The sequence below is a fragment of the Passer montanus genome, unplaced genomic scaffold, assembly GCF_014805655.1.
Source record: "Passer montanus isolate IOZ18808 unplaced genomic scaffold, ASM1480565v1 scaffold33, whole genome shotgun sequence".
Classification (NCBI taxonomy): domain Eukaryota; kingdom Metazoa; phylum Chordata; class Aves; order Passeriformes; family Passeridae; genus Passer; species Passer montanus.
Window position 1 is genome coordinate 8880469 of NW_024368041.1, and position 72089 is coordinate 8952557.

Consider the following 72089-nt stretch of genomic DNA (forward strand, 5'->3'; position numbering starts at 1 on the left):
TGCTGAGTTACCCAGACAAAATGAGCAGTGCCCATTTATCAAAAAATAGGTAATGTATGGGTTCCAGAATGAATGTATCCATGGGCTCCTTTCATTATCAATATAAATACAGGGAAGTCAGAAATTCAATTCCTTCTGCTCCCTACAGGTTCCTGGCATTGGGGAATAAAGAATATTAGCAGAAGAGCAGAGGCAAACTGCACACTGCTGCCTATGTTATCTGGCTTAAAGAAAGGAAAAATTGGAATCTACAAGGCTGGTCTGGCAACATTTGCTGTAATTAAGCTGATGTATCAATAAAGGGGATGGGTGGGTGGAGGGAAGAAGTATAATTTCTAACTAGAGTAGTGCTCATTTGGATAGTGACTGACACTGGGAAGTGATTGGCAAAGTCTTTTTTGACATCCTCAGGCTGATAAAGGCAGCAAGGGGATTTCCCACTGATATCAAGCAGAAATTTGCAGAGATCAAAGGCAGAATAAAGCATTCCTGCAGTGAGTAAACTCTGAAAAAAATCTTCATTACTTCTAACATACTGCACTGGCTATAGTCAACAACATCCTTTGCAGCACATCATCCTGCTTTATCCTCCTTTGGCATCTGACTTGGATTTCCTTACCTCTTCCCTTTTTTTGCCTCTCTTGCAGTCTCCCTGGCTGCCCCACCTGGCAACACAGTCAGTAGCAGAGCTTTTATTAGTAGCATCTTCTGGATTTGGCAATTATTAGTCAGCTCCAGGCCTTAAAAAGGAAATAGGTCTGATTACGTTTATAGTCCTTGCATGCTCTTTAGCACAGGGACAGTGTTTTCACCCTGTATCTGCAAGGCACAGCAAGTGATAACGAGTCACACTGGAATTACCATGGTGGAGAAAATAGTGCAGCTGCTGCTAACAAGGGTCTGAGTGAGTGGCAGGTACAGACATCGTTCAGAGGAGGGGTTTTAGGCTGTCTGCAGAAGAAATAGCTAATGATGCAACAAGGTATTTGGGAAATTTTGTCAGCAGAGGTGTTGGTGACTTAAAATACAGAGAGATTTATATGTATAAGCTTATAGATGGATATAAGCTTATTAACTTGATCTTCCATACTATGCAGAATAACTGCCAAACATACAGGTACAGTGAACACCTCAATCTGGACAAATCCTGTGGCCAGGCTCGGGTTTTGATTTGTCATATCACTGAGTTTCATTGTTTTGACTGCTCAGCCTTGTATCAAAATAGATCTGGCACATTCTTCTTATCCCTTCAAAGCAGACTGCAGTAAGGTGATGCTCATGGACTGTATCCCTTTACATCCATCTGGGACAGCTCCTCAAACTAAAGGCTTTGTGCAAATAATCATCTCCCGGGTAAACTGATGTGGAACCAAATATGTTTTCTTAAATCTAAATAATATTTTTGTTAAACTTCCTAAAATCAGTTGAGGTGTCTGACAGTATAGAAATCAAAACAAACTAATTGTTAAAATGTTTTAAAGTATCCATTGTTAAAACAGCTGCCTGGGACACCACTGGAGGGTTTTCTGCAGGGATAAGGACTGAACAGGCTAGTTTAGGATTTGCCTTGTTATTTCTCATTGTTTGCCTTTAAGTCAGCAATTTCAAACTAGTCACACTGTGATTGCTTTGTCCTTCAAAACTCATTTCTCCCTGCCAAAATCTTTCTAGCATTATGTTATAACTTGTCTCCAACTTGCCTAACATTTCTGGAGTTTAACTGGATGTAGTTCAGTTTGAGAATTAATGCAATACAAGAGCATAATCAATGAGCAAGAAAAAGCAATATTATTCTTTCTCAGTGCATGATGCAAAAGTCAAACTAGACCAATCTCAGTCCACAGTTATAGGTACTCCTTTCATTACACCCACAAGAACTCAATTAGGGCTGGCACCAAGGATCAGAAACTTTCTGAGAGTATTTTGAACACGGTTAGTGAATATAAAAGTCCTTCACACTTCATCTAAAAGTTGTGAACAGGACTTCTGTAGGCTTCATAGGAATTTGGCTTGCATGCTACCAGATCATTCAAAAAGAGCCTTTGTCCTTATACTTAAACAAACTAGAATAAAAATGCCTAAAGAATAATGGAACAAAAGTAAAATCAATATGTCAGAGAGAGGGACACAAATTTATATTTGATAATGAAAATAGGCTCACGAGCCCGGAAGATGGAAAATGGAGGGAGGAACACATTACAGAGAGTAATTACACAGAGTAATGTTTGCAAGCAGTAGAGTCAGGAGCTGCTGCTTCACAACTGCTTTCCATGAAATCTGGAATGGGAGAAACCTGGGTCTGCAGTTCAGAATTGAACTGACTTCTTTAAAAACTGCTTTTCCCTACTGCTTTTCAGGGCTCATACCTAATTCACTGTTGGTGGTTCCTTGTGCCTCCCTCATTGTTTTTGCTTTCCCAGTGTCTTTCTCCTATTCAGTGTTTCACCTGATTTCTTTCTAACCACCAACATGCTCTCACACAATCACCAAGTCCCTTTTAATGTCCTGCTCTTATTGTAAACTTCTAAGAAGGCTTTATCCAGAAAAGGGGCTGTGTTTTGTGCCCCTTGTAGACCACCAGCTGTCATTACTGGGATTCATAAGGCCCTAAATGCCTCAGTGTTCTCCAGCTTTCTCTGTACCTCATCAGCACTTGCAATTACTGGCGCTGTGTTTCCCAAACTGAGTGCAACAAGGTAGGATATACAAACTGAAACACTTTGTCTTATATTCTTTCTGCATCCTAAAAAGACACTTTTAAAATAGAACAGTTCTTTTCAGTCTGGATCTGTATCTTTGGCAAGGTTGGCTATTAAAATATCACAGCCCTCTCTGCACTGGCTGTCAAGTAGTTGGGACCTCTACAGAATCTTGTTTAATACTGCAGTTTGGGAAATCTGTTTCCCACATAATGACTAGCAATGACACCAAACACTCCATTCCTTGGTTTCATTTTCTTTAGCAGAACAAACATTTTATTCATCCTTCTGTTACCCTTCTTCAAAAAGGCTTAGTGCTAGCCAGAAGAAAATTGCAGGTGGGTGCATGTAGCTGAATTTAACTGCTGGAGTGGAACTGCCTTCCACAAATATTTGCACAGCCCTAAGGAAAAATAATATCTCAAATTCAAACTTAATTCAGGTTTAGTTCTAACAGAAGCTTTTAGAAAGATATTAGCTAGATCAAGATGTCCAAAGAAGAGCAGTGTTTCCTAGAAAGATCAGCTGGGAAGTAGCTGGAAAGTGTGAGTGAGCCTTTTAGGAGTCATGGCATATAGGCAGGGTGGCTGTGGAAGAGATAAGTAATGTTTTCTGCTCAGTGAGGGCAGCACAAATGGTGCTGCTTTAGTCTACAGCATGAAAACAATGTGGCAATAGATGCTGCTTTTAGAGGCACATGAGGCAAACAGCTGAGAAAATCTGGGGATAGCTGTTCTGATCCTGAGGAACTGAAACAGTCCCTATGTGTCCTCAGTGTTCTTATTCCTCTGGCTCTAGGAGACCCCCAGCACTTCTGGGAAACTGGTGCCAGGCTCATGCAGTGCTGTGTGGGTGGGCACAGGAAGGTCTTGACAGCAGAGCCCCACCGGGATGCAGCTTAAAGCCACACCAGCTGTGAAAGCCATCGGCTCTTCATGGCTGTTCACAGCTCTTTCCCAAGGGAGTAGCTGTTCCACAAGGGAAGTGGAAGAGGGATCTCAAAGCCAGTCACAGCTTTGCCAAGGCTGATTCTGCTGGCATAGTCTCTCAGAGTCATCAATGAGTCTGGTTTAATTGCATTTGCATACTGTGCTATTTCTGAACACCCTGCGCAACAACCCAAAATTCGCTCTCGACAAGATGTGACGTCTGTGACTTCACCGAGAGTCTAAGTTGCTGAAAATCTATGTTTTAACTCACAAGTGACTCATAGTCCTGGCCTGTGATCATGACCCTCAGTGCTGCTTCCATTTCCTTTTCAGATCAGATCTGTCTGTTGTTCTTTAGATTAAATAATCGGAGATGGCTCCTGTAGGAGGGCTCGGTGCTCTCAGAGAATTGTGACATGACTGACCCAGCATCTCCCCAGAGACCAAACTCTCCCTGTTTAAATGGAACTGATTTCCTCTCCTGCTCTGCCCATGGAAGGGACATCCATCACAGAGTGCAGAGGAGCAGTGGGGCTGGTCTGCACTGCCAGCCAGGGAAGTTCATGGTGGTCTTCAAGAAGAATTATTAGTAGGAAGCAGGAAAGCAAGGCAAAGGACGAGATCTAGATCACTGGGAACCTTAAATCACCTCCCTCAAAAACAGAAGCAAGTAACTCAATGTGTGGAGAGGTAAGGGGTCAATCATGCTGTTGTCAATATCATATCACAAGGCACAGCAGGGGCAATAATTTGGAGTTGACCTAAAATTTTTATAGTAGTGGAGGGAATTCAGCCATGGTTTAAAAGCTTCACTTTACTTGATTTGTCATGAAGTTAGTTAATTGCCCTCTCAGTTAAACATTAGCTTCATTTTTCCATTCCTGGCAATGTGTCTCCCTGGTTTTATAGTTTATAGTTCCTGGGTCTTGGTGTACCTTTATCCCCTGGATAGAAGGGCCTGTGGTTCCCTGTCAGCCCTTTGGGGAGCTGCCTGTGGACTGCCAGGAGTGTTCCAACAATGCCTCTGGGCTCCCACATGGAGGCTGGGTCTGGGGCTCTCACTGAGGTGTGGCTTTCAGAGCCAAGCCAGCTGTCACTAAAGTCCAATTCTTAGACTCATAATTCTAACACAGGAACCTCTTTCTCTGACTTTGATCAGTGCCCTATTATTTATGATCTGCAAGCATGGTACAAACCACTAGTTACTCATCAAATCTTCATAAATCTCATTATTGTCAGTCACTGTTTTAGGGTAAATTCAGGGGCTTTTAAAATTAAGTTTTGCCCTCTGTTCCTTTTTATTACTGTTTATTTTTAGAATAAGAAATATGCTTAACATCATTTGATAGCTGAACACTGAACAAGTAGTTCTATTAATAGACTGAAGTGTTCCTGTTGCTGAGGAAGATTAGTACAACTCTGTCTGCTGAATGAAAAGCACAATAAAAAGAAAACATTAGCATAAATGAGAATGTTTTGATTGTTTACTATAGTTGTCCTTGGTAATGAAATACAAGGTGAAGCTGCAGAAATTGTATGAAATTGAAAAAATTTATATATTTGAATAATTGGGGGGGGGGGTTTATTCTATATGAGGGATTGGTTTCTTGGTGTTTTCCCCATGGCAGTGCTCCTGCAGTTCATGACATCCTTATTAATGCAGAAGATGTTAGGTTAAATAGAGTGCACACCTCCTTAATTTCAAGCATAACAGGTATGACTCTACCTCTTCATTTCAGGCTAGCTGAATCCAGAACTTCATGCAACGTTTCTGTGTTACAGATTGAAACCTAAACTAGCAAAGGTAGCAATCATCAACAGAGATTTGTGTAACCTCTGACCCCTCTCGTGACCAGTGAGAGGAGCCAAGGGAATGGTCTGGAGCTGTGTCAGGGGAGGTTTAGGTTGGATATCAGAGGGTGGTTGGGCACTGAAACAGCCTCCCCAGGGAAGTGGTCGCAGCACCAAGCCTGACACAGCTCAAGAAATGTTTGGAGACCACACTTGGGCACATGGTGGGGTTCTTGAGATGTCCTGTGCAGGGCCAGGAGCTGAACTCCATGATCCTTGAGGGTCCTTTCCAGCTCAAGACTTTCTATGATTCCATGCTTCTGATTCTTTGTTTCTGGTTCTAACCACCAAGAGCATAGTCAGTAATTGTTTACTGAAATGAGTGTTTTGTTTTGCTTTAAAATGAGCAGTAACATTCTTGGCTTATATACTTTCATAGTATTTTATGCAAATATTTTAAAGATGCAAGAGTATCTTTTCCAACTAACTCCTGGTGAAAATTATGTGGGTGTTCAATATTAACCTGCAAGCTAATTAAAATTCTTAAATAGTCCTGGTGATTTTAAGTCCTGTCGTTTTTTTATTTTACTGGCACTTGGGTTACAATCTCTTGGCAGATTCTGATCTCCCATAAAAGTTTTGTTTGGATGGTTAAAATGTTCTCCTTATATTTTTATAGCATTTCTTCTCAGACTCAAAAATCACACACTTCTAAACTGATCTGGGGTTGGCCTTACTGCAGCTGATTTTCTCCATGGCCTTAGGTAAACCAATATTATCTCTAGTCTATGTCAAACTGAATTTCACAAACACATACCCAAAGTCATAAGTGTTTTAAAATCAGCTTTCATTTAATAAACCTTTGAAGAAAAGTATTTGAGCACTAGAAGGCACAAAGTGCAAGGTATCTTGCAGATAGGGAGAAATGTCCAGCAATAGGCTGTCACCATGTGACAGGTCAGTATTTGTTTAGCTTTAAATCTCTTTCCTTCTCTATGAATGTCAAAATACTTATTATATTGCTATATATATGTATAAAAGCCAGGTGTTGTAAGATAAGCACTGGAATTACTAACACAGGCATTAAATGAGCACATGATTGGGCTTCCATTTGCTCTAAGTAATGCAGACCAAGAGTTGCACTGTAGCTCCAACATATTGAACTTGTCTTCTAGTCTTTCTAGATTTCTTCCTGCCAGGCCAAGCTGCATCAAAATTGCAAGGGAACTCAGTTCTGCTGCTGCTGACAGCACTTTCTTGATAATCTTGCTTTACAGTAATGATGCTATTTGCTTGATTGCCACTTTTGCCCTTGCCTTCATAGAAATTTTGTGTCATGGAATAATTTTTAGATGAGGAAGATAAAAACCCTTTTCATTTACTCAGATGCACAAAAGTAATGAATGCAGACAGCTCCAGAGCTGACCTGTACACTGGACTAAGTCCCTTAGGTTATGTCTACATCCCCACAGTCTGACACCAAGGGCAGCTGCTGCTCCTCTAGGAACAAATCCTTTTCCCTGTGAAACAGAACAGCTGCATCCTTAATCCCACAGGGAATGACCCCAGGCCCTGTTAGCTCCTCAGCTGTGTCTGGGAACTGTGTGGGAGCATGTTGGTTGGTCCCAGGCAGAAAATGCACCAGGAATAATTTCCAGAAACTGTGGATAATCAGCACTGTTAACTTAATGGTACAGATGTAGCCTGAGTCCTCTTCCAGTTAAACAGAAGAAACAGATGCTTTGTCATAAACACTAAAAGTAGATAATTCACATCTTTAGATGCTTATTTCTCTTATTAAAGAGACTTTAAAAGTATGAGGAGTGACTAGGAGAGAGACCAACATCTCCATGGTAGAAATCTAAAGGTAGATGGGATGAATCTTTCTGAACTCACAGCTACACTTGCAGCATAATGTCCATTAAAGTCAGTAGAACTTAATTAATAGTTTGGTTTTACACATGCACTTCAAATGTCCTTCCTGTCCACCAATGATTTCTGAAATCAAGGCCAGTTCTTTTAATCTTGTTTTCACTGAAGCTAAGGGCAAACTCCCATTTCTTCATTGGATCCTGGATTTCCTTGTTAAGGTTCAAGTCTCCAAATGAGAGATGCTCGTTTTAATTGGATTACTCACCAGTGTCTCAGCTGATAGGCAGCAGAGACTGAGAAAAACAATTATAACTCTGATATTCTGGACAGCTCTGCTACTCTAGCTCTCCCCCAGCATCTGAAGAATTGGCAGTTCTTAGAAGAAAGTCCATACTAAATTAGGAAGTGTTCCTTTCTGCTCTATATTAACAGCTTGCAAGCAGCAGGAGACCAAAGAGTTTTGCTCTATGAATTATTTTTTTTAAATGCAGAGAATTAGTTCTTTTCTTGTTCTCTATTTTTATTGCAACACTTTTGCCAAGACTCCATATGCCAAGATGTAATTAGCTTTCAGAGAAGACATTTGCAGATCTGGCACAGACCATGGATAGTTTAACAGCTTCTTTTCTGTTTCTTCTGAATATTAAGCAGGAGCATATAATTGCTTGTGACTTCCTTCCATGCATCTCCGGAGTTTAAATCATTTTTTCAGAATTAAATAAATATTTTAAAAAAGAAGATTAACACAAATAGTATTCAAAAAGATATTTTAGGCACATACAAAATCAGGAATTCCTACAATTATGTGGTTCATTTCAGTGCAAATCCAGCCCTATCTTTAATTATACATATATTCATTCTCTCTCTCTTTCTATATAAAGATGCCAGGTGTATGCACTAGAGAAGAGCTGATTTTCTGAGGGCCACCATGTCTTTTGGTATTCCTTGTCTTTGGAGTGCTTAATATCCCATTCATTTCTCTTCATATTTTATGGCTTTTAATTTGCTCAGCAATTTGTTCTTAACCAGACATCTGGAGCTAGCACAATAATTTCAATTAGCTCGAAGATCATTGGAAGCATTGAAAATTTTTACTGATATCCCTGCTTTTCAGATCACCCAAAACCTGTGCCTGCTCTCCATGGTACAAGCCATGACTACACTGCCCCTCAGCTCCTTCAGGCTGTTTTACTGCCCACCATCATCTGAGCCAAGTACAAAGGACACAAAACCTCACAGCCACGGTGATACTCCCCACTTTGCACTGGAACAAGCACAGGAACAAACACAGGAATCAGGAGGGAAATCAGCCTCACTCCTAAACAGGCTGAGGGTAAAGGAATGTCTGACCCACAGGTGGAAGCTGCTGGAAGGTGCATTACCAGTGATACATTGACTGGGGATTTCCTCCTATGTCCTACTTGCAAAGAGGCCCTCTCTGACTGCAGCAGCTCTGTGAACAGCTTCTGCAAGGATGTCTGGATCTTTTGGATGAATTTTCCACAGCATATCTTCAGCTCTGTTTGCTGGACCATGTTTGGCTCTGTGGGTATGTGTTCTCAAAAATGACTGGTATTTTGAAGGGCTTTTTCCCACACTTCTTGTCTGGCTCTTCCACACATTCATCTTCTGGCTTCTGTGCAAAAGCAGCTGCCAGTGGGACTTGCAAGAGCTGCTCTCAATGACAGTGAACTCCCTTTACTGTTTCCCATCAGAAAAAAAAAATATTGAAAGTTATTTTACTTCTGTAAGACTGTCAGGAGCTAAACTCAGTGATCCTTGTGGGTCCCTTCCAGCTCAGGATATTCTGTGGTTCTGTGATGATTGCCAGTTGTGGCAATGCACATATTAGACAGTACATTGTTAGAAGACACTGTGGCATAGGGACACAGCAGGGACAAATTGGTGAAGCAGCCTTGTGTAGGTCATGCACAGGCATGAGGCTGCTCTGTGCATGGCACCTCTGCAGGAGAGTTTTAGGATGTGCTGCAGTTCATGCAAAGAGCTGATTAAGTTTCATGTAGGTAATGTTTGGCTGAGGTAGGAAATGACACTTGAAAAATCACAGACTCATAGAATTGCTTGGGTTGGAAGGCCCCTTAAGGATCATCCAGATCCAAATCCTCTTCAAGGCAGGGCTGCCATCCACTAGATCAAGATGCTCAGGACCCCATCTAATCTGTCCTTGAACACTTCCAGTGAGAAGGCATCCATAACTTCCCTGGGCAACCTATTCTGCCCAATTAAATAAGTCCTCAATTAAAATGGAGTGTCCAACTTAAAGACTGCTTAGGATTTTAAATTAGAAAGGGTGACTTTACCTAAATATATGGAAGACATAACAAAATTCAATTTCTTTCATAAAATACCTAACTGAAATGTTTTGCTGCTTGATTGCACCTTGGCAATGCACCCAGAAGGGAAAAAAAAGGGATCTTGGTTTGCTCAGCAATTTAATATGTAGAGCTATCAAACAAAAAAGATGTTAGTGTTCACTGAGCTGGTAACAGAGACTAATCCACTGCAAGGCTGGAAGAAAATGTGTCTTGGGTCTTATATAATCTGGGGAGCTTAGCTTTTAAAGGGATGTATTTTTGCATGCCAGAAAGTCAGGCTCTGATTAATAAGGCATTTAACATAAATGACATAGTTTTGACAAAGAAAAAGTGACAAACAAGCAGAATGTGATACCTCCCCTGCCCTCTGGCTCCCTCCAAAGACTTTTTCAAATCCCATACTAATTAGATGCATGTGCAAACAATTGATGTGTCATGCCTTTAACAAGCAAAGGCTTGTTTTCTATGAGCTAATTGCACCAAAAATTCGTGCAGATTCTCCTGTCTTATCCACAGGAAGGGATGTTAAGGATGGCTGAGTACCACATGCCGTGGATCACCTGCCTTCAGCCTTCCGGTGTCCCTCACCAGCTGATTCCCACTGCCTGAAGAGCTCAGGGTGAGGCAGCCACTGTCACATTCCATCCATTACTACCAGCTGAAATTCTTCAAACAAGTGCCTGGGATGCTGCAGGCTTTCTTTACCTTTCCTGTATGGACATTCCAAAGCAGAAGGCTGGCTGTCGTCACTGGAATGAGAGGCTATGGATATTGCTGTGGGAAGCTTCTGAAAAGCCATGGATGTTTGATCTAAACAGCATCCTACTCATGAAATCCAGCATAAGCCAGCTGAAGGCTGCCAGCACACCCAGCTGTGCACATGTCCCCCCCTCCTATGTTCCTTCACTCTCTGTGTGCATCCTCATCCTGTGCATGTCTGAAGAGTATGGAAAATGTGTGCTTTTCAGACTGCCATAGTAAGGACAGGACAGGAGAGGACTCTCTATTATCACCACTGCAGGAGAAATTTTGTTGCCTTACAACTCAAATATTCCCACTTCAAATTGGAAGCAGACAGAGTGAGGACCATGACCATGTAACTGCACCAATCCTGTGAGGATTATAGAAGCACTTTACAAGAAAGAAGCAGGTATAAGTGACCTCAGGAAGCTGCAGGGTATATGTCCAGCTAAAACAAAAAGTAAAATAACATAAATAGGTGCAATAGGGACAAAACTTTTAGCAAGGCCATTGTTTGAATCTGAATGCAACACCAGGAGCCAGGCTAGAGCAGCAGTAAGGCTGAAGGTTGAGCCCCCATACTGCTGTCAGCTCTGCATGGGTGCCTTTCTGTACAACACGTGGAGCTGTGCTCTGTGGGAAATGGATTTGGAGAGAGTTGTCAGGGCCTGACAGAAGGCCCACACAGTATGCATCTGTATGCAAACTTTGAGATAAGAAATGCTGACTTAGAAATGCCATGGAATAGGACAGATACTGTTGAGAGAAATGGAGCTAGAAAAAGGTTCTGAAGGATTACCTTGCAAATAAGACTAGATACTTTGGAGAAGTAGGACTATGAAAGATGCATTGTAGTGGGACCCACAAGGGGTAGTTTTAGATGATTGGCTTTAAGACATCTACAGCATTGTGTGGCAAAAAGCTGATAGGCCAAGAAACACTTACAGTGTAATGTAATTAGGAGATAGTTGGCTTCTGATTGTGATTGCATGAATTCTAACATCTGTATTGTTTCACCCTTCTCATGAGACTAAAAATGGAATAGAAGTTTTAGAATGCATCTCAGTTGCCCCATCTCTGGGTCAGGAAAAGGGAATTGTCCAACACTGCACAGCCTGAAGGATGCCTACAGGGTGGTGATGGAAGAGCCAGGACCTCCAGCAGCACTTCAGATTGGGTACACATGGCAGGAGAAAGAGACAGTGAAGGCAAAAGTAGGAGAAAGGTCAACAGTCCTCTCCTTCCTAGGCCACATTGAGGGTTAAATTATTCACTTGACAGGCAATGTGAGGATGAAGGCAGCAGAACTGACACAGCAGAGACCCACAGCCACACCAGTCATTAGCATGTTACTTGTCTGAAGCATGGTGGAGGAGAATGTATTTGTCACCAAGCCATGGATGGCATGGACATGTGAACTGCAGGAGGAGCACCAGCTGGCATCGCTTCTGTTGGATTCTGCAGCTCCTGAGATATGGCTGCAAACATGGGCTGAGAGGCAGGGCCCCATCAGGCTCATAGAAGGGTTGAATACTCTTCCTCAGGATGGACTTTTTTATCTAAACTGTCACAGAGTAGAGCTGCTGTCCTCAATTTAAGCAAATTTGTGAAATACATTTAAGAGTCTCTTATTTTGCACCCAGAGGACATCAAGAAAACTGGTGAAAGGGCTGCAAGGCACATCCTGTGAGGAGGGCTCTGGGCTTGTCTGGTTTGGGGAAGAGAAGGCTGGGGGGAAACCTCATTGTTCTCTAGCAGCTTCTGGAGGGGGTGAAGGCAAGGGGGAGTGGTAAGCTCTTCTCCCTGGGATCCAAGTGACAGGATGCATGGGAAGGGTTCAAGTTTTGTCAAGAAGGTCAGAAAGGACATTGGGAAGATGCATTTCTTTATTGATAGGGTGGTCAAAGACTTGAACAGACTTCCTAGAGAAGTGATCAATATCTTAGGCCTGTTGCTGTTTAAGAGGCATTTGGACAATGCCCTCCACAACATGCTTTAAATTTTGGTGAGCCCTGAATTCATCAGGCTGTGGGACTAGATGGCTGTTGCAGGCTTCTTCCAGCTGAACCAGACTGTTGTGTTCTGTTCTGTTCATTTCTACTCTACTCTGTCCTATCCCATTCCATTCTTTTCATCCCACTTGTGTGGGGTTTGACACATACAACCTTAGGGGTGCATCAATGGATTTATAAGCATAGGTTCTGCCAAAACTCATATGAGACCTTGTTTCCAAGGATTCAACATCTATGCATGGAGTGCAGTTGAATTTCTCTGTCTGTCTGGTATTGAAATGCCAGAACAAAGGAGGAGACCAATAAGAATGACTCAAGTTCACAAGGACTTAGTGCAAGAATTTTTCATCTCCTGTATTCAGACCACAACTCTTTCTCCTGACTGATGTTCTCAGGTTCACTGATGTATTTGCTATTTAAAAAGCTATTTTTGAACTCCTAAGTCATGCTTCACTCCAAAATTCTTTACAATGGAATTCACAATGAGTTTCTTGACTAAGGTCTAAACAAGTCCTGCATTTTTTATTGTCTGCCATATTTCTGTACCACACTATCAGAATAATCAAGGTTAAAGTGCCAAGGTCTGAATCTTCTGACAGAGTGCAGTAATAAATTTAGTGGAGACACCATAATTGCTTCACCCTGAAATGCCAATGAATATATTGAATATTGTAGAGCTTCTCATTGCCCTCTTACCATTTCCCAGAAAGATGTATTATATGCAGATACTAATCTGTTAAATCTGTTAATTGTCATGCAGTCAAGGCGTGCAGATGATGTAAAAGTGGATCTGCTAAAGAGTATTGACATGCAAATTTTAAGTTATTTCAAGTCTAAAGGAAACAAGAACATTTAGCTCTTTCCAGCTCCAGTGAAAAATAAGTTTATTCGCTTTAAAAAATAATTTTAAAATAATTTGAATATGGGCCCCTAAAGGTAAAAGTAAAAATATGTACCTGTAATTACTGGAGAACTTCTCTGGAGTGACCTTTCAATTGAAAATTACATTTTTGAAAAGCATTGTACAGCCAGATTGCAGTGGAAGTGAGGACATCCCAACAATTTACTCTCAGGAAGTGACATAGACAAAAATGCTTGAAGGGTTTTTTGCACTTAGTGACTTTGGATCTTGGCATGTTCTCCTTTCTCCTCAACTCCAGTCCAGAAGAAGGGAAGACACTCTGTCCTCTGCTTTTTCTGCAAGTGGTGGTGTCTTTTTTTCATGTCATTGCCTTCTGGGAAATAAATCTTGTGAATTTACCTCATCTGACTTAAAAATGCTGCATGGAAAGTATGTATTTTGTGTTTTTTGAAGACGCATTCTTGAAATTCTTGCTTTTGTGTTTTGTGACAAGTCCCTGTCCAGAATAAATCAGAAGTTCTGCTGTATTCTAGTTTCTGTTTATATATTTCCACAGACCCAAACCAAGTTTTTAAGCAAGAACTGGTGAGTTCAAGTTTAAACTTCTCCAAAGAAATGATGAAAGTCTGGGGTCTGATCACTTATTGAAAAAGTGGAAAATCATTGTCCTCTAAAGGCATCTCAAATTAGACACTAAATACAGAAGCAATTGAAATGGCCAGTCATTTGAAAGATTTACTGTCAATATTTCAACTCAAATAGAAATACTTCTACTGAGCCTATGGAAACGGATGTTCTAGTTGATATAAGGCATTCATTTTTTCAGGAAGATTTTGACAAGGTTGAAAGATTAGGAAAAGGAACTAAGCTGTCATGGCATAAAAAGGAAGGTCAGCGCAAGGATAAAGAATTTCTTAAAGACAGGCAACAGAGTAAAAATAAAGATTTTTTCACAATGGGGAATCATCTGTGGATCCCTAGAGAGACCAGGGTTCAAAGCTGAGCTGCTCAACACCTTCTCAAATGGTCCAGAAAAAGAGATGAACAATGAGATAATAGTATTTGCTAAAATAAAGGTTGAGTTGATAAAATGGCTTGCAGGAATCATATCTCAGACTGCCTGAGAAGAGAACAAAAATGTCTGAAAATCCCAAGGAGCTGAGTGACTAAAGGAAACAATAGCTCAATATCTCTTAATACAAAGGGGAAGATTACCTAAACCAGCTTGATCTGTCAGTACACAGTGGCAGGTTCTTGTCTAGCTATTGAGACTCAGGAAATAAAATTTGAGCTCCCTGTAGGCAGTTTTATAAATATGTGGGCACAGTGCTTGGCAGTATTCAAAAGATAAGAGACCATTAGGAATCTGTAGGGAAGTGAGAGATAACATGGTGCTGTGTAAAACCACAGGGCAAACACTTAGATTTTGCCCCACTCTGTCCTGGATGTAACAGAAGTGGAAAAGGTTCTAAGGAAAACAACAGGATGAATCAAAGGAACTGGGAATCCCCAAGGATATGTTGATAGGCTTAAAATAAACTAAGGCAAATATTTACAGGATGCATAATTAAAGCACAAAGCTTGTAGCCACAGGATAAAGGATGGAGGTTTATAAGCATGGTTAGTGTGAAATAACAGCAACACAGATTCCCAGAGGAGTGTTCCATCAAAGATAATTGCATGTCAGCCTCCTAGGTCAGACTTTCCTCTAGCTGCTGACTGTCTGAGATTGTGTCAGGGAAGTACCACTCTTTTCAAAATTTCTAATACAGACCAGGCTCAAGTCTGTCACTGTCATATTTTCTGGAAAAATCCCTTCACCAGGATTCTTCTCCTGGGAAGCTGAGAAGCCTCGGAGAAAAATGAAAAACAATAATTATCTGATTTGCTTCTCCTGTGTTTTTCTGCTTTGGAATATGGTTTGGACATTGTTTACCAACAGGTGCATGTTTGATTGGTTTGTGAACTATTGATGTGAACTATTGATGTGAACTATTGATGTGAATTATTTTGTGAATTGTTTTGACTTAATGACCAATCACGGTCAGAATGAGTCGGGACTCTGGAAGGACTCACAAGTTTTCATGATCATTCTTTTTAGCCTTCTGCCTGTATCCTTTCTCTATTCTTTAGTATAGTTTAGTATAGTATTCTTTAATATAATATCATAAAATAATAAATTAGCCTTCTAAGAACATGGAGTCAGATTCATCAGTTTCCTGCCTTCGATGGGGACCCCAGAAACTACCACACAAGTCTTCCCAGCAGGGTATGCAAAATTGAATTTTGCTTCTCCCAGAATGAGGGGAAGGGGCTGGACTAGGTTGAAGTGTGCAAGAGAACCTGCATGCCTCAAGGGTTAGCAGATGTGATGGGGCAGTCACAAACAGCCCTCCAGAGTAGTGGGAGATTGTTACTCACTGTATTTGCTGGCGTAGAAATGTTCTGCTTGAACTGAGACGCATCTTCGGCTAATTGGGCTTCTGGCTTGGCTTCATCTGGTCTTTCTTACACCTACTGCTGTGGCATAAAAATTTATTGGTGAATTTGTGCCTCCTGCTTTCAAGTGCTAGGCTTCCGAATATATCCTCATCTGCTGGATCGAGTGTCTGAGGTATATCACTTCATCCAAAATTCTTCATATGATCACCCAGAAGGTGAGCATATGGAACCTGGAACCTCAGTCTCTCTGACCAAACTATGCATCTTTCTTTTCAAGATCCCAGTGATAAATTCAAGATCTGATATTTCAAGAGCTTTCAGTTGCTGAAACTAATTTCACAGCTCATTTAATAGGCAGACTTCTCTGTCTCTAACCACATGTAGTAATTTTCTTTAATCCTGTGATTCAGATGTATCCAGTAATAAAATCTCTTCTATTTGAATCCCCAGCTGATTTAAATGGTCATTTTTGCCAGCTGTCCTTGAATCTTCTACACAGAATCCTGATTTAATACAAGGGGAAAGAAAAAAGAGCTTCTTTGTCTATCAAAAGAACATGAACTAGATTTGAGGTTTTCAATGATGAGATAATAGGTGTGAGCTGACCCAGAGAAATTCATTTGCCTGGATAACTGTGACTTCCATGCCACACATTTCTCTACTACTTATGAGCAAATATTAGACTGAGTAATCCCTTTGAAACAGGCATTAAAAAGCTTCTCTCAGTCATTAAATCCTTTCATTGCCTCATTAATTCTAGTAGTATAATCTGGTTTTGATTAACCAGGTTGTTAAGCATCCAGTGTCGAACACTGATAAAGAGGGAGAATTTGCTTTACAGATCACAGACATGTAATTATGTATCTCAACACAGCTGATAAAGTGTGAGAAATTACCTGCAGCCCCACAGAAACCCCCCCAGCACATTAGCACCAAGTAATCTGTGACACCTTCACAACAATAGGTACATATTAACATGTCACAGGAGCCTTTGATCCTTCCCTATGAAAATGTTCAGACTGAAACTCGAGTTATGTAGAATAGAAACTGAAAAAGTTTAATTGATTTATCTAAGATACTGTAGACTTATACTGGGGGCACACTTGGAAAAGTTTTAAGAATGTTTGACAGTGACTTAGTTTCACACATGAATTCCCAGATTGAGCTAAAGTGTAGGCATAAATTTAAAAAGGCAAGCATTTTTCTATAGCATATTGAAAAATAATTTTAGTGAGATGAATATATCTTTTACTACAGACATAAGGAAGGGTGACACTTTAAAACATTTAAATAGCTGGAGCTGTAAGTAGATACTGAGCAGAAGTACACATAAGGAAGTTCTGGAAATGGTGCAGGATATCAGCATCTTTAAATATTCAGAAATACAGTACAGAGTCTTAGGTTCATGGAAATTTAAAAAATGAGTGAAAAAAAATGGACTTGATTCCCTTAGAGGATTTCCTTTCCACTGCAGAATGGAGTAAGGTGCAGGAAAAGCAGACAGCTTGGATTTCTTCTGTGGCTGATGTCATGCTTCACTTCAGCTATACTTCATAGGTGTCTGATAAATCTCCATGGATGCTTTCCCTTTGAAAATTTTTATACTGATGATGCACTTTCATTTTAAATAGGGAAGCATATTGGAACTTTATTATCAATCTCAGTGAAATCCTTAATTAAAAAGTCAGATGGCTGCCTGCCTTGTTGCAAAACCAGAGGAGCCAACACTAATTTATGTACACTGTCAAACAGGCATAATTATGCTGCTGGTAGACTTGCAGATGGTGAACAGTAAGAGCACAAAAACAAGGGTCAAAACACAACCACAGGTCACATCTTTCTAGCCAAATGTTCACCAGTCAACTCTTCTATACACATATTTCCTACAAAGTTTCTGAGGAGAAAGATGTTTATTGTTTGGAGCTAGCTGTGGAGTTTTTAAGTGCTTTTGTTCATATGATACATGCCAAAACTTCTGAGATCTTTTTTTGCCCAGACATTCAGGCTGTACCACACTGAGAGTTGTATTTCCAGGAACAGAAGTACAGCCCCCAGTGTGGACTTGGTTATTATGATTTTCCTATGGATTTTCCTATGATTTTCCATGATCCATAGGAAAAGCTGTTGTCAAATATCAGAAAAGTGCCTTATAAGTTGAGACACCTCCATATAGTGCCCTATATGGGAAAACTGACACTTCGTGCAGATCTGAATTCATCCAAGGGCAAACTATTATGCTGACACCTAGAAAAAGCAGAGGGCTGGTTCTGTCTGTCCATCTCCTTCAGGGAATGGGCTTTTGTCTCTTGATCCCTGGCCAATTCCCACATTAGGGCTTCTCTATGAGGAGCTGTAGAGTCTCTTTAAATGGATCCGTGGGTCACATTTCTGTACTCTGTGTAAAGGAGTGGTTGCTGTTTTCTGAAGGGTTTGTAAGGCAGAAGAACCTATGTCCAATCTGTCTAACATGATTTCCTTGCTTCCCTGCTCCTTCTATGTCTATGTTTTATTAGTAGCTTAGGTAATCCACGGTGATTCTGAAACCAACAAAGTAAACAGTCTCCAGAACTGATGTACTCTGTGGCTCTCACAGTGTTTTGACTGTGACATGTTTGATGCAGGAACAATTTGTACAAAACCTGCCTCTGAGAGATCCCACCTGATTATTAGATAGTTCCAGTGCACAACTGTGCAACCAAGAGCAGCACTTCTGACACTAATAATATCTTTTATCATTTCTGCTTTTCAAAAAGCAAAACATGAACTGTCACTCTGAGTAAGCTGTGTTTTCTAAATTATGTCATCTCTTTTGTCCCTGCTAATTCATATGCTGTTTTCTTAGATTTCAGCTTCATTGAGCTTTTACTCTGCCTGGGTGTATCAGAGGTGGAAGGAGAAAATTTGTTCTGTCAGTATTGCTCAGGTGCTGCACATGAGAACAATAAGCTTCAGCATGCTACAGCTGACCCTGTAACAGAAAAAATAAATATATTCACAAATAATTTGCAGTTAAACTGTGAATAGGTGGTGCCCAGTGACAGGACCAGAGACAGTGGGCACAGGCTGAACACAGGAGATTCCTCTGAACATCAGGAAAAGCTTTTTCTTTTACTGTGAGGGTGACCAGGTGCCTGCACAGGTCACCCAGAGAGGCTGTGATTCTCCATCCCTGTAGATACTCTAAAGCCATCTGTAAGTGGTCCTGGACAACTGGCTCCAGTTTAAACAGGGAAGTTGGACCAGATGACCATCACAGGCCCTTCCAACCTTGAACATTCTGTAGGCTATGCTTTAGTTTGGGTGAAGTTACCCAGTCCAGCACTACGTCTTTCATATTCATTAACCAGTAAGAAATCTATTTGCTACTCACCAGTTCCCCCTTATGGGAATTATCATGTGAAACTGCAGTGGGAAAGCATATTTTGCATGTCCAGTACTGTTACTCATATGTAATATACTGTTACTGAGTATATTCAGAATTCTATCTAAGACTAAAAGACTCTTTGATAGTATTGAACCAAGTTTGTTATTTTATTGCACATTTTTCTGCACTACAACTGTAATTGAAAGAGCAGGATAGCTTTATCTGTCATAGTGTAACAGATTCCCTTCTTCTTTTGCTTTTTTCGACCAAGATTAATCAATTTAGTTGCTGGAGGGAACTGAACATTTTCTGTTTTGTACATCAACAAAACTCTCATTTTGATGGCAAATCCAAAACTTACATCCCATCCCAATTTTAGAACAAGAGGAAGATTTTGTGGCAAATCCAAGAGCATTCCTGAAGTGTTACACATCTTTCCTCTCAGTACTGCTACAATTTGTCATTAACTCCATCCATCTCCTGTCTACTGGATGATGAGTAAATCCATCAACTGCATACTGCTAAAATTCCTTCAGTCATCTAGTTAGAGGTGAAATATCACAACACACACTCAGTGCTTTCTGAAATTTTAATCTACTTAACCCAATTACATAGTAAGAGATAATGCTGTATGTACAAGTGCTGAGTCTGCAGTGGCAGAACGCAGCAAGTGGCAAATCAGAAAGCAGCACTTTTTTGTCTCCTCTAAGTAGGAGAATTGTGCTCCAGATGCACAATGGCTTTGATTAGCTGTCGTGTCCTTAACTGGGGGGGACAATGCTGGAGTTTCCTTCCTCAGTCTTCCTTTCTCTGGTGGGGGCTCTGACTATCTTTCATTCCTTTTGTTATCTTCCAATTTTCACTATGCAGGGGATATTTTATCTGTGTTGGCTGCATGTCCTTTGTCCTCAGTTGTCTTCTTTTCTCAAAATTGCATTGCAGTAATCAGAAATTTTGTAAGCTGTGTTTGTGCTCTTGTGGTGTCACCTTGTGCTCATGCACTTTGTCCCTCTGTGATCAACCTCTGCTTGTGTTCTCCATGGCCCATACACAATTTAGAGGTTTATTGAGGTTTATTGAACTGAGAGGTTTATTGAAGCTGTTTCTCAAAACATACTCCATTTTCAGGCTGGATCCCAAGATTATGTTACCATATGAAACAACTCTTTCTTCAATAGTACCAAAAATGTTTTGCTATTGATTTTCCTATGAGGTGTAATTGTAGTTCAATACATTTTTTATTTTTCACCCAAAACCAGAGCAACATCTATTCACAATGAAACCAGATGAAAAAGAGAAGTAAGTTGGAATGGGGAAAGATACAATCATATTATCCTTTGGTTTGACATTAGAGATTAATTTTTATAGCTCTCTTTATGAAAAAATAAAACAACCATACCTGACCAGGCTGCATGGATGCCTCTGTTTTCCACAATTGTCTCAAACTCTTGACAGATTCATCCACATTGGCTGGAGGTTTGAAAGGTTGATTGTCCCAACAGATTTTTAGAAATAAGCAATGAAGGAAAAAAGGAAATCCTGTAAAAGGTTCACTTCTTAGAAACATCAGGAAATCCTCACAGCAATCAATGAAATTACAGGAAATAAAAAATTTTTTGGATCTGCTGCCAAAATTTACAGATTTTTTTCTTTAAAAAAGTAGTGAAACCTTTTCTCTTCATCTATCCCAAGGTCAGCAAAATTCATACTTCTGAAACAAAAGGAAGTAGGCTTGAAAGCAATAAAAACATAAATTTTCCATCTGATTGCTAAAAATTACTTTATCTGTTGCCTGTTTTCCCATTTGGGCTGCACAGTTTCATGAAATGGCACCAACTTTTAGGACTCCCAGGCTCTTCCTGGGCTGCAAGGGAGTCTCTGTTCCATGGGAATTTCTCTGGGGCTGCCGGGGGGGACCCCTTCTCTGAGCCTGCAGCTCTTCCTGTCCTCCCCCTCCTCCAGCTCCCCTTGGGGTCCCTCCTCAGCTCCTCCTCCTGTACTGCTGTCACCTTTGGCCCTTGCTGGAACCTGGTTGTATCCAAGATCCTGCAGCCCCACTGCCACCCCCCAGGGCAGGGACACCCTGTGCCATCTGAAATACAGAACCTGGATGTGCAGTCTAGAAGAGGATCCATGCTCATCCCATGGGCATTTTACTGCCCAGTGAGATCAAGAGAAAAATTTAATATGTCTTTTCCATAGTTAGCTGGCAAGGTTAGGCATTTCTAGTGAATTGGGACATATTGCAAAAGGAGTTGATGTTTTTATACTCCATTAACCAGAGCAGAGCTGATTAAATATATTCCAGGGCTCAGAGGCTTGCATCATTGAAGAATTTATTCTGGAGTTAGTGCAAAAATTGAGTCAGTGCAAAAGAAAAATCCAAGATGATATGACGGTCCATCAGATGATGCCCAAATTCAACTTTGGTTTATGTCTTTGAGATATATAAATTTTCTTTTCAGCTTTTAGTATATCCAGCATTAGTATGAAACTTCATTTTTTACCCTATATCCATTTCAAATTGCAACCGAAGAAAATGCATCGGTTCAAGCCATCAGCCTAAGCTGATGGATATTTTCTGCTTCTCTTCAGTGCACTTTAAGATAGACGATTTATCTTTATCTTACATTAAGCATCTGTGAAGAACTATAAAACACTTTAGAGTGGCTAAAAATTCCCAGAATTCAATGGGAATATTTTCATTCAAACTGCTGAGGTTTTTGCACAACATTTTTCACAATTAGGGACACAGCACTTTCAAAGGCCGAGTTATCAACGTGACTGTGCTGAGGATACTGTGGGCATGATCTGAACTTAAACACTGGTTCAGTTATAACTGCAACTTACTAATCTTCTATCTTAAGGATGAAAACAAGTTTTAACCAGAAAATATTGTTTGATTCTTCATGACTTTGCTTGCTCTTGACTAAAAGCAAAAGCTGATCTGAATCTGAAGCATTTTCTCTTCCAAATGAAGTCTTCCATTATAAACAATTACAAATGCATAAGGAAGGTGATGTAGGTCACTCAACTTATTTTTTTTCTTGAAGTTTCTCTTTATTCTCTCCCAAAACCTTCAAGGAGTGGAATTGTTAGGAAAGCTCCAGAATCCAAGAGCTGTGCATTATGCTGGAGATTCAGTGATGAATGGTAGATTACAGCAATATCACTCCAACCATAATCTTTTCTTCTCCTGTTGTCTGTCATGAAAATGAAAACACTGAAGGAGTACACAGAGATTTTTCCTATCCTCAGTTTAATGAGAAAAATCATAACTCTTGTTACAAGTGCTTTCTTCCTTCCTTCCTTTTCTCTTTTTCTACAGTAATGTGTCATCTCTCAACCCAGATAGTAAATTGTTTGAAGAAATTACAATCTCTGATATAAGGCCCCTATTCTACTTTCAGTTACTAAGTAAACAATCTAAAAAGAAGAATTTATATAGCAATATAATAACAGAAAATGCAGCAGAAAACACCAGCATAAAAAAGTTATTGATAGGAAATGTAATGACATTGCCAACTTCAGCTCTATCTTATTTTATTTACACATAGGGTAATGAATTCGACACAAGCATTCACACTACTTATAGAGGGAATATTTCAGAATGTTTCAAATTAAGGGAGGAACCTCTTCATTATTTTCAAAATCAACACAGCTCTTCTTAACCTCTGTAACCTTCTGTGGTTGGAGAGTTATAGGCCCCTGTCCAGTTTTTTCCTTTTCTTGGATTATCTTTGTCACATCAGGGAATGAATATTTACTAGGATCCACTTCCAGCTTCTCAACTTGTCCACTCCTGAGACAAGAGGGAAATAAATGGAAAAAAACATCATTTCAGTGTCAAATATAACAGGACTGTTTAAATTTATTATGTGATTCCATGGTTCTATTTTGGGCGCCTGCCTATAAACACATGGTATGAGGGTTGTTACTGAGTACAATTAAACCAGGGTTAAGAGTTCTTGTAACTTGAGAATTGATTGCTAAATAAAAACCCAAAGTGTAAACACATGAAAGTAATACAAAATCTTAAGATTTTGTACAAAAGAATCCTTAGTCTCCAACTTCAAAAGTTAATTTTAGATAGCTGTAATTCCCTTTATATCAGAGCATGGTGATTGCTGGTATCACAGTACAAATGGCTGGCTTTTGATGTAAGATCATTTTTTTTAATCCAAATTTTTTTTCTTCTCTTCCTTTTTACACAGTTCCTTCTCACTGATTGTCTATTAATTTCTAGGTGTCAGGTCCATCTTTGGAAAACAGAAATACTTGCATTTATACAGAAAATACAAGTGTAGGGACTTGTCTGCCTTGATCAGCTAATTTTTATATTTTGGCAATCCTCACCATGTTTTTATGATGAAAAAAAATTACATTAAATTAAAAGTTAGAGTTTTAACACAATTTTCATATTCTATTTCTATTAAGGATACTCTTTCAGATGACACTTAGAAATGGCCACTCATTAAGGCAACCTATCCACATCACATGATGATCAAATATGTGAAACAGACTGTCTGTCTTGCAGCATTTAATCTCATTGTTTATTTCTAAGAGAGGAGCTCAATGATTAAACTGAAAAAATCTAACCTGCTTTCATGCAATTTGTAATTGTTTACATGGAAAAAATGGCAAAACGGAAATTTAATTGTACAATTATGTTTAATTTCTTCAAATTACAACATGATTTGTACATCTTCATGCTCCATTTTATACTGAGTCACAGTTCCCAGCTCAGCATTAGAAAAGACAGTGCCTCACCCTTCAGAGATGTGAGAAAACTGTTTACCCAGGAGACCAGAAAGGCTCCTTAGAAATAGAACAAACAAGGGGGAGGCAGAATTCTGTCTGCGTGACAGAATCCATTTTATGCATGACAACACAGAAAATGAAAATTTGAATATAAAGTACAGCAAAAAATTTTAAACTGAAAATACACCATCTTTAGTTGTTAAAATAGGGAGAGCTTAGCAGGGCAGCTTCCAGATTCTGCCAATGCTTCTCCATCAAGGCTCTGGGAGATATGAACAGGCATCCCAGCCCTCACTGAGAGCAGGAAGGGCTCCTCCAGGAGCTCCAGACGAGGCAATCACCAGCCTAACCACCTCTTTCAGCTCTATGCACTAGATTTTTCTTGTACCAAAAGAATAATTTGATAATTTTTTTCTGAGCAGAAAACAGCCAGAGAAGCTAGCTGCTTTAATAACCTGCATAAATCTTTTTCAAATAGTGGCATAAGCAAAAATTACTCAGAGTAGAATTTTATGGGTAATGAAAACAAATACAAGAAAATTCTTATTTCTTTACTCTGAACATTCTTCAATTTATAATGCTAGATTTTTTTTCTGATATTGCACTATACTATTTAATGAAACAAAAAACTGTTCATTTGTGGCAACACTCCAAAAAATGTTCATCCCCCAAAAGTAAACGGCATTTTTTTCCCCCATGTAATTTATGAAATGTGCTGTGACCTGGAATTACTTTATCAGTAGCTGTTGGTGAGATCACAAAGAGAGCAGACCCTTAAACTAATCATTTACCACTAAGCTGAGGCACCTCAGAAAAAGCTAAAAAAGCACAAACATGAGAATAAATTAGGCTCAGCTTGCGCCTCCATCACATGCTAGAAGAGAATTTCCTTAATATGAAGTATTTCAATTAGCAGTGGTATCTCACATTTGTTCAACAGCTCTAAAATTGTAGAAATTGTCAGTCATGAAAACACAATAATGGAGTTTGAATATCTTATTGCTTAATAGCAGAATACACTTCAGCATTCCAGAAATAAATTAACAGTGAGTGTCATAAGTAACAATCCACATCAACAAGCTATGACAAGGTTATTGCATCATCTCAAAATTGCAACAATACATGTAATCTCAAAGTAAGTTAGCAACAGGCAACAGGTAAGACTGGGAATCACACACAGTGAATTTTTCCAGAAAGGAAGTGGATTTTCATGTACTTGCATGAACATGATCAAACATTCTGTACTCGTTTAGTAAAGCTCCACAGTGCTATCCCAGCTACTACAATACAACAATTGGCTGACAGCAAGACTCTGCTAGGCTGAAATCAGTGCAGCTGCAACACAGATCTACTGCTCTCATCATGCAATCTATGCAAAAGAGGTTGGGTATTGATGAAGTCAAGGTCATTTTATGAAGAAAGAACAAGGGTTTTTCCACGTAATTAACAGACTAAAAATCATCTTGTCGCTGAAGCTCTTCCATGAGCAATGGTAAAACAGCTGTTATGGAAACAAAAATATTCCTTGAAGCTAGAGAACATACCTGAAAACCTCAGTGTTTGCAAACTATTTCAAGTTCAGGTCTAAAAACAGATGAAGTTCACAGTTTTTATGGCACTGCTACCTGCTGCTGAGTGTTCTCAACCTAAAAAATTATGTTCAAACACTAGAGCACCACACAAAAACAAATTAAATCCTTTATTTCCTCCTGACATTTTCTTCCCTTTGAAAGGCTATTTCTACCTCCACACAGTTTTGTTAGGCTTTTAAAGAACAAAATTAGAAGACGCCCCAAAAATAAAGTTTTGCATATCTATAGCAGCCTGCTGAACAATCTGGTGTGTGACATACGGCATATCTGATAATTTCTTATTCATATCTGTATTTCTTGATAATTTACACTTTTATTTACACAGTCTTTAATCCCCATACTTGATATTTAAATTATATTTCCCTGTGTCAACTTCTGAATTTCAATAAAATTTAGATTGCTAGAGATTCCTCATTTCTGGGTTTCTGGATCTTTGATCCAGAATATATGGTTATTGACATGTGACTGAAAGTTTCCTTTCTGGTATCAGGATATAAATATAAAGATATTTAGGAGTCACAACCAAGCACTTTGAAGAGGCACTTTTTCAAATCTTTTAATATTGTGAATGAAACAGGACAAAAAATCATTATCACCCTAGACAAAGTACTAATAAATCCTTTTCTTAAATAAGAAAATACACTGATTCCAGTATATGGAATGACATCTCTTTTGAGAGCTTAGAGCTTAGACAATTCTTTATTTAGGTGTGTTAAAAATTTATGGTGAAGGTAGGACACTTGCCATACTCTGGTCTCAATTTTTGAAATTATAAGCTTAGAAAAAATCTACTAGGTAATCTAAGCAAATAATTATGTACCTAGAAAATGAATTCCTCTTTCATTGTGTAAGAGACCTTTTAAATCTCTGTATATGTGTGTATCTAGAATGAAGCTGTCACTAGTGTGTTCAGAATCAGTGGGAAGACATGAATACTGGTAGAATCAAATGCATTTGTAAGGGACAAAACAACACTGAAGAATAACTAACAACTCAGTGGTAAATGCTCTGATAAAGAAAAGGCTGATATCTAGGTCATTCTGTTCTAAAAGACAAATACATTTCACAAATAGGATTCACCAAACTAAGAATATATATATGACTAATGTCCATGTTTCTAAAAGGTAGACAGAAAATCATAGCCACTGTGACATTTTCAACTTCACTGTTCCATCCCTTTCCTTCTTTTGAGTAATCACTTCAAGATACTAAATTTTAAACTGACCGTACCTGCAAGCAAGAAATATGCTCCAATATCTGTAATATGCAAATTGACTCTGAATTTCTATATGTGGCTATAATACCATCTTATTTTCTCTCCTTTCACTGTTAAATTTGTCAGCCAAACTTGAAACTCTTAAACATTTGGGAAACATATACTGAAAACTGACTTTATTCTAACAAAGTTTTTTCAAAGTTATGGAATGGTAGAAAGCAACTTTTAAGTGCACGTCTTTCCTCAGACTTTTGACCTTGTCCCATCTGCACAACCAAAAATAACTTTAGACTGCAGTGATCAGGAACTAACTGAAGTGTTCTCTTGAGAATGCTTTCTCCAGAAGGGCACGTTTCTGAAGCCTTCTCACCTTTATTATAGTTAAGGATTATCAGATGTCAATGCGCAAATTAGTTTTCTGCAAATCACTTCTGAGGAACCTCACGTTTTGTTCTCCTAATTAGTCAAATGATGGAGATGTACACCCTCTACTTTGATTAGCTCCAGGCCTCTATGAGAATTCAAATTACTCCATATTTCGAGATTAGTTTGATTAAAAGGCACTTTCAGCATGTTGCTTAGTCATATCTGACTACAGTTTCTGGTTAAGAAGCCAAGTGAATTACAGTTCCTATGATTCCTCTTTCCTACACAATATTACTTGCATTCTAAAAGTTCTCAATGTCTTCATGACAGCTAGTAAACTTCATTACCATAAAATATTAATTCTGCAAACTGTTCAGCTCTTAAGATTTGTGATCAAAATCCAGGTATTTATCAAAAGTATCACATCTAATTAGAACTGATAACTGTTATGAATAGAAAATTGTATTTTTTTTTAAGTTTCAGAGTTAAAAAGAAAAAAAAAAGTCTAACCGGTCAGACTTCTTTGGGTGTGCTGCCAAAGAAAAAGTTCCTAATTACCTGTTAATGGCCGGTGATTAACTATTGTTCCTCTGATGCTGGCCGTTTGCCAAAAAGATACCAAGGGAAACCCTCCAGGGTAAAGAGAATGGGCAGTGACACCAGAGACAACATGCAAATGAGAAATGCATTGCACCCTGGGTTTTTACAGTTTTACAGTTTTTACAAGAAAAACCCCTAAAAATCACGAGCCAACAAGTGACTTAAGTGACGTCTAAGGATGGGAGCATAGTCCCGTACCTGCTTGGACCTTTTTGTTTCTCACCCTAACTTAAAAAGAAACTGATTAAAGAGACACCCCAGGTTTTTAAACAAACAAGCTAAGGACTCCACGACTCTCCCGTGAGGACAGAGTCCCCAGCTCTGTCTGCAGACCAGTGGACAAAGCTGCATCATCCTCCTCCTTCGTGCCACGCCTGGGAGCAACGGCGGCGAGGGCGCAACCCGTCGATTTCTCCCCTCCTGAGCTGATTCTTCTTAATAAAGGCATTAAAAAGGAGAAGATCTCCTGCCCATTTATTTCAATAACTGACTTTTCATTTGTGATCTTTGCACACATTTACTTATCTGTCATTCAGGCCACTCTTCAGATGCACTTGTCTTTCTTTACATTGAAATGTTTGTGCTTGGTTTAGACACTGAGAATTTGGCTTCTGAAAGATCACATAAATCCCCTTGCAGCTCTTTCAGATCAGTTTATCTGCAACATCATTCAGTTTCTGACCTCATCTTACCTCCTCTTCCCAGTCCTGAGGAAATTACTCATTTTGTTCTACTGTATTTCTCTTCACAACACAGAGTTCTCCCCCTTCCAACTCATCACATCCCTCCATGAAAGATGTAGGAATTTAAGACTGGGAGAGATTTTCAGCCATTCAGTCTGTGGAAAGGCAGTATTCTGACGCTTCACAAGGCCTGCTTTAAGAATTCAAATTAGAACTTCTCACTCCCAAAGAAAGATTCCTACTCTTAGATCTACAATTTTTTTCCCACAGATTTTATCTTTACTTTTTCTCCACCAAAATGAACCAAGCTAAATCAGGGTCATCCAGTAAAACAGAGCTTTGCAGTATGTTTCATCATCAGTAACATCTCAAGTGAGATGGCTGTAGGAAATTTTTGAAATAATCAGTCTTTTATTCTTTATTTGTTAATAAGCAAAGAAAAGCTCAACTAAAACCAAAGACTTCTCCAAGAAAAGTAAAGTAATGCTTGTTTATCACTGAAACTGCAAACCATACAAGAAGTTCTGTTAATGAGTCTTTTCATGACATGTTTGCTAGAAAAAGATTGAAATTAAAATCCAATACAGTAATTAAAAACATTCAAGTTTTCTCAGTCTGAAGTTCAATATAACTTACAGGTTATTTTATATATTTTATGTCTCTCACAATTAGTGAAATTTGATTGAAAATGGATAGCCTGTTCAGAGGCATTTAGGGGCTCCACCAGCAGACAGAGGTGGACAATCCAGCAGCATATTTTTCTTTTTTTTCCTCCTTAGGAATCCAGAAGGAAAAAACCTCAAACCAAACCAAATAAAACAAAAACAAAACAAAAAATTGCCAAAAGCCATTCACTGCCACTAAGAACTGATTCCAGTAGAATGTAAGTCAGATTTCCAACCTAATGCATTACATGGCATTCTCTAGAGCACGTGCTGACTTGTACCCAGTGCACTCCTGCAAAGCTAAGAGGGGAAAAGACACAGAGCAGTCAGATTTGCAATGCTTGAACTACTAAGATAGGAATCACCTCTACTTTACATTCCTTATTTCAATATAAAAAGTGTGTATAGATCAGAATTTCTTGATTAGTTTTTAATTCTGCAGAAGTTGCTAATCCATTCCTTTGCTTCTTCAAATTAAACCATTTCTCTGGCTACATTTCTCAACCTCTCTGTATATAAAGATCTACAGTAATAAAAAAAAAAAACCAAAACAAAACAAATAAAAGCAAAAGAAGAAAACTCAAAAAATTAAAGAAAAAAGTTGTATTCTTATGAATATTTCATTACTGGAGGAACTCAAATGTGTGTATATTTACATTTAGAGACATTTTGTGTTTATTTTTTTTCTTCTCCAACACACTAAATGAAGAATAGTCTAAAGGTGAAGGTATGAGACAAGGACTGTTGACTTTATGTAACTGTTACTCTTAAGGTTTCCTGTACAACTTTAGAAAAGTCAGCTTCTACCTATCTCTGAATTTCCCCTATGCAGCTATGGAGAACTCAGCTCTGGTATCTTACAGCTGAACTGTAAGGCCAGTTCCAGTAAGGAATGGCACACTCAGCTACTGCATTAATAGAGGCTTTGTAAATATAATGGATCAGTCTATTATTTTTATATTAGTCTGAATATTATAGATCAGTATAATTCCTTCCACAGAAACTTGCCTCTTTGAAGGCTCCAAATACAGTTTCATATACAGTCACAGAAGAAATCTCTCATACATGGCAGAAGTAATGACAGTATCATCATGTAATCTAGCTAACAAGAGTTAGAGATTTAAAGCTCTGCATTAAAGTTTGGCAGATTATATGTCTGACAGCATTTAGCTAAGACATCTGTAGCTGTCAAGTACAATCACTGTAATGAATGTTCTTCTGTAATCTAAGAGACAACTATTCAGCAAATTTTTAACATCTGGCTAGTCAGCGACTTTTCAGCTAAAGAGGTCAAAACATACTATTTTTAGAAAGATCTGTAATTCAAAGACTCTTTTCCTACTTCTACTTTTGTGGTATATATTCCTGTAATATTTTAATCCTTAAAATCTGCAGGAAGCATATTGTTAAAACTGCACAGAAATCAAACACAAATTTTTGGAGTTTCACTATGCCACAGAACATCTAGTTCATCAGCTGGCAGGAAAGGGCACCATTTCACATAATTACCTCCATGCTTCTATGATTATTTAAATATTTACTGTGCAGCCAAAACTTAAGGCAGAGAGTTCTAAGGAAATACATTTTCCTAGTCCACAAGTTGTTTCTTTAACTTATTTTCTTGTAATGGATTTAAAGATTTAGCTGCATTTTGTGGGAAAGCACTGTTCCTTTTGCAAGCAAGAGTCATGGAATAGACTCACAGAATAGTTTGGGATCGAAGGGAATTTCACAGGTCATCGAGTCCAACCCCTCTGCAATGAGCAAGGCACATCTTCAAGCAAATCAGGCAGCTCAGAGTCCCATTCAACCTGACCTTGAATGTTTATAGGGGTGGGGCACTCATCACCTCTCTGGGCAGCTGGTGCCAGTGTTTCACCACCTTCATAACAATTCTTTCTTATATTTTCCCCCTCTTTTACTTTATGTAACAATTTTTTAAAAAATTTTAAAATTTTTTAACAATTATGCCTTGAAATCTGTCCCCATCTTCTTTAGGAGATTCTTTTTAGTGTGAAAGGCTGCTAGAAGGTCCCCCTGAAGCCTTGTTTTTTCCAGACCAAAGAACACAGGCTCTCTCAGCCTTTCCTCATATGAGAGGTGCTCCCAGCCCTCTGATAATTTTTGTGGCCTTCCTCTGGATTGGCTCCAGCAGATCCATGTCTTTCCTGTACTAAGGATTCCAGAGCTGGATGCAGAACTCCAGGTGGGGTCTTGATAGAGCAGAGCAGAGAGGGAGTATCCCCTTCCTCAACCTGCTGTCCATGCTGCTTTTGATGCCACCCAGGACATGGCTGGCTTTCTGGCCTGCAAGAGCACACTGCCTGCTCATGCCCAGTTTTTCATTTACCAGTATCCTCAAGTTCTTCTCAGGGCTGCTCTCAATCCCTTCTGTTCTCAGCCTTTATTTATACCAGGGGCTGTCCTGGCCCATGTACACCACCTTGCATTTGATCTTGTTCAACACAATGATGTTCATGTGAACTCACTTCTCAAGCTCATTCATATCCTTTTGGATGGCATCCCACCTTCTGGCATGTGAACTGCACCACCCAGTCACCCACAAACTTGCTGAGAGTGTGCTTGACATGAAAATGTACTGATCCCTGAGGGACACCACTTGTCAGTGATCTCCATCCAGAGACTGAGTCATTGCCTACTCCCCTCTGGACACAACCATCCTACCAATTCCTGATCCATTGAACCAACCATCCATCAAATCCACGCCTTACCAAGTTAGAGAGAAGGATGTCGTGGAGAACCATGACCAAGGTCTTACAGAAGTCCAGACAGATGAGAGCTGTAGCTGTTCTCTTGTTCACTGATACAGTCATTTGATCACAGAAGGCCACTAGGTTGGCCTTGCCCTTGGTGGAGCTGTGCTGGCTGTCCTGAATCACCCCTCTGTCCTCTGTGTGCCTCAACACAGCTTCCAGGAGGATCTGTTCCACGATTCCCAGGCAGAGTAGAAAACCCAAAGGTGAGGATGATATCCTGTCAGCTGACAAGTTCCTAGCCTCCTTCTTTCTATTCTTTTTTTTAAAAATGGGTGCAATATTTCCATTTTTCCAGTCATCAGGAACTTCACCTGATTTCCATGACTTTGCAAGTATAATGGAGAGTTAAATACGCTCCACTTGACCTAGACCTTCTAAAAATATTTGAAATACTCTGTAATCAGAGTGATACACTGTTGTAATGACTGCTGCTTAAGGAAAGGGTACAGTCATTGGGGCTCACTAGTAACCTCCACAAATTCTTGCAGGTGCCCTCTCATCTTCTCATAAGGCAGATCATCAAGAAAAGAAGTTAATGACTGATTTTTCTTAGAAATAAGAAATTGAAAATAGAATTAATTACAACTGACTCTTGCAGACCCATTTTGTCAGTGTCCTAAATATTGAGACCAAGAACAGCCATGATCCAAAATGCCATTTTTTACTAACTGCTTAGCCTTTTTAACAAGATTCAACACAATAAAATCAAACAAGGAAACAAGTGAAACACTTCAAATATAAATGGATAAACAGCTTAAGGGACTTTGCTGTTACAATATCTTATTCTGGTATGAATACCATTGCTATAGCAAAAGGAAAAGGACAGATTAAAACATGTATCATGGTATTTGTACTTAGGCCAAGTGTTTATGAACCCCACTGTCTATCTACAGTAGCAATTGCTAAGGGTAAAAACAGAAAATAGTGCATCACTGATATTCACTTGCTTTGGGCAGTCATTAATTACAAGACTTCAAGAGCTGGAGTTGACATCATATTTAATAGGATGGATTTGTGTTACAAAACCTTATAGAATTGTTTTTTGAACTTATTTACTAGAGCAGTAGATCAACCTGTATAACACTAGGAAAATCATTCATGAGAGAGATTCAAAATAACTGCTTTCTAAAAGGTTTCCAGAGTTGGGCTCCACAGCAAGGAATTCTGCAGAGGCCATTCTCAGTAGGTGATTTTGTTTCAGTATATATCAGTTAACAACCTGAATAAGCTGATGGAAAAAATGACAGGCAAAAATAAGTGGATTTTTGGCTCTGCTATTGAAGGAGATGACTTTTTAATAAACAGCACCAGACAGGTTATTAATCTAAAGCTTTTAGACATACTTTTACTTGACACTAATCAATATTTTCATATTTTCATCAATAACATAAAAGAACTACAGATTCTGTCATGTGAATAACATACTGATAAAAACAAAACTGATGCAGAAGATAAAAAGGAATTACCTTCTTGTGTTTTTTTGCTGTGTATTGCAGTCAGAATGTTTAATTGAAGCTGAAACTTTTTGCTTAGCCAGGATTATTTCTTTAGCCTAAAATAAAAATAGACAAAACATAATTCTCATAAAAGTTGACACTTTTGCTTGCAAGCATTTAAATAATCTTTCAAAAATAGAAAATTGTGAGTGTCTGCATAAATTTTCTCTTGTGACATTTACTCTTTCTGTTACATTTTAACACTTCACTCAGCATGAAACACAGACATAAGGCAAGTTAAACCAAATTATCTGAATGGAAATATAGTCAAACATTTATAAAATTATACATAAAAGAGTCTTTAAATACATATATCCACTTGTGTTTAAATACATACCATCTTGTTTAGCACCATGTTAATAACACACATTACTGACTGCATTTTGGTTCTGGTGTCCAAGTACACATTCTGAATTATTTTTTTTTAAATCCTCTGCAATCTCCTCACTCAAATGACATGTGACCACAAACTCCCTCAGCTTCTTTGCTAAAGCAGAAACTTAGGTTCAAAGTCCAGATGAATTCCCCTTCTCAAAGAAAACACATCCATCATGATATTTTGGAAGACTGGTTATTGACAAAAGGGTATCTCATTGCAAAAGGAGATTGCAAAAGGATGTCTTGTCTCTTTCTCTTCATAACAACAGCATGGGAGAGGGATCCCTTAAACATCTGAAAGGAGGAAGAACAGGAACTATACCAAGTAGTTCATATTATTGACTGTTTCATAGTCCAATTGATTTGAGAGCAGTCTGTTCCAGAAGCCCTTTGAATTTAGTCTCCACTCTGAACCCCAAATTATAAAAAGACAGAGTCTGTAGCTTCAGTCATCTGTTTCTGGAAATCAGTGTGAAAGGCTGAACCCCTCTGGTTCTGTATATGCTCTGATGACAGAGGTTTCTTTCTACCTTTCCTCTTTTCAAATGTTTGTTGTTTTCAACAGAAATTCATTCTGCTGATCCCCCTGAGACTTGTGCTTCTTACTTTGTCCTCACAGCACACCATCAAGGATGGTGAAGAAAGGTGCTGATTCTGCACTCCTATGAAAATACATCCTTGACAAGAACTGACCTTGGAACTTAGGAAGGGTTAGGATTTGCCTACTTTGGGCCCAGTGGTAAGATAACAGTGTGAAATTTTAAGCCTGTGGTATATAAGAAAATGAACTAAATTAATATAATGAAGCTTTCTGAAAGTTATTCTTTGATACTAATATTTACAATACTAACACTTTGATTTCTAATATTTAAATTTTTGTGTACAGTTTTGGGCACCACAATATAAAAAGACATGAAGCTGAGAGCATATGAAGGAGACCAAAAGGATGGTGAAGGCTCTGGAGGAGAAGCTGTATGAGAAGTGGTTGAGGTCACTTGGTCTCTTCAGCCTGAAGAATGTGGAGGGGAGGCTTCAGTGAGGTCTGCAATGTCCTCATGAGAGGAACAGAATAGGCAGGCACTGATCTCTTCTCTCAGGTGAGCAGTGACAGGACCCAAGAGAATGCCTGGAATTGTGTCAGGGGAGATTTAGGATGGATATTAGGAAAAGGTTCTTTACCCAGAGGGTGTTTGGACACTGTAACCAGCTCCCAAGGGAAGTGGTCATAGCACCACACCTGAAAGAGTTCAAGAAGCACTTTGACAATGCTCTCAGGCACACGGTGTGACTCTTGAGGTGTCCTGTGCAGGGCCAAGACTTGGATTTGATGATCCTGATCATATCCTATGATTCCAACCCAGCATATCCTATGATCCAATGATTAATTAGAAAACAGAAAATGCATGCCTTCTAAGATCATTGTCAAAGGATTCTAGATAGAGATGTTTTAAATAAAATCTAGAGTATATTTGAGAAAACAGAAGGGATATCCGAAAGACATATTTTTATTCATATTTTCAGTCCGTCTTTTTTTTTCCTACAATGGCTTTCTTATTCTACAATGGGAATTTCTCTGAGTAAACAGATTTTCCCTCAAACATATTTATGCTTAAGGATTATTAGATTTCTAGGGTTCCACAGCTGTGTCTCCACATGCCTTTGATGGTAATGAAATATTACTGCATTTACCATACCTAGATAAGTAAGAATTATATAAAGTAATTCTATCAAATAACACTGACATGCATAATACACACCACTCATATTTTTAGATTAATTAAGGAATCTAAATCTCATTGATCTTTAAATTTCTAATCTCTTTTGAAATCCTCTGCAATGAAAAGCTGTCAGCATTCATTTGTGGCTGGTAATATAGTAAAGAATTAATCAAAAGTCCAAATTTTACTCTCTGACTCACTAAACTAAGAAAAAGAAAGTTTTAAAACATGACAGAGGATGTCTCAGAACCCTAAATAAAACCTGCTTGTTAATAACACTGGGGTTTGATGCTTTTACGGAGGGAGTAATTAAAATGTTGGTGTAATGTACTGATGACACTTTATGAAATCATTTATTTAATATGCCAATTTTAGTCAAATTCTATTAAAGAGTCTCCCAGTTTTTCATTTGCCTGCATCATCTGCAAAGATGATGCTGCCAGAGCATAGAGGTTCAAAATCTGAGAAGCTTCATGTCACAAATATTTTTCCCAGAACACAAGGCATGTACAATGTAGTCACTGTTACCTCACTCATGTAAAATCTCCATACAAAGGATTATTGCAGTATAAACACTACACTTTGAAAGTGTCACTATATTATTTCACTGAACATTGTGTCCTTCAGTTTCTTTTGATGACCTTCCAAAAAATGTTGGTAAACACTGCCTTAGAAAGGCACCATTATATGGTGATTTGTTGTATAGCAAGTAATATGGTTAAAAATATGTTTCCAGAAATGAATGTGAAAATTATTCCTTTCTTTTACTTCATGTGGAATTTACTATCTCCAACATCTGTGATGTGAGAAGCTCATCAGAGAGGCAAGGAAAGAGGTTTTGCTTTTGTTTTTAAAGACTAGGAAACTATAAACAGACTGGAAGATGAATGGTGAAAGGTTTATTAACCTGATCAGAAGCTCACTAAAACAAGTGAAAACCACTTAGAATTCAGATAGATTTCTATTGTGTAACTGAGAAGACAGAGCTATTTTTAGGATACTATTGCACAAAGCTTATTATAGGAAACTATTTTTAGATTAGTGGACAACATTTCAGTTATGTAAGGAATGTGCTAGGCCATCTATCTAGGCGCAAAACAAAAAAAATATTTAGATAACTGTTTTTTAGAAACAAAAGGATAAAATACAATGTAATATAGTCATTAAGCTTGTCTTGTCACTGACACAGCCTGAAAGAAGTTGAATGTATTCTGGTCTTCCTATTAACTTACTAAGAGGAATTCCCATTAAGTTGCTGATCTCGAACTAGTATTCTGAAGCATTGATAAAATCAGTCACAATATCCTGCAAGAAAAATATCTATTTGCCTTCCTGTTGTCAATCATTAATCATTTACTTTTATTCCTCTATAACATCCCATTAGTCATAATGATAAAATTTTTACGGTTAGAGATCATCTGAAGAGGATCTATGCCCCAAAAATTTAAACTGAGCATTCTATTTCAGTTCTAGGGGAAGAGAACAGGTTCTGTGACAGTAAAAAGAACAGTGAACAATGGGTTAGTATCCTTCATATGCAATTGCAGTGAAGTAAGACAGATCCATCTTTGGTCAGCAAATCCTTGAAGTTCACAGGATCACAGAATGCTGGAGATTGGCAAGGACCTGTGGAGATCATCTAATCAAGCAGAGCCCACCTGAGCCAGCTGCCCAGGACCACATCCAGGGCTTTAGAACATCTCCAGGGATGGAGGATTCACAACCTCCCTGGGTGACCTGTGCAGGCACCTGGTCACCCTCACAGTCAGAGTTCAGAGGGAACTCCTGCATTTCAGTCTGTGCCCACTGTCTCTGGTGCTGTCACTGGGCCCCACTGAAAAGAGCCTGGCTCTGACTCTTTGCAGCCTCCCTTTAGGTATTTCTGTGTATTGATAAGATCCCCTTGAGCCTTCTCTCCTCCAGGCTGGACAGTCCCAGCTCTCTCAGTCTTTCCTCACAGGAGAGCTGCTCTGGTTCCTTGATCACCTTTGTGGCCCTTTCCTGGATTCTCTCCAGCAGGTCCATGTCTCTCTTGCACTGGGGAGCCCAGCACTGGATGCAGCACTCCATGTGTCTCACATGGGGGGATAAGGCTGGACAGTCCCAGCTCTCTCAGTCTTTCCTCACAGGAGAGCTGCTCTGGTTCCTTGATCACCTTTGTGGCCCTTTCCTGGATTCTCTCCAGCAGGTCCATGTCTCTCTTGCAGTGGGGAGCCCAGCACTGGACGCAGCACTCCATGTGTCTCTCACATGGGGGGATGGATGAGGGGGAGGATGGCCTCCCTCCAACTGCTGGCAGTGCTCCTAAGCTGCTCAGGACACAGCTGGGGTTCTTGGACAGAAGACGGTGTTGCTGACTCATGTTCAGCTACCAAGACTCCCAGGTGCTTTTCTGCAAAGCTGCTTCCCAGAATCCACTGACAACAAAGACACCCTGCAGCATTCCATCCAGGCATCTCTCCCTGTGTCCAAGCTACTCAAGCAATACCAAACCAAGTCCAAGCTGAGAACATCTACCCAGTTATTCTATAGTGCTCCTCTCTCCTCATGAGAATCATGTATTCTGAGATGAAGTATGCTCCAGAGCCTCAGGCTAGGCAAAATACGTAGGTGTAGCTAAAATATCAAGGTAGATTAAATATAAAGTTAATAATGGAATAAAGGCAGTTCTCAATCACGGTGTGGAGAGAGAATATTCATTTTGCTGATTTAGGTATGATTTTATAGGTGGGCAGCAGAGTTAATACATATCCAGAAACACTTGGAAATATTTACATTTTCTAAGGCATTGATCATCCACAAAGGAACTAGCAAGACGTATGAGTAATACGGGACAGAAACTGCAAAGATAAGTAACTATTAAACAAAAAAATCATATACATTTGAAAATTGCACTATCCAAAATGACAAATGTCAAGGCCTCATTTTCAAGCAAATTTATGGAAACATAAATTCTCATTTGAGTGAATTTTGAACATTCAGAAAATACCCACCTTAACCAAGTAAGTACAATTTGCAGTGTTCTTACAATTTTTGGCAAAAATGCATGTTTGATGCTAGAGAGACAGTTTGTGATTCGATGAGGGGCTGTCCTCATAGGGACAGACAGATGGTATGGGACTGGAGTGTAGAAGGGAACATAGAAGGTAATAACCACAAAAGTTAGAGCTACTAGATGCATAGTTTAGATGCATAGTCTCAGAATTAAATCAGAGCACAAAGAGAAAAAAAAATGACCTCATATAGCAGGTGAAGTTATTTCAGCTAAATAGTTTCTTCCTTCAGAAGGAAATGTTGTATTTGATACATTCTGGTCAACTCACACATATCCCCTGCCCTTACAAAGCAGAGAAATTTCCTAAAGGCCAGAAGGGTAAGGCTAGAGCACCAAGAGATTGGTTTTCCCTATAACTATCCCTGGGGTGGATTACTGTATTACAGAGGCCTAAAAAGCAGCCCAACCCTCCCCAGACAACAGCAAAAGATGCTGCAGTTGATTAACTTCTCCCTCAGCATCCAGAACCCCACCATATAATCCATTCTCATCTCTGGAACTCCATCTCCCTAGAACTTCCAGCTCCCTGTCTGCTCCAAGCAGTTTCAGCTGAAACACCATCTTGCCACAACCTTCTTGCTCTATGGTCAGAGTAGTTTGTACAGCTGGTCAGGGGATCCTTTCCAGCCAGGCAGAGCATGAGAGGAAAATTAATTAAGCAACTCTTTTTCCAAACACATGAGAAATGAGAGTAGTGCATCATCCCTTTATTTGAATAAATATGTAACCTTCATAGATATGTGTGCCACACAAATTTTGATAAACTGATTTGTTCTTATTATTTCACGAGCGGAAAAAGGAAGTAGGTATGTGTTTATTTTCATTATTAAAAAAAATAAAAATCTCCTTCGACATTTGCATAATACTGCATGTTTTGCATAGTCTCTTTTAGCACATAAAAAGCTGATCTTGTTTAAAGTAAAGGAAATATGAATTTCTATTAATACTGATTTTTGTTATGCTCCTTTAGAGGGATTTTAAATACTAAGGCTTGGGTCTGCAATTAAATTGTCTTTATGCAATGTTCCTTTTTTTGGAAAATATGCCCTGATGGGAAAGGCAAGACTGCATATCTTTAGCAAGCCAGATGTTACCTGTAACTCAGAGACATTCCCAAAGTACTCACAACGTTTAAGGACCTTTGTGTGATGTCTCCTATTTTACATACCTTTGGCATGGTGACAATTAAATGGCCAGTTGTTTGTGATCTTTTAGCAGAGCTGCTGTCTGGCTTCACTTCCTCAGGGAGCACAAGCTGAAAAGGCTATGAAACAAAATGGAATTGAAGTAGATAATGCTAAAATATTTTTTTTCATTCTTTTACATGGACAAAACAAATACAAAGCCACCATTATCTCATCCTTTGATTTTAAGGACACTGCAGGTCTAAATGCTTTCACTTTATGTATGGTATTACTAAACCTAATAAATTATGCTAAATAGCTTTTGCTTACAAGTAGAGTCAGATGTATGTTCCTGAATTGCTGCCATAACCTGAAGAAGGTTATAAATGATGCTTGACTTATATTAGCAATTAAATGAGAAAGATTATCCAGTCTATTTTGACATAAATCAATTCTCAAGTCTTGTTTATGCAGTTGGCTCAGTTAAAAATAGGGATTTTGGTTTACTGTGGAAGTACTTGGCCAGTTGTTTGTGATCTTTTAGCAGAGCTGCTGTCTGGCTTCACTTCCTCAGGGAGCACAAGCTGAAAAGGCTATGAAACAAAATGTAATTGAAGTAGATAATGCTAAAATATTTTTTTTCATTCTTTTACATGGACAAAACAAATACAAAGCCACCATTATCTCATCCTTTGATTTTAAGGACACTGCAGGTCTAAATGCTTTCACTTTATGTATGGTATTACTAAACCTAATAAATTATGCTAAATAGCTTTTGCTTACAAGTAGAGTCAGATGTATGTTCCTGAATTGCTGCCATTCCTGAAGTGGCATTTCTAAAGAAGGTTATAAATGATGCTTGACTTATATTAGCAATTAAATGAGAAAGATTATCCAGTCTATTTTGACATAAATCAATTCTCAAGTCTTGTTTATGCAGTTGGCTCAGTTAAAAATAGGGATTTTGGTTTACTGTGGAAGTACTTTGAATTTTTTTCTAAAATGATGATAAAATTAAAACCACTGAGAAGAGAGAACACTAGAACGACATTTTAAATGCCCTTCCAAAAGAATATACATCCATTGGTTTCTGTCAGCTACAAATTCCAGACTGTGAAATTGCTAAATTCTAGCCTAGGGCAACCAGGAAGCTCTCTTCTAAAGTGAATTAAGGTACACTGAGTGGGGGGAGTAAAAAGAGAGGAGAGAAGGAAAGTGAACTTTTGTTTCAGGCTTTATATGTCTTCTGGTTAGGACTTCCACAGTTTATGGGTGGTTCAAAATAATTGGTATTGAAATAACATTCACTCTGCATAGATGCAAATGATTGGTAACTTAGAGAAGTTAGATCCAGAGTCCCCTGAATAACTACGGCAAACATGAACTCTTGATTTGAAATGAATGTACAAGAAATCACAAACCTTTCCCTTCACCAGTACTCGTATGTAAGTTGGCTGCACATCAACATCAAGTAACGAAGTGTCCAAATGTCTTCAGAATGAAACAGAAACAAATTAATCAATCAACAAAGACCATATAGCTCTTTAAATTTTCACAGTTTATAAAGCACAAGCTTAAATTTCAGTTATTAAATTTTCCAAAATACTATTAGGATTTAAAGTTTGGGGGAAAAACACCCCATGATCTTCCTGTGAATGTCATTTATAATAATGTCTAAATTCTGTAAAGTCCATGACATTAATTATTGCATAACTACAAGAATTCAAAATCCTTGAGGAAAACAAAAAGCTCTTTCATCTGTTAGTTTAGTTCTTTACATTAATATGAAAATTAATCTACGTGCTACTTAAAATTGTGAAAATTTCCCACTTTTCCTTCTGAAGGTTTTACTACTACAGTTATAACAGAAATTCCCTTTTTTGTACAGAATTTGCTGGAAAACAATGAACAGATATACTTTCTATTCCCAGAAAGCACAGTAATTTTAAATCTTTCAAACAAAATTTGTGGCCTGTAAAAGCTCCACTTTTACATGGGGTCTTCCCTATGTGACACCTGATGTGACTCAAGGAAATGCACAAGTATGTATTTCCCATTTCCCTTCTTTTACAACATTACTTTATAGGTGAATTTTTCAAATGTTTTAGTCTGCATTTCTTACAAGTGAGCACAGACTATTAAAATACGGACTACCCAGGGTCCCAAAGTGTTCAAGAAATGACTGTACGTGGCACTTAGTGCCGTGGTGGGTCAAAAGCTGGACTAATGATCTTGAAAGCCTTTTCCAACCTAAATGATTCTGTGATTCTGCAGTACATCCAGCAATTTATTGCACCTGAATAGGTTTTCTGAGGTTCCAGAAAAATATCTGTATCTTATAAGTCAGAAACAGAGCAAACTTCTTTTGAGGGAAATTAATGACTTTCAAGGAAAGCACACCAGGCATGAATAATATTTTTGTGCTATAAAACTAGTTCAAGTTTTATGTAACAAGTCTATCTATCTATTATGGATAGATAAATTTGTGGGTTTCCAGCCCCTTCCTGAAGAATGGAAAAGGTCATTGTGATGCTTAGCAGTATATGTACTACCTCTTTGTCATATTTTGCCTGATTCAACCAAATTTCTTCCAAGCAATGCTCTGGTACATTTCAAGAATAGGCACAAGCCATGGACTCTTTCCACTAATCAAGGAAAATAAGACAAGTCTACTCTGTCTCAGGGAGAAAAAGAATTTAACTAGAAGCACACGAACTGTACTGAAGCACTTCTAGGGCCAAAGCATGAGCAAAAACCCATTCCCTACAGCCCTTATCTGCAAAGGAAGAACAGAAAAGATTTTACATATGTATAAGAGAACTGGTGTGGAAGACACCTGCTTGTGGGCTGCAGAAAATATCAGTTCCCAAAACGTCTATTAGACACAGTGTCCATTCAGGATTAACAGAACAGTCTGAAGGAGCTTTGGTTATTCAGCCTCACTTCTTTGGCACAGGTTTTGAGATTGGTTCCATTATCCACTTAGGACATTATTTGTTTTCTTCTTGAAAAGTCCCCATTACAGAGAGCAGTATAATTGAAACACTGTGTATTACATCTTATGAGTGGCAAAAATTATTGGGAAAAAAGATCTGACCTGTAAACAGCAAGATCCAAGACGATCTGATTGTTTTCTTCATCATCTTTCAGAGAGAAATGAAGCCTAATAACAATGACAAGAAACACCTCCAGGATAAATATTGCTGGAGTGAATAAGCAAACAATACAGCATAGTTCAAATGTTAGCAATTTTAGATGAATACAAACACCATTTATACAATATGTCATATGATCATTTAGAAACAGTTGCAATTTGCCCCATGAACAGAAAAAAGTAACTGGCATTTGAGCCAAGGTCATTCTGATATTTATTTTCTGTTCTCCCTACTGAAACCACAAGAAAATTTAAAAAAAAATCCTCTGCTGAAGGTCAGTTAAAATTAAGTTCATTCTGACAATGCAGAACGAGAGACATCTGCTGGTGAAACCTGTCTGCTCTATTACATCTTCATAGAAAAATACAGTTCCAAAATGCATGAAAAACACAGAATTTTGTCTTTCTAACCTTACTGTATGTTTAAAAAACATGCACTTTTTTCACAGTAATTGATTTGCCCCAAGTATAAAAATCAGTCTGTGCATTTCCAGAGTAAAACATGATTTGCATAATATCCTTGATTCTATAAGCTTTATATTTGTTGAAAATGAGCCTGTAGATTGTATTAGCTGTGTGTTTGTGAACTATTGGCTGTGTTCTTAAAACTGAGAATGAATCTTTCCAGTTATAAATTGATGCCATCTATTACTACTACTGTAAGGAGATCTAGTCTAGACTTACAAGTTCTGCTCATATGCTCAAACATTTCCCATGAAAATGAAAGCAGAGAGAAAAGAGAATGAAATTACCTACAAATGAGAAGCTTTTGATAAATTAGTTTTTAGTATTAAATGAAAGGATTTTGCTTAATATAATTTATCTGGGCTATTTCAGTGACATTAAAATACTTAGATAAGATGAGTTCAGGTAATGGAAAGATGCTTAAATGTTAACAGATCAGATGATAAATTTTTTTCAGCAATAAAAATATTTTATAGATATATTTTTCACTCTTTGCTCTCCTATATTCTAGAACAGTCAATTTGCAAGAAGGTTTACAAAGGGTTGTAGTTTTCAAGTATTTTTTAATGGAAAAATGCAAAGAATACAAAACAGCTTTATTTCCTGTCTTACTGCATCACTGATCTTGAGAATCCACTAAAACATGAAGGGTGAACAAGAGGACAGAATCATAAAATTTTCCAGGAGGAATCTTAATTAGAACTGAAGAAGAGAAACAGTCTGTCCTCAGCAGCAAGCAGACATCCCTCTTGCTAACTTTCCAAAAGAACATCAGAGAAGTTTGGACATTTTTATGGACATGAGACTTCCACGTTGAAGCAAAAACTTTGGAGAACACCATCTGCTTACTTGTATCTCATTCTTTATGTCTCTCCAATACATTGCCAGATTGCACTGAACAGCTGTGACATTCTTGTTGAAGTCATGACAAAAAATGCTCATTGGTCTGCCTTTATGTGGGCACATCCACAGACTAAATTCAGAAAACGCGGGTGACACAAACAGGGATGCTACAAACAGTGAACTCTGTTTCTTCTAAAAAGATAGCTAGATATTTCGTCTAAATGTCTCTGCTTTTTAGAGGCACAAACAACTTCTATTAACATAAGATTGAAATTAATTTAGGCTTGTCTTTTTGGATTAGAAAATGATACAAATTTTTTTTTCAGTCAACATATTTTTACTGAAAAAAGTACATCAATGTAATGGAAAGTATCTACTGGTATAGATAGACTAAACATGGCTCTACATGACACTAAACATGACACTAAAATCTTCCATATTTTTAACTCTCTTTGTTCTACTGAAAACTCTGCACTACATAAAATTTCTTGAATTTGCAAAGACTTCTAAATTTCCAAGATTTAGAAAGCAGTTTTCATGCTAATGATAAGCATGTTCATAGATTTGGTTTTGCAGCTAAATCATTCTTAAATGGAAAAACTTCTTCACAGAACAGCAGAGAGGTAAGTGGCCACTTTCTCACCCCACTCTGCTGCAGGAGGCCCTATGGGGAGCTGTTTACAAGGAATAATGTTTGCACTCAGTCCCCTGCTTTCCCTTAGAAAATGAAGGTTTGGTTCAAGTAAAATCAATGGCTGATATGCCTGGAAACTCATTCCAAAACACCCAAAATGGTAAAACACAAGACACTCCTCTGTATCCCCATCCTGTGTTGCTGGAGACCTCACTCAGGGTCACAGGGCCTCATGACACAGAAGCTGATTATCCTTCCCAATTCTGCCAGTGTTACACCAGTCATAGGAGGACAGAATGATTTTGTCCAGAAAGATTACTGGGATGTATCTTTTCACATTTAAAATGACTTCACATTCACATTTATCTTCAACAGTTAAACTTTTTACACTATTAGCAAGATGCTCCAAGAAAGAGCCTTACTATAGAAGGGAAAAGACTAAAATATCTTGTATCTTTTACAGAAAAACAAGTTCTTCATCTTTAAAGACAAAGATGTTAAATTAAACAATCTTCAACACTTAGCGCAATGACAACTGATTCTTTTTCCAGCATCAGAATATAAATTTAGAATACAGTTGTCCCACAAGGAATATAATACTACAGCAAGAATTTCTCAGCCCTCTTATTTTTGGATTGTCACATATATTGAAATAGTTGCCCAAATCAACTACAGAGAGATTAGACTGTTTAACCTCTTAACCTCACATACTTCGGCACATTCACATTCAGAACTTTTCCTTCTGCAGTGACCAATGTCCAAGTAATCTTCTCTCTCTTTTTCGATTCCCTTAACAAAACAGAAAGAAATATTGTTTATGGTTAAATCATTAAAAAGTGGCATTATTATGTTTAATAGCAAAAATAAATAAAAAGATGGCAAGGGGTAAGAATTATCTAGTATTTGATGTTAAGGCTACAATTTAGTTCAGGAACAAAACATTGAATCACAGGTCCAATTGCACATTAAGAACATTATTTAAAGATGAGCAAATAATTTATAATGTCACAACTAACCTAGACAGTGACTTCTACTGCATGTCACCATGCCCATTACCAAACAGAAATATATCAAATTATCTGGTCTACCACAAGAAAACCATGGATGGCTTAAATGTATGAAATGGGGCATTTTTCTAGTTCGGTCAAACGCATCATGAGGTGTTGCCACTGATAACTGGGTTGATGTATGGGCAAGCAATTCTAAACAATTTCTGTTCATGTTCACTTGATTATTCCTACTGAATAAATGCTGGCCTGTCTTCAAACAACATTTGCCTCTCAATCACTATTTTGCTCCAGCAAAAAGAATCTCAATGGTCAAAAGATTAAAAGCAGCATCAAATAGGATACAGTAGGACCAAAAGGCAGACACAGATTATTTGTTGATGCATATATTACATTTTTTGTTGTGTTCTTTGTTCAAAAAATGCAATACATATTCCTGATTTATTGATGATGTGCTGATATATTACTTTAATATTCACTATCCATTTCCAGCTATGAGCAATTAGATTATATCTGATTATCATTTAGTAGTAAATGTATCTGCCCAAACAACGTAGATCACAGTAAGATCATTAAGACTTGCAATACTGCTATTTTCCTGTGTAAATACTTAGATTATGAGCAAGTGAAGGAAGAGCAAGGAATCTTAATAAAATGAAAAATAAAAGTTTGCTCACATCTAAGTAAAAATATGGAGTTTTCTTCAAAAATACAGCACTGTAATTGTCATGTTGCATTAATCCACTATTCAGCTGGTCAATATAGTGGGTATGACCACTTTAGTCACCATATTAAAAGGGAAAACATTTCTCAAAAAAACCCCAACAACAATGCATTGCTTCTTTTTTGTTCCTATTTCTTACTATAAGTTCAAGATTAAGAGCATGTTAAAGGTAAATCATTAATGATAGATATAAAATATTACAGATTTAGAACACTTGGGGGGAAAAAACCCCAGAAAAATAGATTTGGTCTATAAACACAACAGATTTGAAGAAGAAATAAAAACACTTAAATAGGCCTACTGGAACAACAAATAAAACCAATGTCTGTTTAAGAAAGACAATTATCCAAGTGTTAAACACTATTCTATAATATAAATCAGCTTTTATGTGGGATTTGTGGGCTGCCAGTCTCCACACCTGAACTCCTAGACTTGACACTTAAATGCAAAATGAATGAGCCACCACTCTGTTCAAAAGATGTTCTCAGAAACAGCTCCCAAATTATATTCTACCACCTGTTAGCTTTTAATAATCTGTTCCCAGATGAAATTGTCTATTCATGTGAACCATTTTAAGGAGATGCCATGAAACTTTCTCAACACTAAATTAAATGACCCATGAAAGGATTTTTAAACTCTTTCAATGCCTTAGAAATTTAGAAAAATTCAGAAATTAATTATTCTATCTTTATTATAATACTGTTTGAATCTTTAAAGGGAAGCATTTGGAATACACTTGCTTTTGACTAGAGCAAGGCATTTTCAAACACAGCAGAACTCTAACTGGCTAGAAGCTGAGTTTCACAGAAGTTCTTCCAGGAAAGTGCTAGAACTTGAATTAATAATAGCAACAAGTTATGCACATTTCCAGATTTCCTGGAGAATTCCATAGGACTGACTTTTTCAATACTTAGCCTTGACAAAAATTTTAAAAAGCAAGCCCTTAAAAAGAACAGCTAAAAAAATCCCCAGCACAAATTATGTTCTATAAGTAGAAGAGAGAGGAAAAAAGAAAGGAAAAAGACATTGTAAATAAAAAGACACTGTTTACAATGTCTGTGGAACTGATAAGCCAGCAGCAATAAAATACTGGGGGTTTTTGCAAGTATCTGCATATATTTTTCATGTTCAGCAAAACAAGTAACAAGCTTATAAAATTTTAAAGACTTTTCAGGGACCAAACTTCTTCAGATTCACCATGCCAAATAGCACAGACAAAAGAATCTTATGACTTGTGACAAATATCTTTGATAAAGTATGAGAAAAAGATTTCTTAGTTACATGGAAAAAGTGCCTGAAATTCCACTTGTGCAAAAAACTTTTAGGATGACCTGCATTACATAATGCAATCTAAAATATGGATAAATGTTTCTAGCAGAATGTTAAATGTTGAAGTACACAAAACAGTTAGCCGACAGAAAAGTGGAACTTCTAAACACCATAAGTAAAAAGAAGTTGAAATAAGAAATTATATTTAAAAACTCTGAGGACAAATAAAATAAGGAGTATTTAAATGAAGTTTAGAAAGTGAAAGAAAACAAAATCAACAATATGACTATTTAGTTTAGACTGTATAAGCCTATTTTAACAAACAACAGGGATTTAAGCTGTCAGTTCTCAGTAATATTTAATGTCAGACAATCACCTGCCTGCTCTCTGTGCCCTTGAAAATTTCTTCTTCAATTCATCAAAAATATTAAAACAAAGAAGTACCTTACATTGTCTTTAGCTCTCCGTTTTTCTTCAATATATCTGTGAGTTTCTAATCTAGATTCTGGAGTGTATGGTGTAGGCTCCTCCCAAAATTTTCTGTCTTCATCATCATTTTCAACTGTTCTGCATCCTTCCCGCTCTCCATCTCCTTCTGCCTGATCGGGTTTTTCCTGTGGGGAGTCTGGGCTAAACAAGATCACTGAAATATTATCCCAATGAAATGAAGGAAGAGTAACTTGCTAATAAATTACTGCAATAATATTTTTTTCAACAATAACAACTGTACAATTCTTACCAAGAATGATATCTTATATATTTGGAGAACATTCTCTGCTCTGCTTCTTTTGTCAAACAACAAAGCATATTTTGACATAATGCTTTTTCATTTACCTGACTATGAAGTGATAGTATGGCTATACCTAGATAGTTGGATAGATAGTCCAACAGATTTAACTTCAGAAAAAGAATTTTCAGATACCCTCACAACTTTCAGGTGAGAAAAAACCTTCAGTCCATCTGCTGTTTAAGAATTCCCAATATTAGGCAGCAACAGATTAGAAATTTATAAGGTAGCAATGAGCATCGCCTCAAATGCAATCTTAACACCTGAATAATTTTTTTCTCCCTAGCTCTAAGTTTCTGTAAATCTCCATCAACAGAGAGAGAAAACTAAATTTATGATACAGGTGTGATCTATGAGGACACACCTCAGAACTTCAGCTGCCTGAAGTTGTGCAGGCAGAAAACAGAAAACAGTTTCTAAGGGATTAAAAATAAAATGAGTAGCAAGAGCAATAGAAGACGACCCCAGAAAACAATCCTGCTGCTGTCTAGGTAATGTCAGTGACATGAAGTGGAAGAAGTAGGAAAATCAACACCAAAGGCCTGCAATATTCCATTTCAGTCTTCAGATACTGAAAATAATACTAAGGCAAAAGCAATTATAGATGAACAGCTGCTTTCTCTGGAACCCCTGCTTTACCTTAAACAATAATTTCCAGCTGTTCTCCTGAAAGAAACTATTAATTACACTATTTTGGCACCCAGACAACTTAGCTTGGAGTTTTGGGAGAAAAAAAATTTACTGAACTGTGTCTGCAGGTCAATAATAAATCATGTTTGTAACTAATTATATTTTTCATTAGAGGTAACATGCATGAGGAGAAATAATTCTGCTTGAATCAACAATAAAGATGAACAAAAATATTTAAGTGGACTTATATAAACTTTTTAATGGAAAAAGCCAAACTTGTGAATAAAGAAAGAATAATGTTTACTCACAAACTGTTGTTGTTTACTGTTACCTGTCACATCCAAGCTTAGAGTCCATCTGTTTCTGTTTCTCATCCTTTCTTTCTTGCATCCTTCTTTGAGCCTCTTCCTTTTCTCTGGCCCTTTTGAGAAGGTAAGCTTGTTCCTGTTCTCTGATTTTCCATTTCACTTCTGGATAGTTTTGAAGGGCTTTAATCCTCTCTGAACGTTCTATTTCTTTACTATCCAAATACTTCCCAAAGGGGAAAAAATCAATATAAATATGTGAGAAAGTATAAACATATTCAAATCAGTAAATCTATTCAATTGTAGTTTAATTTTGATAATTAAGTTCTGTCTATAATTAGAAATGTATCTTTCACATGTCAATAGCACTATGTAAGTTATACTTTATTACAAAGAATGAACAATAATTTGCTATTCAGATCTGAAAATGGTTTTGTGTTTCTAAGACCTGCTTTCAGCATTTCCCAGGAATTTTAATTAGTCTTATTAGACTATATAACAGAGAGTCCCTTCAGCCATTTCTGGTCTTTGTCTGACTTTCATTCGGCCCAAAATGATTTCTTTTGATGTCTAAGTTTATTGCCAACTGAGTAAGTTGAATCTACTCTTAATAAGTTAAGCAGTGCCTGTGCTTCTCTGAGGAAAATTGTGAGAACATATTTCAGGCCTGAGACTGCTTCATTAACAGGAAATCGTTACATCAGTTCAGTCACAGCACAAAACCACAATCTCAAAGTGTCTATTTCCAGCCAAGGCAATGTAGTGCAATTTTACACCAATTTGTATTTTTTTTACTGTCTCACACTGCAGGTTTAGTACATATTGTTGGAATGGTATCAACAACCCACTAACTTTCTGCAATCGTGCTAATAATTTTAAAATACATTGTATATAACAACCATGAGGAAAAAACTGCCAGAACTGTACAATACTTTTATTGGAAAAAAAAAATTGAAAAACTTTTGTTTAAGAATCTCCAATAAAGATGACAGACAAATTAATGGATAATTGTGGTTCCATCAGAATAGAACCAATTATTATATTATTTATTGTAGTAATTTGTTCTTTGGAATAGAATTTAATTTCCTGCGAACATTAAGAAAAAGTCTATTAGCTTTCCAAGTACATGTGTTTATTTTGTTTAGGATAAGTATGTTCAGTCAACAGTACTCATGTTTTATTTGGATTTAAGTTCTAAAATCTTACTTTTAATTGCTGAAGAGTTGCCACTACAAATTGTCTATAACCTTCAAATTCAGTACATGGGTTACCCATTAGAAACAATTCCTTCAGATGAATGTTGCATTTTAGGGATTCAATACTGGAAAGTTCACCAATGAAATTTGCTGTCAGGTCAAGTTTCTTCAATTCTTCACAGCCTGTTTGAAAGAAACCCTAATTCAATTTGTCCATAATATAACTGTACACATGATATACATACATACACACAGGCACAACTGGATATAAAACTGTCTCCATTTGTGTTCTGTAAACTGGTTTCATTCTATCAGAACTCATCTTTTCCAAGACTCTTTCTGAGTGAAAGAGTGACTCACAGCTAAAGTTTATAAGTTTACAATATTTACAGAAATAAAACAAACTCAAGAAAACACAAAATACCATAACATTATTGGCTTTATCAGTACCAAAACTTTGTTGACATTCATAGACGAGCTATTAAATATTTAATTTTCAGATAAGCTGGATTTTATTTTTGACAGTCTGATTGCCTTGATACCCCTTCTCAGCCAAGTCTCAATCATATGGCTAAAATCCAATCCAATTGCTTAAGGACAGCAGGATCAGTTATGAGTTTCAGTTCTGAGTATGGTTAATCTCTGGTAATATTATTCAAGTACAAAGATAAATTTCCCAAAAACTCATTGCAAGTTAGGTTTTCCACTCTGTGGACTCAGCTGTCATTGCAAATATTTTATCACTGGTTAAACTGCAAATACTGGTGAGAAAGTGTTTGTACCAAAACAATTCATTACAAACAGAAACTCTAAATTAGACAACAAAATGCTGTGCAAAATCTTATTTTTTAATTTATTAGCCTCTCCTTTAATCATAAGGTGCCCATGAATCATAAACTTGACTCTAAGAGTAAAAAGTTTAGCTGAGAGCAAGCTCAACTTTCATTCACATCACTGTAATCACTTTCCTTTCCTGGTCTATCTGCTAAGTTTTATGCACAGTTGAGCTGTAAGAAAGTAAACAACATAGAACAATTTATTAGGGGATTTAAATAACCCAAATTTATGCAAGGGCCAATCCCAAAGGTTGTAACTCCTAAGTAAATGACAAATCACAGTAATAAATAATACAGCCTGATAGACTAATTTAAAATTTAGTGGCATGAAAATAAATGCAACTTTCTTAACAAATTCCCAAATATGTACTTCACTACCTACTTCACCATTTTCAAATTTGTGTTTAGTATATTTGCTTGCTTCTTATTTAAGCCATCCTCTTGAATAAGCTTGCAGACTTAAAAACACAAAGTAAACCAACCAACCACCCAACTAAACCAACAAAAGAAAAACAAAACAAAACAAAACCAAAACACACACACAAATAACCAACCAACCAGCCAACCAACCAACCAACCAACCAACCAATCAGTTTGTTTGGGGCTTTTTAACTGTTCCTTTGTCAAGGTGGACACATGAAAGATTCAGCAACTGGACTAATCAGAACTGAGAAACAGAAAACAATCAAGTCATAAATTATTCAAGTAATATGCAATGTGTTTATGGGTCGCTCCAAGTCTTAGATTTTAATTTTGGAAAATGCCATATTTTGCACATGAAATGTGCAAAAGTGACAGGATAAAGTATTAAACACAGATAAAACAGACAGGATTTCAACCATGAAAGAGAAAAAAGTCCTCTGAAAACCTCTTTTAAAAAAACTCAGACCCTCAGTGCAACCTGTGTTGAGCACAAAACCTTTTTGTGTGTGACATTTGATTCCTGAAGATGAAATGTGACCTGGAGACATTTAGGAAACTTCAAAGAGAAAAATTCAGCAGTAGGAAGTGCTTGCTACAAAGAAGAACTTACTGAAACCCTGCACCCAAGGATCCTCTACATATCCACAAATACCCATACAGGTGGGCATACTTCTTGGCTTCCACTCTCTTTTACACCAAGTCACAACTTAAGTGTTCTAATATGAAAAGGCAAAATGGCTTTTTTCAAAATCTGACCTTCCAGATTTTCAATTCTTTCAATGTTGTTCAAAGCTACATTTAAATATTCCAGCTTCTTTAGTTTGCTCACATTTTCTGTAACAAAACATAGATGGATTATTTCAGTTTTCAGCACTGGAAAGTATGATGGTTTCACTTGCTTACTTTACTTTAAAGCAACAATGAAGCAGAAAAATAGGAAAGGACAAATCAGAATATGTACCACATTGCGGGACATTAATATTTTAATGTTAATAAAAAGAAAAAACAAAAAAGTTTTCTGAAAAAACAAAATAAAAAAGCAAAAATAAATAAGGAAAGCTATAAACACATTTTATCACAAATCCATAAAACACCTATCTAATTCAAGAGGAATGGCTGAGAAAGCAGAGTGAGACATTCCATCTTGGGAAATGTGAGATATCTACAAATTCGGTGACATGAATCCCACCACAGTTTACTAAGAACTTGGAGAGGTATTTTCTACATCATTCACAAACAAACATTGACATCAATTTCTCAGCAAGAATTTGTGCAGCTTAGTTCAGATGCTTGTTTTTGTTGCAATATTTCTGTAATGAAATTAATCTTTCTGTATTTCTGTATGATGTGAGAGCTGTGTTGAAGCCAGTGATACCACTCACACACACAGGGGGTGCCTGAGGAGCTCCTGCCAGCTCATGAGGTGAGGCTGATCTCAAGAGCTGCATCAAGGTTTGCTTTAAGAAGAGAAAAGTCACAGCCCAACAGAGCAAATAAAAACCATTTCTCTGTGATATTCAGAAGCATGCTTGGAACTGCTGTGTCCTCTGCAAGGAGATGTTGGTATCCACTGGGAACAATAACTGCTCAACTTCAATACTTTGTAACACAGCCCCTATTGACAATGTTTTCTGTCATATTATACAAAAATATATGAATCAGCAAGTTGCATAATTTTCAACTCCTATAGTTAGATTATGGTAACATAGGAATTGCTAGTCTCAAAAATGAAATTGCTGAAAAAATTTTGTGTTCAAAAAGCAACAATCTGAATGTGGTATCCTGTGCTAACCTGAATGAGGCCTGAGTGTTGACAGAAAAACCACAAAATGAAATCTTGTGCCATATTAAGGGCTCATTAACAGAGAGAAAACCAAGTTATTTTAGTCCTTCTTGTGATGGGGCAAAGAAGCACAAAGCAGTTTAAAAAATCTTGTTCTCTCTGAGAGAAGATTCCTCCATGTTAGGAAATGCTAAATCTACATCTCTCACTTTAGAGACAGAGTTTCCTGATGAGTCCCTTGAGAAAACTTAAAGGATTTGCCTTACAAGTTCTGAGCACAGAACTTCCTCCTAAAACCTTAGTATTCTTGTCTTCCTCTTAAGGAACTTCAAAGAGATATACTAATATAATTTCTGAACATTTCCAACTTTTCAATGTTCATCTAGACAATACTTAGAATTAGACAATGCCCAGAATCTAAGCTTTTCCAGCCCAAGGCTTGATGCCACATCTACCAATATGGAACTAAACCAGGCCATATGAAATTAGATCTTGTCCTCTGGTGCAAGAAGACAATTAAGGCTTTGTTGCAGAAAGTTTGGTTCATGCACACAAGCAAATATTTTATCTGAATAAAAAATATTTCAATGTTAACAAAAAAAATATGATTTGCATGAAAATGAAATTTTAAAAAGAGCCTCAAAGAGCTAATCCAGTGATATCATAGTCCATGGTATGTGATAAACTCTTTGACTTTCTGCCACTAGATGGGATATTTAAACTATATCCTGATTTTTGAAATTTTAATCTATGACCGGTGGTTCACACTCATATTCTAGTCACTTGTATCTCACTAGTATATTTTTAATTTTAAACTTCCCTTGAAAATTTTTGAGCTTCTTAGAAATTTAATAAAGAAACCAGGAAAGGAACTCTTGTTAGGAACACATCCCCTTAAGTATTACAGAATACTTTTTTTTTTCTGATTTCAAAATTACGAATATGAATACATTTTAATGGAATCATACTGACAAAAGACTTACCAATTTTTGGAATTAGGTTATTCTGAAGATAGAGAATTCTTAAATCTCGACACCATTTGTCCAGATGCTCTAGCTTTTCTATTTCCTGCTGATGTAAAGAGATTTCTTCCAGTGAAAAAATTTCACAGTTGTTATGTTCTGCACGTCTTCTAACAAGATCTTCAGTGACTGAAAGAAACATTAGATGTCATATTTCCCTTTAATAGTTTTCTGCCATCTGACTTATGAGCAAATTATAAAATCATTAAAATATTTTGTTCCACCATACCAAACAGCCCGGGAGGAATGGTAACAAAAATAAAATCTGCCAGAAAAGATATCAAGACATCAAGTACTAAATATCTTCGACCCACTCTGCCACAGCAAACATCTTCTGTGAAACACAATCACGTCACCTGTAACTTTTGGAAAGATCCATATGAAAACTGCTGAGTCTTCCATAAGAATGTGATACAACCCTTGCAGAAATTAATCCAGCAGCCACTATTTTCAGCATAGCTTGGGTTGCAGATTGATTCACATAGACAAGTAGTGGAGTGTTTTATGCTGTTTTATTTCCAGATGCCAGATGTTCACATCCCAGACAGCAGTGGGGGGTGGGGGGGAAGAAAACTACAGTGTGTCATCATATTCTTCCAGCAGCACAGTGTGCACAGAAATAAGTAGAATAAATGCTGAAAGGGGGCAGATATTTTTTATGACATAACTAACTCATGCTTATAAATGTTTATGTTAGAATGAAATGTATACCTGGTACTTCTTAGGCACTACCAGCTCATCAGAGCCAGCAAAGGAGTTTCAGTGGCTGAAAAACACCAGAGACCTGGGTTCAGTTATCTTGTTGTAATATTTAATGCCGGGCAGTCTTTCAAACAGTGAAAAGGCTCTGTATAATGAAGGTAAGAAAATTCTACAAGAACCAGTGATCACTTCTGAGCTAGATGCTAGAACTTTGTTACCAGCACACTGCACCAAAAAGTGCCAGCATTTTCCTCTCCTTGACAAGCACTGGACTATAGTGAAGTACTGAAGAAAAACACAGGGTTTAATCAAGTTAGCATTGGTATTTTCATGATTTTTAATGCTGAAAAAAAGACAAACCTTATACAAAGTATCTGAAGAACAGTAAATAAAAAGAAAAAATATATAAAGGTCTGTGAAAACAAACTTCCTACCATGCATTAATTAAAAGTACTATTTACTTCTTTGTCCCAGGGAGGTTTTGTGAGATCATCCAGTTTTCTTAGTGGTCCTGGGATGGCTGCACACACTCACATGGACCAGCAAACTGTGTACCAATACAGCCCAAACTCTCATGTGTCTGTACAACTCCTCTATCTGCAGTCTTCATGAAAGGGTGAAACTGGCTGTATTTATATTATATTATATTGTATTGTATTATTATACAATATAACATAAATATATAATATAGCCAGACTTAAATCTCCCTTCTCGAAAGACTTTCACCTGACAGAATTAATTTACAGAATTAAATGTGGAGATACAGATATTGGTTGAAGGGGGGAACCCATCCGCACTTAAATCATGTTGGGAAAGGTGTCTTTGTCTCTTTTAACCACATTGAGCAGGTTTATTGCATCTGAACAATCATCTTCCCTTGCACTTGATTGAAGTAACAGAGAAAAGAGAAAAAAAAAATTTAATAATCGTGACTAAATACTTCAGTCTTCACAGTAAATATGAAAAAAGACTGACATTTCTATTAAGTTACTTGGCAAATCTGCTGGAAATTGAAAGAAAAAAAGAAAGTCTGGATACTACTGTGTTTGGCTGCAGATTTTTCAGTGCCTCTATTACCAGGTAATTTTGAGCAGGAAAACAATATTCCCCAATTTGCATACATACACACTGGGGGCAATATTATGTTCTACACCCTTTATACAAAAAGAAGTCATACAAACTATTCCTGAAAGCTTAACTACAGCCCAATTTCCATTTGCAATTCTGCAAAAATGTCCACTTCCATTAACAAATGATTTGTAAAGCAGAGACAGTCTTTCACAACAGAAGCTACAGTGAAGCTTTAGAAACCTAATTTGACATCCTGTTGTAGGGAACTGCCTGAATATTTGACATTTTGCGTAAGAACTAGTTCATTTAAGAGGAATGAGGGAAACAAGCTTGCAAGAGAAAACAAATATTACATAAAATTTTAAATAACAGCATCTCCAGGACACTGACGAACACACTGAACTCACTAAAAAGTTCATTAACCAGATTTTCTGGTGTTGTGTGCAGTAACAGGAGACTGGAGCAGCAACCTGAGAGATCACAGCTACTCCCAGGTTCCCATGAACACAGGAGGAAATGAGGGATGGCATCAATCAAATGGACAGAACAGATCTTGAAGTTCTAACACCTGGGCTTCCAAAAATTACATGTTTTACTACAAAAAGAAAGCAGAAATTAAGGATAACATTAAAGAAATTGAAAGAATAAGCAAACGGACAGCTGCAGGTGTATCAGGAGATGGTGGGGGAAGCTGCATTTCAGAAAAGTGAAGTATGCCACCATTAGTTTAAGACTCAAATTCGTGCTGGAGATAAAGTCATTCTCCTTCAGGCAGTGCCTGCTCCAGAAGGGCATCTGCCAGCTTCCTGCAGGGAGAAGGAGCTCCTGTCCAAAGCACTGCTTGAGCCCAGCATGGGACTGGCAGTCCAGTGACAGTATACAACCAAAAGAGATTACAAGAAAAATCACCGAGGAAGGGAACTCCTTTTTCATGAGTAAAAGGTGTGAGCACTCAGTCTTTTGGGTCACACTGCTGTACCTGTAAAAGACGATCAATTCATAAGTACCAGTATGGAGTGTTTTACCTCATTTTGGGGTTTTTCCACATCTGACAGACCTGGGCTCTGACACAATCCATCCTATCCAGCATCCCCCCTTGCAGGGGCTGCCCACGCAAGGAGGGGTCCCCACCTGGGCCCTATCCAGCATCCCCCCTTGCAGGGGCTGGGCACCCCAGTCCCCACTGCTGGCCCTCTCGGGGCTGCTTTGGGAGGCAAGGAACCCCTGTGCTTTACAGGTGAGATAACATGGGAGTTATTGTCAGGGAGGAGGAAAATCTGACAATTATCCAAGGGAGGAAGGAGGGAAGGGAGCTGCCAGGGGAGTGTGGGGATGGTGGGGATGGGAGACAACTGTGGCGAGAGGGAACATGAAGCAGAGAATTGTTCGGATTGGAAAACACCTTTAAGATCATCTAGTACAACCTAGCACTGCCAAATCCACCACGACACCATGTCCCTAAATGTCACATCGACATGAGTTTTAAGCAACTCCAGGTGTACTGACTCCACCAACTCCCTGCTCAGCCTGTTCCAGCGCTTGAGAACCACTTCCACGAACAAATTTTTCCCAACATTTAAGCTAAACCTCCCCTGGCACAACTTGAGGTCATCTCTTGCCCTGTCACACGGGAGAAGAGGGCGACCGTCCCCCGGCTACAGCCTCCTTTCAGGGAGCTGCAGGGAGCGACAAGGTCTCCCCTGAGCCCCCAGGCTGAGCACCCCCATCTCCCTCAGCCGCTCCTCATCAGACTTGAGCTCCAGCCCCTTCCCTAGCTTTGTTGCCCTTCTGCGGACACGAAGGAGGCGCGCAGGGCGCGGGGACATGAGGGCAGGGCCCGGGGATATGAGGGCAGGGCCCGGGGAGAGCAGGGGAAAGAAGCGGCGCTTTCCGACACTCACTGCGCACCATGGCCGCCCTCAGGCGCCGCCGCCATTGCCGGACGCGCGGCGCTGCCACAGCAACGGCCCCGGGCGGCGGCGCTGAGGGCGGCGCCGGAACCGCGACAGGCCCCCCGGCCCCCCGGCCCCCCGGCAGGCGGAGATCAGTGTCTTCCCCTCAGGCATAAATCGCACGTCTCGTCCTTTGCATGACACTGCTGTCCTGCTCCTGCCTATCCGTCAGCTAGTTTGCCTCACACATTTTGGGCTGAAAGCGCGTTGTTTGTGAAAGCAGCCTGTTCCAGTGATTTGCAGTCTTGTACAATTTTAGCATCGTAGAACAGTTTAGGTTGGAAAAGACCTGCAAGATCACCAAGTCCACCTGTTAATCTGACACAGCCAAGCCACCACTAAAACATGTCCCCCAGTGCCAGGTCTATACCTCTTCCAAATTTTTCTAGGGATGGTGACTTCACCTGTTCCAATTCTGGATCACAACCGGCATCAGATCAAAGTGGTGACATCAGGAAAGTCAGTCTGTATTTCCTACCTGTCTTCATTAACCTAAAGGCCTAATCAAACCTAAAGGTCATCTTCTACTAACGGGAAAGTCACCTATAAATTTAAAGAAGGCAGCAGGAATTTTTACAGTGGTCAAATTCATTTCTTTAGCCCTTTACCTCTGATGTAAATGCAACTCCGCACAGCCACTCTGCAGCTTTTTACCTATAGTGCAGATTAGAGGAATATGAAGGTGCCATTGAGTTAAAGCTCCTGAGATTTGTGGAGATGATGAGACACAAAGGAGCAGGAGTAGTTTGTGCACTTTGACTCCATAGTATTTGTCCTGACCTATCTGATGGGATAAGCAACACCTCCACTCAGAGGACAGCGAGGTTTACACAGATGGCTGGATGTGACCCAGTACAGAATCACAGACATCCAAGAAGGGCCACCAATCCTCCTACCTATGCATCCATATCAAATTGCAGGCCTCTCAAATAATAATTATTTGCTAGTAATATTTTTTTTTGCTTGGGAGCAGAATTCACAATCAAAGTATTAATTTCAAACAAGGAAAAAAATCTTGTTTTCACTGTGTACAGTATTTTAATCCTTGTGTTTACATTGTATTACATTGAAATGCCTATGTTATTTGGTTAAGCTAAAATCAAGGGGGGAAGTGTTCATCCTTTTTTTTCAGGTATCCTAGATGATGGTTCTGAAGAAAGGAATGTAAAATCTGCAATTAATTAAATTACCAAATAAGTTAGTTGACTTGATGAGTGGGATGACTTGGCAGGATGCCAGATGCCCACCAGTCTTTTTTTTTTTTTTCTCACTTCCCAGCCTCAACAGAAGATGGGGAGAAAATATGATAAGAAGCTCATGGACTGAGATAAGGGCAGGGACATCAAACAACAACTACCATCATGGGCAAAACTGATTCACTTTGGGGAAACTAATTTACCTTTTTGCCAATTAAACAGAGTAGGATAGAGAGACATAATGACAAATCTAAATCCACTCTCCTTTTATTTCCCCATTCTTCCCAGCTCAACTTCACTCCAAACCCTTGTAGCTCTATGTCCTGAGTTAAGCCACAGTTTGTTTTAATCTGTATGTACATAGATCCTGTTAGACATATTTAGTTCAGCTGCAGGACTTCTTCTTCAAGCAGGTAACTTCTCACTTGTGATGAGCACAAAAGTAGAATTCTCTGTACACCAGTGACTGAAAAGCTCTCAGAATGTGTTTGATTTTCTCTTGTGAGGAACACGGTATTTTGTGACTCAGGGCTAAATTATTCAGGAAGAGAGTAAGCAGCACTTTGGAGCATGTGTTTGCAACACACTGGTCCTCACCTGGTGGTCTGGCACACACAGGGCAAAGCTAGGTGCTGAAGCATGTTATTTGCTGTGTTCTTTATTTTCACACAGTTTCTGGGTTTTTTTCTTTTTTAAAATATGTACCAAGAGTTTTCAGCAGCACAAGCCTGAAATCCTATCATGAAGCAATGTACATGCCAGAGACAATGTAAGGAAGCACATTACAAACAGGACATTGGACATTGGCAGGAAGAACAAGTCACCTCTGGCATGCCTGTCCTGAAGAAACTCAGTTTACCATTTAGTTTAATACATTACAACTTTATTTGCTACATGTGTAAAACAATGCAATATGTTTTTCTATGCAATGACAAAAATAAGCTTTATAGCATTATTATTACAATTACTAATACAGAAGTATTTTGAACATGGCTTGACTTTGTCCATACATTCAATCATGTAAGGTGCTCCAACCCCAGAAAACTGATATCCATGAACAAAGCTGTTGAAATGCTGCAGCTCAGAGTCTCAGCTGGTGTAAATCAGCTGATTGATACCCACTCAGAATTTAAACCTATGTATTTTTATTTATTTCATATTGAATTACTGTTTTTTTTCAAATACTGTTTTTTATTTTATTTTTCTATGGTGCTAGGTAATGTAGTCACCAGTACAAAACAAGGCTTTATGTTTGCACTAAAGTACCAAAAAACCCTCCCGCAAAGAGCACACAATCTGCAGGGCAGGACATGTACTGACAAATAAGAAATTCACTGAAATATATGCAGTTTCTAACAGTAACAATCTTCATTACTGAAAAACACTCTCAAACACAAGCAGAAATGAGAACAGGAACAATTTTACTGATATAGAAATGCCAGAGAAAAGGGGAAAAAAAACCAGCGTGAGAAACCATAAAAAAAGAAACAATATAAATGAAGTAACAGTTTTGCTTGGTGTATATAGAAACGTGCAGAGAGGTTTATAAAATAGTGCAGCCAATTCATAAAAATGTACATAAAGAGCAGATTTTGCAGACCTGGACTAAGTGGTCATAACCTGTATTCTGTACCGTGTAGTTTATTCCACATAACTTAAATAAAAGATTTTAATTTTTTTTATGGTTTGGCTTCTGTGAGTAATGTTTTCAGGATAATTACAAACCAGACTTGCTCACAGATCAGGAACATTAAAAATTAGGGAATGGCATCAATATTATCATCTCCCACATAAACATTCCCCCTATAAAGCAGTACCTGATATATACTCAGGAATTACCCTGAAACTCAGCTGAACACAGCTGAAGTAAGAGAGAATAAGACAAGGTGTAATGATAAATATCATATATATTTAAAAAGCAATAAATTTTATTAAAAAATGCATAGGGGGTATAAATTTACATCTCATCACTTCTATTTGATTCTTTTCTCTAAATAAGGTGCTATATTAAAGGGAAGTAAATGTTTAATCACTGGGGACAAAAAAATCCCAAAAATTCTAGGGTTTTTTTTCTCTGTTAGTATATGTGTAAGTTAATCACTAATCAATAAGTGGTTTTACTGTGAGAGAATTATATTCCACAGTTATCCTAGGCTTGATACTGTAGTTACCAGAAGCTGCAGATACTCACTACCTCTGAAACTCTGGATTTACATACTTAGGTTGGAAATTTTTTTTCAGTTTTTCATCAGAAAAATCCTGGCTTCAATCTTTTATCTGACAGGAAAAAACATGATTGTGCCTCTTTTCAGAGAAAAAAGATGAAGCATGTTTTTGTGTCCATAGGAATATACAGAAGGGAACTCCCAAAGACAACCAGTCTGGTAACTGACTAGGACGTTGTTAATTCAACACACACAATTCAAATTTCAGGGAAGGCAGATCTTAATAGATCCTGAGCATTTTATTTTTAGCCCTTCAACTCCAATTGAGAAATTGTCCCAGGAGTTCTCTCATTCCAGATGAGAACAATTCTAATTTACAGTTTGTATTTATTAATAGACAGATTATAGGAATTTATTGTAAAGTTGGTTTTTTTTTCTATCTCAATCAGATTTTTCTTTGATAGTTTACAGTGAACTAATGAGTTGATGGTGAACTCTTCTGGTTTTCAGAATAATTGCTTTGATGACTGCAGGGTAATTACAGTCTTAGACTTTTCTCTCAGAATGGGATTTAAATTCTCAGATTATTATTTCAAGAGATTATTTAAATACTAAAAAACTTTACAATCCTTTATTTTAAAAATATTTTAGTAATGGACTTTTTACAATAGGAATAAAATACCAAACAAAATATTTACATGTTTTACATAGTGATATTTACTCTCAGTTGTCTCTGTACTTTTAAATAAAGAAGAGGAATTATTTAACACTTACAATATTATTCAAGTGCATTAACTACAAGCAAATATGAGGATGAGTATTATAAAGACTGTTTTAGTTCCATAATATATCAGTTATCACATTTACTCAGCCACTATCCAAATCCATTATCTTTGATGCATGTTGTAACAAGAAATTAATATATAAAATATGGGATTACATCATTTTTATAAAAAAAATATTTCACGGGAATTACAAAACACTTTTAATATTATCAAGATAAAATACTACAGATATAGCACTTCTTTGTATGATTTCTTCCAGGTAGTCACCAAGAACTAAGGCCTTACATTTGAACAGAATAAAAATAAAGCTGAAATTCATTATGTTTTGGAGGAAGAATGCTATCAAATCTGGGGTTTTTTTGTCCACAGGAACATGTAACCATGGCCATAAGGAGGTATCCAGGAGTTCAGTGCTGAAGAGCTGATGAAAATAAATTGGAGGAGGAGGAGGAAAAATGAAAACTGTTATTGAACTAATTTCAAAATGCACAGAAGTAACAACTCTGCTTTTAAGTTTATACAAAGTGCAAGAGACAAGCATGTTTTTAACTGTGGAAGGTCCTGTCTTGCAGTAACCTGTGTCAATCTGTGTTTAGTTTAGTTCTGCCACACAACAAGTGCCAAGTTCTCTACTCCATCCTGTTGGACCTGCTTTGGTTAACACTGACAGTGGCTTTCAAAACCAGAGTGAGCTTTCAAGCTCTGGTGTTTCAGCCCTTGCATAAACAGTTCCACTGACTTTAAGAAGTGCCATAGGTGGTGCCCCCAGCTTGGCACGCTGTGAGTAGGACATTTTTGTCACCATAGGCAAAGTGATCAAATGCCTGCACTCCTTTCTAAAATGCTTTGTTCTCAGGATTAACAGCCTCCTTCTAAGAGCTGAAAGAAAGGTTTTCCAGGTTGTATCTGCAGCTGTGCAGATGCCTTTAGATCTCAGAAGCTGAACTGCACTCAACCAGGAAACTGATGAAGAAGGCTGTTCTATCCCTACTACAAGGAACACAAACTGGGCACAGCTCCACTTGGTTCCTTCTTTTCATTTTTAACTGTACAAAGTAAAGACATAAAGGAAATAACAGAGCCAGGACTGGGATGACCAACTCCAAGTACAAATAAATCAGTGCTCTTCTTTTAAGGGTTTGAGCTGCAGCAAAGCTTAGAAATGCTTGTTAAACAGAAACTGGAGTGTGAGGGTGAGGAAAGAGAATAGGGAAGAGAAGAATGTCTAAGTGTTTTTCAGATATTCTGGACCAATTCAAGTTAATGCTGCTTCACTGCTTCAGTGGAATGCAACCAGCTCAGAGCAGCACAGCACCTGGTCCCGCTGTTCAGTTCACACTTGGGAAATGGATGACTTGTTTTGCTTGTTACTGAAAAAACATGTTTTCTCTGGGCTGAAGCACAGCAATTGTTAACAGCTTACGCTATTTATACAGTGCTGCCAGACAACAGAAAGAAAATTTACAATCCAAATGCAATAAAAAAGGAGTTGTAGACATCAAAGTGGAGTAATTTGCAGTGAAAACTGGCAAGGGTCCTGTAGCTAAACCTTCTTTTAATAAAAAGTCTATGGAACCTTTCTGGTATGTTTGGATCCTATTCTGTAGTAGGACTCATCCCCAAAAATATTGAATTCTTTCTAAATTTAAACATGTACTCACCAATTGTTCTTTATTTCTTACTATTTTCTGTAGGGAAAAAAAGAATACATTTTTGTATGTCTTGATTTAAATCATAGTTTCTTATAAGTATTATACATTATCAGTAGGTCCTGTTTGGCAAATTCAGCTAAGCTGCAGGACTACTTGTTTGAGCAGGTGACTTCTCACTTGTGATGAGCATAAAAGAGGCATTCTCTGTATACCTGCTGCTGAGAAGCTCTCAGAGTGTGTTTTTCTCTTGTGAAGAACAGCTTTGTTATGACTCAGGGCTCAGCTATTCAGGAAGAGGGGAAGCAGCACTTTGGGGCATGTGCTTCAAGCACAATGGTCCTGACCTGATGGCTTTGGTAAAACCAAAGTTTTAGAGACTAGAGACATAGCAACAAACTGATACATCATCTGTCAAAAAGTGTGACTGTCATTGCACTAGGGCTGTCCAAGTTGTGCCTTGGTGTTTCTGACTTCCAGTGTACCCAATTCTAAGGCTGTCTGCCAGATTGTCTTGGTGCCCTTGGCATACACTGATCTCCTGAATCCTGACAGCTTCAAAAACAAAAAAGATCCTCCTGAGCTTCGCTTTCAGCCCACAAAAATTCAGATAAGCCCAAACTTTTTAGTCTTGGAAGCATTTTGTATTTTAGACATTTAGAATTTTGTGGTGCAAAAAAAGGTGAAAGAATGGTAATTCATAAATCCAGCACATCCATACTTGCTTTCAGCATGGAGGCCTATGTGTGAGCTAATGGTGCATTGGGTTAGAGAAGCCAAATTATATAAATCCTGTAGTCCCTGGGAGTTGGTGATATGACAAGCATCACAATTAGCTGGTTTTATTTTTCCAGTTTAAAAAAAATGGCTAGGTGTGGTGGCCTGGGTGTGGACTTCAGTGCAAGGCTTGAAAGTGCACCTCTGGAATCTTAAATTACAGTGCTTGGACTGTGTCTGCATCATGTTATGGCAGATTAGGTTTACCTCCCTTTTCTGCTACAACATTTAATGCACATTATGAAAAAGCAGGTTTTTGAATTAACAGAAAGTTTCTATGAATACAAATCAGTAACTGGAAAAGCCAACTGCTCTATCAGTAACTTAAGATCCCACCTTCTATCTTCTGACATGAAAACAACAGGAGGAATCTCCTTCCTCTTCTTATTATAAAATTTCTAAATTACTCTATTCATCACATGGCACTGGAACCACTTACCAAAACTTAGTTGTTTTGAAAAATGTATCAAGAGTGAAGAAAGATGACACAGTAGCATCTTGGGACAAAAGAATTGTGAAATTAAAATTAAAATTAAAATTAAATGCTGTAATGAATTGAAGGCTACATTTGTCCCCATTTGACCATATACTGCTCTTATTAGGATCAGAAAGACCCATGGATATACATTCAAGGAAAGAATTTGTTCCTCAGATGTGACTTAGTAAAAAAAAATAAATACATTGGAAATAAAGAAACTCTATACTTACAAACTAAAATCATCAGCAACAAAGTGGCAGACAGTCCTCCCAGAAAATATCTGAGAATGTAACAATACCCAGAAAGGTTAAAAAAAGCCAAGGGATGCATATTGGGTTAAAAGAGGTGAAACCTGGTGGGAGGAGGAGGAAGGATTCTTGCAGATGAACCCTCTGAACTCAGGTAGGTGAACTGTAATTTGAAACTTTAAATTACGTAAACTATTGAAGATAATCTCCCAGAAAGAAAGACCTCAGCATTCACACTGAGAAAAAACCCACTTAGAAAGACATGGATCCGTTCTGATTCTTCTCAGCCTGCCAAAACCCCTGTCAAAGCATACTTGGCAAAGTAGCTTTCATATCTGCATACATATTTCTTACTTTTGTGCATATCTATATAGCTGAGATATTTGCCTGCACTGACTATCATGTAAAAATATATTGTCACAGCAAGATACCTATAACTTTGAAAATGTGACCCTTGATTTAAGTTTTATTCACCATTTGAAATGAAGCAAGCACTTATGTGAGAAAAAGAAAATAAAAGAAATAAAAATTACCTTGTACACGCTGAAATGATTAAACACGTGATCAGTGCAACTATCTGAGAAATGACATTTTGCACTGTCCTGGATTCTAAAATAAAAATCAGGAAAATAATGGGTTTTAATGAAAGTAAATATTTTACAGGAGGTGTTTGCAAAGGCTACCTTCAGCCTTTGAGACCAGTCTCTTCAGTTGCTTTTAAAGAGAACTTGCCTGGAGTGATTCAAAGCAGAAACCTAATTTTCATGCTCTGGGTGTCTCTCAGGAGTCTTTTTCCCCCACAACTACAGAAACACTGTGCCCTCCATGCTCTCAGAAAACAAGCCTTTCTGCATAATTGCCTGTTTCAGTTTTTGCTCCCATGCCCTTTCCTCCATTTTCCTCTTCACTTCTTTTTTTTTTTTTTGCCTGAAAAATGTGTGAGGGAAAGATGTGAGCAGGGGGTAGTAATCAACTAAATACCAATTTAATAATTTTAATTTTTTTAATCATTCATTTAAAATATTTGTTTTAGTAAATAAATTCTATTCTGCAAGGGGTCAGACCTATATTTTTAATGTATTTTCACTTCACTCTAAAAATGAGGCATGCCGCAATAAGAACATAACATACCTGCATTGCTCCAGTTCTCTTTATTTGCATTTATCATAAATGAAGAGCAGGATTTTGAAGCACAAAATGGTTCCTCAAAATGAAGAAACTCATCATCTTTGGTGAGAAATGCTCCATGAGATGCTGGAATTTGCCTTTGTGACACATGGTTATTACATTCAGAAGAAAAGTCTGAATCACCTACAAGAAATGCACGCAAGAAGAGCTCTGAGACTTTGTATTAATGAATTTAGGAATTAATTACTGAATCACAGGAGAGGTTGCAAATTGTTATGGGTAGGGAATTGGTGGGTTCCAATGTATGCAGGAAGAAATGTGGAGAGTAAAGACAAAACTGCATAAAGCATAACAGATGAAGTTATTGAAAGAGCCAGGTGAAAGCAGACAGTGCCAGGTATTAATCACACCAGAAAAAAACATTCCTGGTGATGACTTTGCATTCAAATTCAGTCAAAAAATGACTTTTTGGCACAGAGGTTCTTTGCAGACTCATACTCAGTTTGAATGCCAGGAGCTCTATTTATCCCTTAGAATTCTGTAGTTCGTTCTATCCTTCACCTGCACACCTTGGCAGACAACACCTACATAACTTCCAGAAAGAAATATCCAATTCACACTAAACACAGTTGTATCTTGATTACCAGGTACCTGATCAGGGCTTACCAATATCATTGTGACTGGCTTCTAATTTTCTGCATCCATCAGGCCAAGGGTCCTCTACATGGGAGAAATCCATCCTGCTGGGAATGGTGGAGCTGAGCCATGAGCTGGAGGCACTGAGATTGAACAAGCTGTCAAGAGAGCGACGGATTTTCTTCCTTCGCCTGAATACACTAGAAAGAAAAGATGTGTTGCCAAGGAATAGAGCTAATTATTCTTGTTGAGCAGGGACAGAGCTCTAAAGCTTGCAGGAATGACATGAAAGAACCAGGTTCTGAGTGCTGCTCCCAGCCCTATTCTTGATCCTGGGCATGTCACCAGGAATGGCTGCTGCACATGACAACGTGTCAGGGAGCGTAGTAACAGCAGGGCTGAACGTGCTGTTGTGATACCAGGTACTGTGGTACCAAATGATACCACAGCTACTGCTCTCTGATAGTACTTTGAGTGCTACCTGTGATTTTCACTGCTGTATCCTATTTGGGGTAGTCTAAATCCATTGAATTCCAGGTTTTTTGAACTACATTTTACATACCTTTCTACATTGTTGTTCTTCTGAATCAGGAGATGTTTTTCCTTGAGTAAGAAATCCAGTAAGAATTTTTATTTATATATATGTGTGTGTGTTGTATACAAAGATTTTTTTTCTTAGTTCTTATCAGAGTAACCCCATTGGCAAAATGAGCTGTAACTCTCTCCTTTTCCGTTATTGGACGCAACTTCAATTATAGCAACAACTCTGCACTAAAGAGTTTTTAGGTAGTAAGATGTGACTGAAAATTGGGTAATTTCATTCACTGCACTCTCTAAAGCAATTGAGATGTTCCCAATCAGAAGTAATGCTGGTCTTATGCTGAGCAAAATGTAGACAGACACAAAGACACCTCCAGACACACCTCTAGAAAAGGCCAGAGATGTGGAGGCAGTCACCAACATGGAGTAAAATCTGCACATAGTTCACTTACCGAACTAAATTCTCTTTATATGTAACACTTGTGTGGGATGGTGTCAGTGTTATGTTGCCTTCTTCATCAGACAGAAAACTGTCTTCTGTCAAAACATAATAACCATTAGAAAGCAGTCGAGGGCTGCGGCGGCATGTAGGAAGGGAGCCTGTCAGAGGACTTGTGGAGCACCCATAGGCAGGATCATCATCCAAAAAGGCACAAGCACAACTGAAAAGGAGAAATGAAAGCCTCTAATTTAGAGAAGGTCTGGACAGAGCAAACCCATGATTTGATAGTAATGAATTTACATTTCAAGCTGATGGGGACTGGTAATGACATAGATTTAAAATAATTGATGTAATGATATTTCTCTGTACTAGGAGGTTTCAGCCAGCTGACGTGTGCATCACATGTTCCAGAGCTTCAGATTACAGGAGGGATACATGCCAGGGGAGCATTTCCTGAAGTATGGAGCCAGTTTGAGCTCAGAAGTGCTTGGTGTGTTTCTGTGGCAGTGCTCTTGGCCAAGGAGTCCTGCTGGACCTACATCGACCTGGAGCCATCAGAGGCATTCCAGTATCTGGCTTCTCTGAGTTCCTCTACATGGCAGAATCTGAGTCCCCCTAAGCCAGGCAGGATTTATTGCTTTTTTATAAACTAGCCATACTTGGTGATACATGACTTTTAATTCTCGCAAATCCTAGAATGCCATGCAGCTGGAACAACATGGGATAGAGCCCATTGTGATAGCTCCATCCAGCACTGAAACACAATTGGCTTTGGGATTAAGTACAGCACAGAAAAATATAGTCTCTAGTATTTAAAATAGAAGGGAGTACTGACAGAAGTGAAAGGATCTAAAAGTTGTAGACATTCTACTTAGTTTGACTAAAATTTAATTTATGGCTATACCTTTCCCCTTAACACCTATGAGTTCCAAATTGCCATGTAATGACATCTAGTTTGACTAAAATTTAATTTATGGCTATACCTTTCCCCTTGAGTTCCAAATTGCCATGTAATGACATAATGGAAAGAAAGGAAGACACTGGGTTGATTTAGTGTCTGACCTGTGTTTCAGTAAGAGGTTTAACTACCCCATATGGCATGTCACAGAGAGATACCATAATTTCAGTGTAGGGAAAAGCAGATGGAAGACAGATACTCCAAAACCCTGTGATTGCAAAGCCAGTGTTTCCAACCTCCACAGCAGTACTTCTGACTTCCATTTAGGGCAGTAATTAAATTATTATCAGCACTACATTTCTCAGTGGCCCAAAAGGACTGACATACAAAATCTATGCCAAAACAAAAATAAAATTAAGCAAGTGTAACTTTCCTTAATACCTTGGAAAAATATGTCTTGAGAGGCTGTGTCTATGCTCTTCATTAAGTGGTGTTGAACCTGCAAAGACAAAGGTGAAATAAGAAGGAATTGTTATCGTATTCACTGACAGGTAGCTTCTGCATACCAGAAAGATAATTTTTTAAGAAGTTACAAGTTAAAAGAAAATTAAGGCAAGAATTAGAGGAGACAAAACATATGAAGGAATTGGGGAAAGACTTAGTGATTATAGGAAACTCATCTCAACCAGGACAACACAGAATCAGAGCCAACAGAAATCAGATATTTGTACTCTGCCCAGATAACAGATTTGAGAGAAATGATTATGATGCAAATACAATAACTGCAGTAATTTTAAGGTGTTTTACCAGAAATCTGCTTCATGCCACAGCTAGAACCTGAACTGGCACTAGATACAGAGAAGAATGGAAAGGCCACCATTACCATGACATTATATTTTTCAGATGAAAATTGCAGACATAGCACAATGAGCACAGGGATTGCTACAGTGATAAATATTTGACAGTAGTATTGTGGCAGGAGACTAAGGAAATAGGATTTGTCTGGATTACAGTGGCTCAAGTGTGCAAAGCAGTGCTGGATGTTCCCACCTGGCAGAATCAATCTTACAAAACATGAGCAAGGCCTGTGCATAGGGAGAATTTATGTCTATTATTACATGAAAAGATAAAAGATATGATCTTTCCCTATATTACCTTGTCTCTCCTGCATCTTTAGAGCTTTAGACTTGCAACACTGTTAGTAAATGCCCATCCTTCACCTCTGAGAGGAGACAGGGCCAGGAGAATTTTATATTTTTACATTCAGTTATGAGCTGAGGCAAAAGAAGAAAAGCCATGAAGGTCAGGGTTTCCAGTTTGGTAATCTTGTTTAACCTCCTTGGGAGCTCAGTTGTCAGTCACAGACTGGGTGTGAAGGCTGACTCAGCCTTGGGACCAGGCAAGGTAACGAAAGAAGAGAAGCAAGAAGCAAAACATTCAGGGTATTTTTTATACATCAGTCCCATTAACCTGGTCCCATGCATACTGTTTCTCCTACCATTTTGAAAAATTAATCACTTTAACATGAGCAAGTTATGCTCTAATGGCAACAAAATAACTTGAGAAGGAGAAAATGGAAAGAATTTGGGGAAAAGTACAGAGAGATCAAGAAGCATCAATCAGAACTCACAGAGCAAGTTGTACAAACAATGGGACCAGTGTATTCCATAGTTTGACATCTATTAGAGCTTTTTTAACATACAACTACCTCCTGAAATAATTTCTCCTATTTTAGGCAAAATCATGATTCTTAAATGTGCAAAAAATCTTATACTCAAAACAAAGAAATGCATTCAAACTCTAGAAGAAAATACAGGAAGGACTCCAAAAGCAGTTTGTGGATCTGGATAGAAACTAAAACCAGCAAAATCCTAAGTCTTATCAGTCAAAAAAGATCCCTTCCATAAGGTATTTATTTTATTTAAAACTCTGACAAATTTATCCAAATTTATTTGCTCCTGGAGTTGATGCAACATGTGATGTTCCATACATCTCGAAAAGGACTGTTTCATACACCCTAGGGTAACAGGGAATGTAGATTATCTGTGGAAGAGTTTCAAAAGAAATGGAAGCATATTTTTTTACTTGTTTGAAAATCAGGATGTGTAAGATAGCATCAGCAATATAGAACAAATTATTCGTTATAATGTATTCTCACTTAGGCAAAAGTAACTGATTCTAGGGCAAATTTGTTTGAAAAGCATATATAGAAGTATGTGTCAGGATCAGTTATATCTGTCATAACTCTTTAATAATGTGAGGGTGAAACTTTCCAGCAACTGAAACCCACAGCACAGCTGTATTGCACGCAATTCTTTCAGTTATGATAATAAAGAGCAATGTCTAAAAAAGAATAACTTTTAGGAGTGGCAGCTTTCCTGTGGGGTGGTGCTTTCACTAGAAAGTGTTGACATACTGATCACAGTGGCAGAACAAACCACAGTCCTTCTGTTCCGCATTTGAATTCTCTCATAACTTTGCAAGGTATATCTCTGCAGGTTGTTTATTTGCCACCCTCCAGAGAAATAAAATTTAAGATAAAATGGAATATATTAATCTATTTCTGAAAGAAAGTGAGCAATTTACACATGCAGATATACTACTGGGGAGGCGAGGCATTTCCCTTTTTTCAAGAACAGTTAATAAGCAGCTGTAACTTGCTTTTAAACTATTTTAAGTAACGATAATATCAAGCTTCTGTGAACAGTCATGGAACAGGCAGTCCAACAGATTTTTTTGCTGCCCGTGATCATGAAAATTTTTGGCTCATGCATAATGAAGAGAGTTCATGAAAATAATTCAGTCAATGATGGAGAAAACATGGCAACATTATGTTGTAGACAATGCTGCACAGTGTTCTGCTTT

At 38.0% G+C, this 72089-nt stretch overlaps 2 protein-coding genes across 7 annotated transcripts in view; both read right to left on the reverse strand.

Moving 5' to 3' along the window:
• Window positions 1-21790: 21790 nt before the first annotated feature.
• DNAAF11 (dynein axonemal assembly factor 11) lies at window positions 21791-58261 on the reverse strand. Of its 3 annotated transcripts, XM_039715528.1 has the most exons (12): window positions 58232-58261; window positions 54519-54686; window positions 52509-52586; window positions 50504-50676; window positions 49324-49523; window positions 48020-48205; window positions 45287-45364; window positions 42577-42642; window positions 40901-40970; window positions 39524-39619; window positions 33175-33260; window positions 21791-22850 (listed from the first exon to the last, which is right to left on the reverse strand). In XM_039715528.1, exons 1-12 carry the CDS (start codon window positions 58239-58241, stop codon window positions 22664-22666), a joined length of 1398 nt encoding a protein of 465 aa, XP_039571462.1. In that variant the 5' UTR covers window positions 58242-58261; the 3' UTR covers window positions 21791-22663. The 3 variants fall into 3 exon arrangements, with proteins under 3 accessions (XP_039571462.1, XP_039571463.1, XP_039571464.1); XM_039715529.1 differs by lacking the exon at window positions 52509-52586 and having other exon boundaries at window positions 58232-58257; XM_039715530.1 differs by lacking the exon at window positions 58232-58261 and having other exon boundaries at window positions 52363-52586; window positions 54519-54586.
• A 2078-nt stretch (window positions 58262-60339) lies between these two features.
• TMEM71 (transmembrane protein 71) overlaps window positions 60340-72089 on the reverse strand; it is a 14483-nt gene continuing 2733 nt past the window's right edge. For 2 of the 4 annotated variants that reach the window (XR_005628190.1, XR_005628191.1), the window contains exons 2-9: window positions 69666-69723; window positions 68337-68546; window positions 67375-67544; window positions 66712-66891; window positions 66114-66189; window positions 65294-65612; window positions 64090-64116; window positions 60340-62849 (exon numbers count right to left, since the gene is read on the reverse strand). Coding sequence is in view for 2 of the 4 variants with exons in the window: in XM_039715522.1 (XP_039571456.1) it covers window positions 65290-65366; window positions 65563-65612; window positions 66114-66189; window positions 66712-66891; window positions 67375-67544; window positions 68337-68546; window positions 69666-69723 (821 nt within the window). In the remaining 2 variants the exon portion in view is untranslated. Of the gene's footprint in view, window positions 62850-64089; window positions 64117-65289; window positions 65613-66113; window positions 66190-66711; window positions 66892-67374; window positions 67545-68336; window positions 68547-69665; window positions 69724-72089 lie in introns of those variants that run through there. The other 2 variants (XM_039715521.1, XM_039715522.1) reach the window with 2 other exon arrangements.

Excerpts from the sequence above, each read along its gene's own strand:
- DNAAF11 (XM_039715528.1), bottom strand. Across the intron at positions 39,620-40,900 it reads GAGTACTGGTGAAGGGAAAG|CCTTTTCAGCTTGTGCTCCC; the intron begins GTTTGTGATTTC and ends TTTGTTTCATAG. Across the intron at positions 33,261-39,523 it reads TAATTGTCACCATGCCAAAG|GCTAAAGAAATAATCCTGGC; the intron begins GTATGTAAAATA and ends TTTTTATTTTAG.